This window comes from Henckelia pumila, chromosome 3 (genome assembly GCF_033568475.1).
Source record: "Henckelia pumila isolate YLH828 chromosome 3, ASM3356847v2, whole genome shotgun sequence".
Classification (NCBI taxonomy): Eukaryota; Viridiplantae; Streptophyta; class Magnoliopsida; order Lamiales; family Gesneriaceae; genus Henckelia; species Henckelia pumila.
Window position 1 is genome coordinate 54679035 of NC_133122.1, and position 72089 is coordinate 54751123.

At 37.5% G+C, this 72089-nt stretch overlaps 1 protein-coding gene across 2 annotated transcripts; it reads right to left on the reverse strand.

Annotated features, from left to right (window-relative positions):
- Nucleotides 1-17083: 17083 nt before the first annotated feature.
- LOC140890415 (probable mediator of RNA polymerase II transcription subunit 26c) lies at nucleotides 17084-19486 on the reverse strand. 2 transcript variants are annotated; one of them, XM_073298181.1, is made up of 9 exons: nucleotides 18913-19485; nucleotides 18771-18839; nucleotides 18549-18631; nucleotides 18355-18422; nucleotides 18171-18229; nucleotides 18022-18055; nucleotides 17810-17937; nucleotides 17477-17564; nucleotides 17084-17374 (listed from the first exon to the last, which is right to left on the reverse strand). In XM_073298181.1, exons 1-9 carry the CDS (start codon nucleotides 19351-19353, stop codon nucleotides 17265-17267), a joined length of 1080 nt encoding a protein of 359 aa, XP_073154282.1. In that variant the 5' UTR covers nucleotides 19354-19485; the 3' UTR covers nucleotides 17084-17264. The 2 variants fall into 2 exon arrangements, with proteins under 2 accessions (XP_073154282.1, XP_073154281.1); XM_073298180.1 differs by having other exon boundaries at nucleotides 18355-18631; nucleotides 18913-19486.
- Nucleotides 19487-72089: the final 52603 nt, after the last annotated feature.

Here is a 72089-nt window from a genome sequence, read left to right on the forward strand (position 1 = left end):
TTGAGCACAGCGTATCACCCTCAGACCGATGGTCAATCCGAGCGTACGATCCAGACTTTGGAGGATATGCTTCACACTATAGTGCTTGATTTTGGATCAGGTTGGCAGGAGTCCTTGCCTCTAGTGGAGTTTTCGTACAATAATAGCTTCCAGGCGAGCATTGGAATGACCCCTTTTGAAGCTTTGTACGGGAAAAAGTGCAGATCTCCGTTATTTTGGGATGAGATTTCAGAATCACCTGAGTTGGGTCCAGATATGATTCGCGATATGGCAGAGCAGGTGAAGTTGATCCGAGTCAGAATGAAGACAGCCCAAGATCGACAGGCCAAATATGCGAATGTCAGATGCAGACTACTGTGTTTTGATCAGGGAGACCGTGTGTTTCTGAAGATTTCTCCGTTCCGAGGTACTGTCAGATTTGGAAAGAGAGGGAAGTTGTCGCCGAGGTTCATTGGCCCGTATGAGATTCTGGAGAAGATAGGCGATCTTGCCTATAGGATTGCCCTTCCTCCGTCTCTTTCAGGTATCCACGATGTGTTTCACGTCTCGATGTTGCGGAAATATCATCCGGATCCGTCCCATGTTCTTCAGCCAGACGAGGCCGAACTTGATGAGACTCTGAGTTACTTCGAACGACCGATTCAGATTCTTGACAGAAAAGAGAAGCAGCTCAAAAACAAGTCGATTCCGTTAGTGAAGATATAGTGGAGTCATCATGGAGTTGAAAAAGCGACTTGGGAGACTGAATCCGATATGAGGCAGCGATTTCCAGTGTTATTCGATTGAGGTGAGTTCGTCTTCAGTTCGTTTCATTCTTGTTCAGTCTGTGATCTGTCAGATTTTGAGGACGAAATCTATTCTTAGAGGGGGAGAATTGTAATGCCCCGATTTTATTATAATTAAGTTTAATCGAGTTAATCAAAATTTTTAGTGATTGAGGATCGTTTTGATATTTAACAGGGGGTTACTTTGCAACTTTGGATAAATAAAGGACTGAAATGCAAAAGTTGGATTTTATTATTATTGACAAGCAAGTTGCCATCCTCTCCATCACATCACTCCATCCCTCTCCCTTCTCCTCCCTCTCTCTCGTTCGTACGTACTGATCGAAGCCATGGATGGTTTTCAAGCTTTTCCTTTCCCCTGATTCGCTCGATCCGACCGTTAGATTTCAATTCCGAGTTGACATTCATGATCACCGCAACGAGGGCTTCATTTAGACGTAAGTTTTGCTAAGATCTCTTGAACTTTGATTTTGTTGAGTTGTCAGAATTTGATAATCCTAGAGTATGTCGTTCTTGAGCTAGTATAGATCGTGTATTCGAAGTCGGTTTGAAAAAAGAACGAAGTTTGGATTTTTTATGATTTTAGAGGTGAAATTCAAAAATGAGGATTTTTATTGAGGTTGGATTTGAGTTGTTTTGATGGGTTGGGATGATGATTGAGTTATTGTGATTGTTGTTTGATGGTTTGCATTTCCGGGTAGTCAATTTATAGCTGTTATGCCGTCGAAATCGAGTTTGAATTGTCGGTTTTTGGTTCGGTTTAGTTGAATATCGAATTTGATTGAGTTTGAATTCCGAGTTGATATTGAGTCCGTATTCGATGTTTTGATAGTTGATTGATGATTCGGGAGTTGATCGAACTTGGAGACTTGTTTATCGATTGAAGAATTGAAGACGGTATATTATTGATTGTTGTATCGACTTTGAGTTTGTTATCCGAATAGACTATGATATCGAGTTATCTCTTGTTGACAGGAATAACTTGAAGTTTCGAAAAAAGTTAAAAGTCGACAATGAAACGAATGGGAACGAATACTCGAGATCGACTTATTCTCGAGTTCCTGAAAATCACATACTACATGTTTAATTGCTTAAGTGAATTTGATTGTTATTCTATTTTCACTTGCATTCCATATTGAGCCGAATTCTCGATTCGTTTTGAAATTAGACGATTTAGGGTGCTATATTGAAGTGGCTTTGGATTTCGAGTTTTTCCAATTGTCAAAATACTTCTTATAGTTGCTCTGAAGTCTAGGGGTTGAGTTGAACGACATCCACCCCGAATGGGTGTGTCGGTGAGTTGTTGTGAGGACTTGGGCTCGGGATCCCAACCGAATAACGATTGATATTTCGATTATCTGATTTGATAGTCCCGAGTTTTGAAGTCATGCATTCATTCATTCTCATTTTGATTTGTTACTGATTATTACTTTTCAATCTGAGATGTTTACTTGATATTGCATGCTTGTCTCTTTTACTTAGAAATTATATTTCTAACCGGTTCATCTGGCTGTTGTCTTTGTTTGTATGTGTACTTGGCAACAGGAGCATCAGGAGCTGAACCTAGTCGTTTGGGTTAGCTCGGGGTGAGATGATAGAACTGAGACTTCGTGTGCCGTAGGGTTGCTTTTGGACTTGTATTCTATTTTGTTTAGTCGAACGATTACTACCATCAAACTTGTATTGTTAAACATCGTTCTGTTGGTGTTTCGAACGCCTTATTTCATGTTTAAGCTATGATTGGAACCTTGGTTGTTTAGATTATCATTTTGAACTTGTAGAGTCAATATTTTCTTGCCTAGGATTCAGCAACCCGAGGACTACGCGCGGGCGCGCGTGGCTGGCCGAGGACTATGCGCGGGCGCGCGACGTGACGAGCGGGCACGCCTCATTGTGCAGAAATTTTGGTTTTCTGCCCGAGGGCTATGCGCGGGCGCGCGAGTTTTACCGCATGGGCGCGCATGGTGGCCGAGGGGCATGCGCGGGCACGCGTGAGTTCTTTTTTAAAAAAAATGGATTCGTTTTTACGCGGCTCATCGTGTTTGATTTTGTTTAATTATTCGAGAATAGAAGATTAGAAACGGGGTCTCACAATATGCTTATGGCTTTACAGACCAATAGTTAAGGGAGGACTTTGTGACATGATTGTCATGTGATGAGATTTTCATCATGACACGATGTTGAGTTTTACTGAGAGACATGAGTACAATTTGTATTAGACATGATGGAGTACAATTTGTATTAGACATGATGGTTTGAGTTCCCAGTAATTGTGCGAGAAGCTTGTTTTTGTATTAGACATGATGGTTTGAGTTCCCAGTAATTGTGCGAGAAGTTGTTTTGCTTCAGGGGAGCATGGGAAGGATAACCAGTCTGGAAATCGTGTTAAGCATTTACGTGAAAATATAGCTGTATGACAACCGGATTCTCTTGAAGAGAGATTCATGAATTGCTATATCAGGACGGTGTTGGGATGAGTATTCTTCACCGAGAGATTTTGGAACCATTAGATGGTTAGATTTGGTCAGTGTTCGACGAATGTCGCGAATCAGTTAGGTTACGAAGAATTTTCGTTTGTTTAAGATTTTTCTTGGGACGGTGATCTTGATCAAGCGGGTGTTTGTAATCCTTCATGATTAGTGAGATCATGGTTAGAACAAGAAATCGTGTGAGACCCCGTTTCTAATCTTCTAAACTCGAATAATTAATCATAATCGAACACAATAAGCCGCGAAAAACGAATCAAAAAGTTTTTTTTTTTTTTTTTAAAAGAAGCCTCGCGCTCGCGCGAGGTCATCACCTCGCGCGCGCAGGCTACACCAACAGAGACTCACGGAGATACTCGCGCCCGCGCGAGAAGGGAGCTTGCGTGCGCGGGCAAAATCTCCCGAGCCTCTCAAACTCCTTGCGCGCGCGCGAGGTGTTGCCTCGCCCGCGCGCAAGCAAAATGGGCAGAGGGGTCGAGGAGCCTGCAAACAACCAACAAGGCAATTCTAAACATTCCAAGTTCAAACATAATACAAATCAATATTTAGAACATACCAAATCTAGGTTCTGCCCAAAATACAATAACTAGTCGAGTTTCATAAATGAGTTCCACCGACTCAACAAAACTAATACAATTCCAAATAGACTCGACCCTACGACCCGGAGTCTCACTTCTATCAATCTCACCCCCAAGACTAACCAGGATGACTCGGTCCAGCTCCTGATCCTCCTGTTGCCAAGTTACACATACAAAACAAAGACAACAGCCGGAATAATCCGATTAGAAATATAATTTCTAAGTAAAAGAGACATGCACTCAATATCAAATAAACACCTCAATCGAAATGTGTCAACATAAATCATAACATCGAAATGATATTGAATGAATGCATGGATTTAAAAGTCAAGATTATCAAGTCAGATAATCATAAAATCGATCGGTACTCGGTTGGGATCCCAGGGTCAAGTCTTCACGAAAACTCACCAACGCACCCTTTCGGGGCGGAAGTCGATCAACTCGATCCCCAAGACTTCAGAGCAACTATAAGAAGTATTCTGGCAATTGGAAAAACTCGAAATCCAAAGCCACTTCAATATAGCTCTCTAAAACGTCTCATTTCAAAACGAATCGAAAGTCGGCTCAATATGAATGCAAGTGCATCAATAACTAAATCAAGTTCACGCAAGCAAATAAACAAGCGGTATGTTATTTTCGGGAACTCGAGAATAAGTCGATTTCGAGTATTCTTTCCCATTCATTTCAATGTCGACTTTTACCTTTTTCTCGAAGCTTCAATCAATCCTGTCAAACAAGAGACAACTCGATTCAAACTCTAAACAATTCGAAACTCAAAGTCGATAAATCAAACAATCTATACCGTCTTCCAACTCTTCGATTGGTAACCGATCTTCAAGTCCTCCAATTCCAATCTCTAATCAACTGTCAAAACATCGAGACACGGATTCGATATCAACTCGGAGTTCAAACTCAATCAAATTCGATATACAAATCAAACCGAACCAAACCGATAACTCAAACTCGATTTCAACGGCATAACGACTATAAATCGACTATCCGAAAAAACTCAAATCATCAACAACAATCATAACAACTCAATCATCACTACAATCCATCAAAAAAACTCAAATCCAACCTCAATCAAAATCACCATTTTCGAAAATATGCCTCTAAAATCATATAAAATCCAAACTTCATTTTTTTTCCAAACCGACTTCGAATACACGATCTATACTAGCTCAAGAACGACATACTACAATATTATCAAATTCTGACAACTCAACAAAATTGAAGTTCAAGAGATCGTAGCAAAACTTACGTCTAAACGGAGCCCTCATTGCGGTGATCGTGAATCTCAACTCGGAATGAAAATCTAACGGTCGGATCGAGCGAATCGAGCGAAAAGAAAGCTCAAAAAGGCGATGGCCATGGCTTCCTTTTCGGTCTGCACGATTGGAGAGGAGAGAAGGAGGAAAAAGTGAAGGTGAAGTGATGGGAGGTATGGGCTACTTGCATGAGATAATATATAAAATCCCATCTATTGCATTTCAGTCCTTTATTTCTCCAATCTTGCAAAGTAACCCCCTGCTAAATAACAAAACAATCCTCAATCACTGAAAACCCTGATTATCTCGATTAAACTCAATTATAATAAAATCGGGGCATTACAATTCTCCTCCTCTAAGATTCGATTTCGTCCTCGAAATCTGACAGATCACATACTGAACAAAACGAAACAAACTGAAGACTAACTCACCTCAATCGAACAACTCTGGAAATCGCTGCCTCATATCGGATTCGGTCTCCCAAGTCGCTTCTTCAACTCCGTGATGACTCCACTGAATCTTCACCAACGGAATCGACTTGTTTCTGAGCTGCTTCTCTTTTCTGTCAAGAATCTGAATTGGTCGCTCGAAGTAACTCAGAGTCTCATCAAGTTCGGCCTCGTCCGGCTGAAGAACGTGAGACGGATCCGGATGGTACTTACGAAGCATCGAAACGTGAAACACATCGTGGATGCCTGAAAGAGACGGAGGAAGAGCAATCCTATAGGCAAGATCGTCTATCTTCTCCAGAATTTCATACGAACCAATGAACCTCGGAGATAATTTTCCTCTCTTTCCAAATCTGACAGTGCCTCGGAAAGGAGAAATCTTCAGAAACACACGGTCTCCCTGCTCGGAACACAGTGGTCTGCGTCTGACATTCGCATACTTGGCCTGTCGATCTTGGGCTGTCTTCATTCTGACTCGGATCAACTTCACCTGCTCTGCCATATCACGAATCATATCTGGACCCAAATCAGGTGATTCTGAAATCTCATCCCAAAATAACGGAGATCTGCACTTCTTCCCGTACAAAGCTTCAAAAGGTGTCATTCCAATGCTGGCCTGGAAGCTGTTATTGTACGAAAACTCCACTAGAGGCAAGGACTCCTGCCAACCTGATCCAAAATCAAGCACTACAGCTCGAAGCATATCCTCCAAAGTCTGGATCGTACGCTCGGACTGACCGTCGGTCTGAGGGTGATACGCTGTGCTCAAGTGCAAACGAGTACCCAAAGCCTCCTGAAGACTGTGCCAAAAGTGAGAAGTGAATCTCGGATCTCTGTTTGATACTATTGACTTCGGCACGCCGGGCAATCTCACAACCTCTCTGACATACAACTCGACCATTTGATCGTGATGGTATGTCATACGGTAAGGAATGAAGCAAGCAGATTTCGTCAACCGGTCAATCACAACCCAAATCGCATCACAACCTGTGACTGAACGCGGTAGCTTTGTGACAAAATCCATTGAGATATGATCCCATTTCCATTCCGGGATAGGCAAACTGTGCAATAATCCTTCGGGCTTCTTCCTCTCAGCTTTCACCTGTTGACAATTCAGGCAACGGGATACAAACCTCGTGACATCTCCTTTCAACTGTTTCCACCAGAAATGAGTCTTCAAGTCATTATACATCTTTCGGCCTCCTGGATGAACACTGAACCGACTGCAATGCGCCTCCCGAAGAATGCGCTGTCTCAACTCAGAAACATCGGGCACAACAATACGGATATTCACAAACAAAATGTCATCCCTGACCTGAAACTCTGACTGGTGACTTGATCGGACTCTCTCTATCGAACTCTGAATACTCGAATCTGATCTCTGAGCCTCTCTAATCGACTGAAACAACTCTAGCTCGGTTTGAATCGCAAAAACTCTGATGGATCTCCTATCGGTCTCAAACTCCAAACCAGAAGTACAACAATCTTCAATCAATCGAGAGACACCAATCGTAGAAAGAGACAAAGAACAAAGCTTCCGACTAAGAGTGTCTGCAGCTGCATTCGACTTTCCAGGATAATACTTGATTTCGCAGTCGAAGTCCTTAAGCAAATCCATCCATCTCCTCTATCTCATATTTAGCTCGGACTGGGAAAACAAGTATTTCAGGCTCTTGTGGTCAGAAAATATCTCAAACGACTCGCCATACAGGTAATGGCGCCAAGTCTTCAAAGCAAACACGATTACAGCTAGCTCGAGATCATGGATCGGATAACGAGTCTCGTGAGGCTTCAGCTGCCTCGAAGCATAAGCTATGACGTGCTTCCTCTGCATGAGAATGCATCCAAGACCACGGTGAGAAGCATCGCAGTACACAGAGAAACCTCCAGTACCTGATGGAATAGACAAGATCGGAGCGCTGGTCAATCTCTTCTTCAGCTCAATGAAACTAGGCTCACACTGTTCGGACCAAACAAACGGTGCATTCTTCTGGGTCAACTGAGTAATCGGCTTTGCAATGGAAGAGAATCCCTCGATAAATCGGCGATAATACCCCGCTAAACCCATGAAGCTTTGGATTTCTGGCACTGATGTCGGTCTCTGCAAATTCATAACTGCTTCGATCTTACTGGGGTCCACAGATATTCCATCTCCTGATACAATGTGACCTAGGAAAACCACTCGGTCCAACCAAAACTCGCACTTTGATAGCTTATCATACAACTGTTCGGCTCGCAAAGTCTGCAACACAATCCTCAAATATTCGGCATGATCAGAACGGTTCTTAGAATAGATCAGAATGTCGTCGATGAAGATGATGACGAACTCATCTAGATACCGCTGAAAGATGCGATTCATCAGGTCCATAAAAACTGCTGGAGCATTGGTCAAACCAAAAGGCATGACTATGAACTCGAAATGCCCATATCTAGTTCTGAAAGCTGTCTTAGGCACATCCTCGTCACGAACTCTCAGCTGATGATACCCTGATCGCAGATCTATCTTCGAATACACTGAAGAACCTTGCAGTTGATCAAAAAGATCGTCGATTCTTGGTAGAGGATACTTGTTCTTGACTGTCACTTGATTCAACTGGCGGTAGTCGATGCAAAGTCGCATAGAACCGTCTTTCTTCCTCACAAAAAGCACTGGTGCACCCCAAGGCGATACGCTAGGTCGGATGTATCCCTTGGCAATCAAATCTTCTAACTGTTCCTTCAGTTCTAATGGAGCCATATGGTAAGGTGCTTTCGAAATAGGCTGAGTACCTGGCGTAAGTTCAATGCTAAATTCGATGTCTCGAATAGGCGGTAAACCAGGAATCTCGTCTGGAAAAACATCTGGAAACTCGCTAACAACCGGTATCTCAGACAACTCAGGACTAGACCTCTGAACATCCATTGCATAAATCAAGAATCCCTCTGCTCCTTTCCGAAGTAAACGAGACATGGTTAACACCAAAATCAAAGGAATTTTGGATCGAGAACCCTTACCGAAAAACTTCCAATCATCTGCCATCTCAGGCCTGAAATGAACAATTTTCTGAAAGGAATCTACTGTCGCCCTATACTTGGTCAAAGCATCAATCCCGACGATACAGTCAAAATCAGATAATCCAAGAACGATTCAGTCAATCTCAATCGAATTCCCTTCGGATTCTAACACACAGTTACGGACCAATCTCACCGAAACAGTCTCTCCACCCAAAGGTGAAGTAATAGAAACAACATCAGATAAAGGCTCAACAATTAAATCATGCATCACAACAAATCTTTCAGAGATGAAACAGTGGGAAGCACCCATATCAATCAAAACAAACGCAGGATGACCAAAGATCGAACAATTACCTGCTATCACGTCATTCGGAGCTGCATTGGCTTGATCCTCTGTCAAGGCAAACACCCTCGCCTGCTGTCGTGGAGGTTGGTTCTGGTTCTGATTACCTCCCTGACGATTCTGTTGCTGAGGCGGAAAGGAATGGACTGCAGAAGCTAATCTCTCGGGCTGAGCAGGCGATCGAGAAGAACTGCCGCTCTGAGCTCTATCGGATCCTCGCTGAGGACAGACTCTAACAAAATGACCCGACTGCTGGCAGATGTTGCAACTACCAAACACGCCTCGACACTGATCACTCGGGTGACTTCCTCCACACTTGCTGCATGAAGCTCCAGAAAACCCAGAATTCTTTCTAGAACTGAACTGTCTAGAGCCACTGGAACTCGATGAACTGTTACCAAACTTCTTAAAATTATTCCCCTTCGGCCAATACTGATCTCGCCTGTTTCTGCCACTGTTGCCTCCCTCAAACCTCTGAGGCTGATTCAACTGTTGAGACGGTTGGTACTGATACTGAGCCTGTTGAGGCTGAAACTGAACAGGCTGGTCCTGAAAAGATCTCTGCTGCTGCTGAGGAGCTACCTGATTACCTCGTTGCATCAAGAATCCGGCTTCGGCTCCCTTTGCTTGATCCATAGCATCAACGAAGTTGTTGGGTCTTCCGGTATTGACCAAGGTAAATATCTCAGGGTTCAATCCATTGATGAAATGGTCGGCCTTGGCTTCCTCATTATCTGCAACGTGAGGTGCAAACCTCAAGAGACTGTCAAATTTGCTCACATAGTCCTCAATGCTCAAGTTCCCTTGTTTCAGATTCGCAAATTCGGCACCCTTTTCCTTTCGATAAGAGACAGGAAAGAAACGCTTAAAGAACTCAGTATTGAACAAGCTCCAAGTGATGGCGGTGCCTCGGTTCTCATTCGCTCTCTTGGTTGAGGTCCACCAATTCTTAGCAACACCCTGCAACTGATGACTGACTAACCTGATTCTGCGGTCATCGGTATAGTCGAGGGAATCGAAGAGCTCATCCATTTCATCTAGCCAACTTTCACAAGCAACGGAGTTCTCAGTACCCGTTAAAGTAGGCAGTCGAAAAGATCGGAATCTCTTCAGTAGAGTCTCCATCGGGGTCGCGGTTGCATCAAACTGATCCACTCCTGTACTATCCTGATCATTCGGAGGAGTAATAACTGGCGGCGGATTCTCAGTAGAAGGAGGAGTCAAAGGTGGTTGATTCCTTCTCAAAGATCGTCGAGGTGCCATCTGATATCAAGGGTTAGGACACAATATCTCAGACTTATTCTCAATCTCATAACCTCGGTGTCCAAAACTCTGCTCTGAGTACTCATTAATCTCAACGATATACAATGACAGATATATATCACATAATTCATACTTTATAAATTAAATCACAACTCATGTAATTCAATTAACTCAAGAATCAATAAAGCATGCTCGCACGTATTTAAAAATAATCATTTAAATAAATCAATCACATGCGAGAGTTCAATTCATGCGGACTCGATCTACCCCGCTCACTCTAGTTCAAATTCAAGAATCTTATCGCTCTGATACCACTTAATGTGAGACCCCGTTTCTAATCTTCTAAACTCGAATAATTAATCATAATCAAACACAATAAGCCGCGGAAAACGAATCAAAAAGTTTTTTTTTTTTTTAAAAGAAGCCTCGCGCTCGCGCGAGGTCATCACCTCGCGCGCGCGCAGGCTACGCAAACAGAGACTCGCGGAGATACTCGCGCCCGCGCAAGAAGGGAGCTCGCGCGCGCGCGGGCAAAATCTCCCGAGCCTCTCAAACTCCTTGCGCGCGCGCGAGGTGTTGCCTCGCCCGCGCGCAGGCAAAATGGGCAGAGGGGTCGAGGAGCCTGCAAACAACCAACAAGGCAATTCTAAACATTCCAAGTTCAAACATAATACAAATCAATATTTAGAACATACCAAATCTAGGTTCTGCCCAAAATACAATAATCAGTCGAGTTTCATAAATGAGTTCCACCGACTCAACAAAACTAATATAATTCCAAATAGACTCGACCCTACGACCCGGAGTCTCACTTTTATCAATCTCACCCCCAAGACTAACCAGGACGACTCGGTCTAGCTCCTGATCCTCCTGTTGCCAAGTTACACATACAAAACAAAGACAACAGCCGGAATAATCCGGTTAGAAATATAATTTCTAAGTAAAAGAGACATGCAGTCAATATCAAATAAACTCCTCAATCGAAATGTGTCAACATAAATCATAACATCGAAATGATATTGAATGAATGCATGGATTTAAAAGTCAAGATTATCAAGTCAGATAATCATAAAATCGATCGGTACTCGGTTAGGATCCCAGGGTCAAGTCTTCACGACAACTCACCGACGCACCCTTTCGGGGTGGAAGTCGATCAACTCGATCCCTTAGACTTCAGAGCAACTATAAAAAGTATTCTGGCAATTGGAAAAACTCGAAATCCAAAGCCACTTCAATATAGCTCTCTAAAACGTCTCATTTCAAAACGAATCGAAAGTCGGCTCAATATGAATGTAAGTGCATCAATAACTAAATCAAGTTCACGCAAGCAAATAAACATGCGGTATGTGATTTTCGGGAACTCGAGAATAAGTCGATCTCGAGTATTCTTTCCCATTCATTTCAATGTCGACTTTTACCTTTTTCTCGAAACTTCAATCAATCCTGTCAAACAAGAGACAACTCGATTCAAACTCTAAACAATTCGAAACTCAAAGTCGATAAATCATACAATCTATACCGTCTTCCAACTCTTCGATTGGTAACCGATCTCCAAGTCCTCCAATTCCAATCTCTAATCAACTGTCAAAACATCGAGACACGGATTCGATATCAACTCGGAGTTCAAACTCAATCAAATTCGATATACAAATCAAACCGAACCAAACCGATAACTCAAACTCGATTTCAACGGCATAACGACTATAAATCGACTATCCGAAAAAACTCAAATCATCAAAAACAATCATAACAACTCAATCATCACTACAATCCATAAAAAAAAACTCAAATCCAACCTCAATCAAAATCACCATTTTCGAAAATATGCCTCTAAAATCATATAAAATCCAAACTTTGTTTTTTTTCCAAACCAACTTCGAATACACAATCTATACTAGCTCAAGAACGACATACTACAATATTATCAAATTCTGACAACTCAACAAAATTGAAGTTCAAGAGATCGTAGCAAAACTTACGTCTAAACGGAGCCCTCATTGCGGTGATCGTGAATCTCAACTCGGAATGAAAATCTAACGGTCGGATCGAGCGAATCGAGCGAAAAGAAAGCTCAAAAAGGCGATGGCCATGGCTTCCTGTTCGGTCTGCACGATTGGAGAGGAGAGAAGGAGGAGAAAGTGAAGGTGAAGTGATGGGAGGTATGGGCTACTTGCATGAGATAATATATAAAATCCCATATATTGCATTTCAGTCATTTATTTTTCCAATCTTGCAAAGTAACCCCCTGCTAAATAACAAAACAATCCTCAATCACTGAAAACCCTGATTATCTCGATTAAACTCAATTATAATAAAATCGGGGCATTACAAATCGTATCAGTGTTGCGATACATTTGCGTTAAGGAAGTTTGACTTTCGTCAAAGTAGCGCAGTAGTTTTTAGTTTCTGCGAGAGCAAACTAAGGAGTTTAGGGATTTCTAATGTGGTTCAGCATTAATGAAGCTTGCATGGATTATGAAGAGAGTCTGAGTGTGTTGAAAGATATTCGACCAAGACATGAAATTAATGGTCTATAGTACGTTCTCGAGAATTACCCTAGATTTCGAGGACAAAATATTTTTAAAGGGGTGGGGGGTGGGTGGGTGGGGGGAGAATGTAGTAACCCGTATCCTGAATTAATGATTAATGGTTAATTAATCAAGTGATAATGTTAGATTAAGTAAAACATGATTAAAGGAATTCCAAAGGGGTCTAAGGAATTCAAAAATGGATCCAAAACACTTACAAATGGTCGGGAAGGTTCTGAGGGTTCAAAGAGATCGGATGCACCGAACCAGGTTCGGAGGGTTCGAACCTAGAACGAAGCCAATACCTAAAGAACGGAAGCTCTGATGAGTTCGGACGCTCCGAACTCAGATCGGAGGCTCCGATCTTGCATGGCCAGTTGTCCAAAATTAATTCTTCATTGATGACGTCACTGAGAGGACTTCGGACGCTCCGAAGGTGGATCGGAGGCTCCGAACTAGTGTCAGCAGGCGTCCTCTGGAATATAAACATGTGGTTGGCTGAGGGAGTTCGGACGGAGGGGCTCGGACGCTCCGATCAGGATCGGAGGCTCCGAACGTATGATCGGATGGTTCGATTGTTGTATATAAATAGGGGAGCCGAGCTCATTTTTCAGTGCACCTTTCCTTTTTTTCTTATCTTCTTCTTGTAGTCTTTTAACTTTTTAGGGACTTTATAGGCGTCCTATTGACGAGGCGAAAGTGGCTAGGCGCTATGGGGCTAGTAGCGGAGCTGTGCCTAAGTTTTGGGACTATCGCCATCAGCGAGCTGACGACAGACGAAGGTATAGCTTTTGCTTCCTAAAAATATTTAGGATTATGCAATAGCTTAGTTAAGGCTTTTAGAGCTTAAATAATGATGCATGGGTATTTGCATTGTATAGCTGATGATAGTCTTGGAACCTAGAGTGGGACTGCTAGGACTGCCTTTAGTAAGGTTCAAAAGTACTGACCGAGATATCTGACATGATATATGATATATGTGTTGCATGAGTATGTGCTATGTGTTTCTCATGTTTTACAGCTTTAGCACATGCATGCTTTTATACATACTGTACTGCATCTCGTGAGATGTGAGTCATAACAGTTTCCATCGGTGATGAGTTACTTCTTATGGATTCGTGTCTGGGGAGGCTCAGCCCCTGGTTTTGCTATCACTAAGAGCGACCACGACGGTGGAATAGACGCTATAGTTGATGGGTAAATATACGAGTGCCCCGCGGACTGGCTATCCAGCACGGTGCTGTATATTCATGGCGCCCCTGAGTATACTGTTTTACCTATGTTTTAAAGTCACTTATGTGATGCATATATTTTATATATCATTGCTTCCGTATTGAGCGTAGTCACTCACGTCCAGTGTATTCTGTATGCCTGGATACCTGATTTGACGGGGCAGACATAGGTGCAGGTAGTGCGCCCAGTAGCTTGGAGAGGCCAGCAACCAGTGAAGACAACATGTTTAGCTATAGGTTTTTTTTTACATTAGGATTAATTATTCGATTGGGTTGTATAATCGAATTTATTTAAACCGGTTGTATTCTGTTGGTCAGCATTTATTTAAGTCTTCCGCAGTGTATTCTAATTAATATTAAAATTGCATGCTTAATTAAGCTCTAAACTTTGATTAGTAGTGGATCCGGGTTGGGTTGCTACACCCTGACTGAGTATGCATGTATTATGTGTTGCATTGTTATATGACATGATTTATCTGCATATTATCTGTCACGATATTATGCTTCATGAATTGGCATATTGAGCTTGTATCCTTGAGATAGTCGGTAGTAGGGTGCTCACCCTACGTGTAGTGGATGGTTGGACACGTGTTCTAGTGATCAGGTCACCTATATCCACATTGGATGTGTGAGCCACTTCCTGATGCGACGGCACAAAGTGCCACATACATGGGCGCCGAGTCAGTGAGCAGGATTTCTTGACCTTATGTCTTGGTACCTCGTACACTTGCATTCATGCTCATATAGTATTTGTATACTCATACTTTTGTGCTGAGCATTTTATGCTCACATCCTCATACTGTTTTGGACATCCTATTACACGAGAAAGAACTTAGACTGGATGTGTGGGGACCTCGGGTGCTAATCTCAATTCTTAAACACATTCAATATCAATCTGATAAATAAGCAACATGATTACAAAAATCAATCTGATCAATTAAACATATAACCTGTTTAATAAAAACAAAAACTAACCAGGACATTTGGCGACGCAAAATCACGTCGCAAAAAGAACCAATTTTTTTTTTATATAAAAGAGGGGGTTGCGCTCGAGCTGCCATATTTGGCCGCTCGAGCGGCGCCCTTTCACCCAACCTACGGGTTGGGCAACATTGGGTTGCGCCCGAGCTGCCATTTTATGCAGCTCGGGCGCTGCCATAGGCAGTATTCTGCCCTGTTTTTGCAGCTAGCCTTTGTCCTGTGTATCTCTTCCAAAGCTTGCTCTTTTCAATCTAAAACATGCACATACATTGTTATCAAGTTCTAAATATGTTGTCAAACATAGTTTCATGTATTTCTTACATAAAACTAGAGTATACAACCTACTCAACATGTATTCTTCAACACATAGTTTACTTAACATTTGAATATGCTTGATCAACATTTAAAAAGCAAAACATCTGCTAAAACTTAACCCGAGTCTCCACTTCTAACTTCTTCAATCCTGAGCTAACCAAGTCTCATCTGACTCGTTCCTGCCCAACCTATTGCAATGCACACATACAAAGACAAAACAATAGCCGGATAACTCCGGTGAGAATAAATCTCAGTATGAAAGACATGCATATACATTAATTTACGCATAATAACTCTATATGCTATCTATTTCCCAACATGTAAGGACATGTAAAATCATAAAAGCATACTCAATTCTTATAGCATATCTATTCATCTTTAGCAATCTTATATCAAGCATATAAACACATTCACATCTTGAATGACATATAATTACAAACTAGCATTTATAAACGCATATTCTAAACCATAAAAATATCTAGGCTAATGCACAAATGCAACGCATGTTTGAAGGAATAGACTATCAAATCTGATAAGAATAAATCTTGATTCTTGGGATCCCGGGAAAATAAAATCTTTAACTAACCACCGACTCTCCCAATCGAGGTGGCGTCAAATATCTCAAGTCAAATAAATAGAGAAAAAGTACTTTGCCCTTGTTCTTTAGGACCTTCTATTGTCGCTTTGGTTATGTCGTCAGGTTGTTTTCTTTGTACAGTTTTGCACTTGTTTTGCTGGTTGTGTGTAATTTCTGTTTTTGTCTTTGTATCCCTGATGTGGTGGTTTTTGGCTTAGTCCCCACTCATTAGGTTTTAACGTTTTTATTAATAAACAGGTAAGAGTCTGCCTAACCCCATCACTCTGGCGGTTTCATAAAAAAATAAAATAAAATTACAAATCTTACATTATAAAAAATAAACAGAGCAAAGTACCTTGCCCTTGTTCTCTAGGACCTACTACTGTCGCTTTTGTTTTGTCGTCAGGGTGTTTTGTACCATTTTGCACTTGTTTTGCTGGTGGTTGTGTGTAATTTCTGTTTTTGTCTTTGTATCCCTGATGTGGTGGTTTTTGGCTTAGTCCCCACTCATTAGGTTTTAACGTTTTTATTAATAAACAGGTAGGGGTCTTCCTAACCCCGTTACTCTGGCGGTTTCATAAAAAAAAAATAAAATAAAATTACAAATCTTACATTAAAAAAATAAACAGAGCAAAGTACCTTGCCCTTGTTCTCTAGGACCTGCTACTGTCGCTTTGGTATGTCGTCAGTGTGTTTTTTTTGTACCGTTTTGCATTTGTTTTGCTGGTTGTTGTGTATAATTTCTGTTTTTGTCTTTGTATCCCTGATGTGGTGGTTTTTGGCTTAGTCCCTACTCATTAGGTTTTAACGTTTTTATTAATAAACAGGTAGAGATCTATCTAACCCCGTCACTCTGGCGGTTTCATAAAAAAAATAAAATAAAATTACAAATCTTACATTAGAAAAATAAACAGAGCAAAGTATCGACTGGCAACACGCACACACCTTTAAATATTTGATTTGATAATTAATTAATTAATAAAAAAAATAAACATTTAACCTAACTTAGCCATTTCCCATACTGACATTAATTAGAGTACACTTCGTGTCCTTCTCAACTTCCTGTAAACTAAAGCAAATGATATCATAGACTTCAACTACGATATTCAATTAATTAAATTTGCCCTAAATTGATAAATCTACACCTTTCTGGATTTAAACTTCACAAATCCCTCTTCGAATTTCAAATTTAAATATGAATGGGTTGAAAGTGAAAATTGCATTCAAAGATTGTTATGGTCATCTTAAAAACATCAATAGTCATAAGCAGAGTACAAAACAAAATTAAACATTCAAAAGCTTTTCCTTTAATTTATCATGATAATGATGACCATGGTGATTGGGACAAAATGTAACAGGGGACCAACAGCTTTTTGGAAAACCCCTTTGTCCCAAAGGGTGTAATGTAGCACGCAATTCGGTACAATGGTATAATATAATACAAGTCAAAAGAAAGAAGAGCAAATCAGCGATGTTGCCTTCCCTGAAAGCCACCTTTGTTCTTTGCAAAGAAGGCATTCTTTGGTTTCGGGATCTCATGAATATCCATCATCTGAATTGTCCTCTGCTTTTTGGCTTCACAAACCAACACAAACAGATGCCAATCAGTATTAAAAGAAACCTCTGTAAAAGATGCTGCTACATCTTCTATTACTAAGCCAAGGGGTAAAATCACACCATTCTCAGCTTCTTGGTAATTCTCTTGAAGCCGCCTCCTCGCTGAATTAAGCCTTTCGTCATCTATCACAGACTCCCTTTGCGCTCTCTGCAAAATTCCATTTTGTTCATTAACACCTAGTCCAAATACCTTGGATCAAAATATTTATTCAATTCGATCAAGCTCCTAAATAGGAACTTGACAACATAAATAAATGGCCTCAACATTTATGCATCAGACCTAAACTGACAGCTTAGCTGCCTCAAATGCAAACAAGTCCGTGATTCACAGTTAACGTGCACACAATTATAATGCTAATGTTGTAAATAAAGTTTGGGCTCAGCTTCAAATACATTAGGAGGAGCAGAGGAAGATTTAGGAATTGAGTGTGGTGGTCTTGCTTCTTTCCGAGGTACAGTTTGAGGCGGCTTAGGCTTTGGTTCATATTCTGCATAATTTCTTTCCACACTAGAACTCCCATCTGTCAATTAAGAGAGGATATCGACAACATAATACAAACAAAATCCAAACAAAAAATGAAATCACCATCTGATTTGGTGCTTACTTAGTGGATTTGGAGAGTAGCCAAAATCTGGAACCTGAAAAACCCAAAATTTCATCCCAAATAATGACATATAGAAACCCATTTCAGATTCTCTTCGTTTTCTTTTCAGACAATATAACCAATTAAAATAAGTTAAATAACTAGTTCACCTGGTGATGGCCATTTTGCTGATTTTTGAGTAAGTTGTGCTGAGGTGAATCCCCATCAGCTGTCACCACCATGAATTAGAAATAAATTCTCTTTTAACATTGAAATGAAGTGATTTTAGCTAGCCTGTTTAGTAATATTACAATAGAGATCACTTTCTAAATTTGGGACGTATAAAAAAGTTACCTAAGAGGTTTGCAGGCGCTTGTGGTTGGTTCACCTTGACCCATTCATCCACAGTTTCCTTCCATTTTCTGTGCACCAAACGAACCCCCCACAAAAAAACATCACCAATGACTAAAAGCACGAACACCAGGGTGATAAAGTAAACAACAAGAAAAATAAAAAAATGTATATCGGATAAAGAACAAATCAGAAACCTGACAACCATCTTCACCAATCTGCGAACTTCGCTTGATGGATGCTTCCTCAATCGATTCACATGCCTCCCGATATCAGTTTCCTACAACATAAAACACACCCCAGACCGATTCTTTCATCTTTTGTCCAAAGTAAACCAACAAATAAAGTAAAAAAAAAAAGTCGATGAATTAAAAAGAACTAGATGGAACAGTTATTAGATGGCTAAAATTAATTCTCACCTTGAGAGCTTGGAACGTGATATCCATATCAGCCAGGATTTGAAGCAAATCCACCACAGCATCTTCACTCTAAACTCACAAGAGAAATAAACTGCGGCAGCTAATTTAGAAGCGAAAATTACGTAAAAGAAAAGTGGAAAACCTGGAGTGGGTCTTCAAGCTGCTCTTTGATGCTGAGAATTTTGGTTTGTTCATCGTCAAACAAGCCTCCATAGGGATCCAAATCTTCCTCGTCTCCTCGACTGAAATTCGGGTTGTTTGACTCCGGAGTCAGCGGACTCTTACTACAATCCTCGTTTGAATTCCTATTACTATTATAATCATTAGATTTCTTACTAGTGTTGGTATCAGTATTATTATCAGGATAATACTGATGCTCCTCAACAACGTCGTCGTGGACCCTGCTGTTGCAGCTTCGACAAAGCTGAGATGGCGGGGTATACAGAGCCTCGACGATTCTATCGCGGCGACGGCGCAATTCCTCGGCGTAATCGGAATTAGCTACTCGGATGGCCGTCTCAATAAGAGACCATATCCCGACCCTGGATCTGGATAAAATCGCCCGAAACTCTTCGGAATCCATGGGTAAAGGATAAAATCGCCCGAAAATCTTATGGAATCGTGAGGTTACATCAGCAGATCTGAGGGGAGAGAGCGTGGTGGAGTTGGGTTGGCCATTTTGTGCAATCAGATCTGATAATCGCGGAAAGGAAGAAGATGACAAATTATTACATTTTTAATTATTATTATTATTATTATTATATATTCTTTTATCTTTTAACAAACAAATACATAATGGCGGTAAAAGCTTATCCAACTCGAACCGAATTCGAACATATTCGAATTTGTCGAGCCGAGCTCGAGTCTAAATTACTCTGTTCGATAGTTCGCTAATAGTTCGCGAATCTTAATATTTAATTAATATAATATAATTATATAATAAATATATATACATTTCGAACTTTTTCGAACATTTCGAGTTCTTCAAACCATAATATCCAAATAGTTTACGAATAGGTTCGAATATTTCGAACTGAACTCGAACTTGAACTTTATTTTGAGCCGAGCTCGAGCCAAAAAATTTGAAATTATCGAACTTCGAATCGAGCTCGAACTCGAATATACTCTTATCGAGCGGAATTCGAGTCTTAAAATTTTACCATTATTCGGCTTGATTCGGTTTGTTTGCACCCCTGGCTGTGAGGCAGCCACACCACAATAGCTGACTTGCGACTCATTCAACTTTTAGATGGTGGCCATTTTGGAAAGGTCGATGCTGGCTTCAGGACAGGTTCAGATATATTTTGCAGGTCAAATCAATTGACTTGCAAAGAGATCTGGATCGTTGATACCCCATCCGGGTACTAACCGGATGGGGTAGCATCGACCGATTCGGCCATTTTGTGTAATCAGATCTGATGATCTTTTATGAGGCGGAAAGAAAAGAAGATGACATGCATGAAATAATAAATAAAAAAAACGAAAAACACTCGTGAGACACAACAAAAGCATGTAAACTAAACATGAAAATGACACAAAATAATGCACAAAAACATACTTATCAATAAACCAGTAATATGTTCTTGAACCTATAGTATTTTTTAATATTTTATAATATTTTAAATTTTAGTGTGAAGTATCTTGGAAGATGGCCACTAAGCGTAGACATGTTGTACTGTTTGTGATGCTGCACCAAATCATGTGTGAGTCTTTCTTGATTTTGTTCCTTTTGAGACGACATCGACAAAAAAACATGCAAAACGAATTCATGATATTCATAGAAATACATATGTTTATCAGTTTTTAAGTTTCTCAATTATCATGTGTCGAGCATTCGAGGTATGTGCTGCTGCTCCTGACCCTAAATTGGAGAATTCAGATTGATTTAATTTTTCATATATGCTGCAATCCACCTAATTACAAGTTCAATCTGTTAGTTGACTTTATTTCGCACGTAACTAATTGGTCAATTCACATCGACACACGAGAAAGACAAAATTCAGTTGACTAACCTCAACTAAATCAATCTAAGTTGGAGATCAACTGCTACAATAGTTTAAAAGATCAGTTTATCAAGCAGTTTAGCTCCCCCAAACCGATCTCAACAAAATAACGCAAAAGGAAAAAAAATCACTATTATAGTAGTGAAATATAGGAACTTATAATACAAATATCACCCAATTAATTAATTAATTTATATTATATTAATTTTTTGGCGTTTTAATTATTACATTAATTAGATCATGTAATTAAAGTTCATGAAAAACTAGTAAAGAAAATGATAGATATAAAAAATTATAATTCAAGATAATAATATAATTTGAAGATATAAAGGTAAAGAATAAAAGTTATAGAAATATTTTGGTTTTATAAATATATAATTCGATATCCAAAGAATTTCCATTCGTTTCGGTTTTATTTTCTACCAAAACGTTTTGATTATTTTCATTTTTATATAATTATTTTAATTAATAATATAAACATGTTATAAAATAAAATATAATATGTTATAATTTTACATATTATTATTTGGTAAAACCTTTCGAATTTAAAGTCTAAATATTTTTCACAAACAACAATCAACTAAATATCATAAAAAATGGTCTTTCATTAACTAAGAATCATATCATAAAATATATAATATAAATAAAATGATTAATTTAATGAAATTTTGGTTTTTTTATTGACTCGATTTTGACATATATATATATGAAATTGACCCACACCGTGAAATATAGTATTAACTTTTAAAGTGTTTTTATATATTTATATATATAATATATATATATATAGCATTTACCTTAAATAACTTAAAACTATATTTTGTATGTCGATAAAAATATACTATTTAAAATGTTATCGTAATTTTTAAAGATACATAAAAATAAATAAAATCATATATAGATTAATCTTGAATACTATAACTGTAGTGACCCGCACCATGATCACCTACTAATAAAAAACTTAAGCATCCAATTAAACTGTAAAATAAACATAATCAGAGTAACTCTAGAATAAATTCAAATACTGAACCAGCATAATACAATCGGTAAATAAACGTCCCAAATAAATACAACCCAATCGAATTAACTTAATACAAGTGAAGTAAAAACCTAGCGACTAACCCTGCAATCTTGCTTGGTCACCACCTACTCTCCAAATCCTGGGAGAACTAACTGCAACTGCCCCATCGAATGGGGTGTCCAAGAAACACAGATACACAGACGTGAGCGAACTACGCTCAGTACGAGAGTATGAGTATACAAATACTATATGAGTATGAATGCAAGTGTACAGGTACCAAGACACTAGGTCAAGAAATCCTGCTCACTGACTCGGGCCTCAAGTATATAGCACTCTGCGTCGTCGCACTAGGAGGTGGCTCATATACCCAATGTGGATATAGGTGATCTGATCACGAGTCCACGTGTCCAACCATCCATTAAACATAGGGTGAGTGCCCTAGTATCGACTATCTCAAAGATACAAGCTCAATATGCTAATGCATGAAGCATAATATCATGAAAAGTAATATGCAGATTAAATCATGCCATATACAATGCAATACATAATACATGCATACTCAGTATGGATATCTCTAACAGTACTTTCGTACGTTAATAACTACCCTAGATGTCTAAGCATCTACAGTCCATCAATAAAAATCATGATAACCATGCATTACTCATTTGGCGGCTATATAAAGTTGAAATGTCTGGGTATTGAACTTGTTCCATTGTTAGCATTTTAACGCCTTTCTTGATCATGCATTGAGTTAATTTCTGAGGCACAAATGTGTATATCATGGTTAATTTCATTAAGAAATATGAGCTCGAAACTTATTTTTGGTTTTGTGTTGCTCGAGGATGAGCAAGGTTTAAGTATGGGAGAATTTGATGTGGTGATATTTTCTTATATTTATTTGAGTTAATTTGTATGATTAGGTGAATTTGCAGTTATTAAATTGATTTTATAGTTCCTAATCATTTTTTTTGGTTTGATATAGGAGAAAGGGAATAAATTGAGCAAAAGAGGAGAAATTGAGTAGAAAAGAGAAGAATTATTGAAGTTGGACAGAAGTAGTGCGCGCTCGAGCGCGCCTGGGCGCAAAAATATTCTCAAGACAGAACTATAGCGCGCCTGTGCACAAAAAATTCCTCGGGACAGAGAAGAGGCGCGTTATAAGGAAATCTAATTTTTAAAAGGAAGAAAATATTGGAAGGACTCTAGTTTATTTTTATGGGATAAAAACACACGAAAATCATCAAATATCGGAGTTTTTGGATAGCAGAAGACGGTAGATACATTTTGGCGGCTAGGTTTTTCCTTCCTTGTTCTTAGATTATTTTTGTTCTTCAATTTTCTTGTTAGTTTTTCATGGCCCTGCGTGGCTAAGTTCTAATTCTTGGTTGAGAAAGTTGAATCCTTGAAGTTTTATTTTTCTCGTGAGATTTTGGTACTTTTATTGTTTGATTTTGGTTTGAATATCAAGAGTTGTTTGAATTAGATTGTCATGCCTGTGTTTTTTATTATTGGTTTGATCACCTAGTAATTTTCTCATACAATCTAAATCTAAATTAGATATCGAATCTGTAATTGTTTTATCCCTATAATTTGTGAAGCAACTGCGATTAATAATTTCTGCTTTTGAATTTATTAATTCGTAGGAACATCTCTTAACTAGATTAAAGACAAACACTTATTTTTGTTGTTTAGCTTCATCAATCTCACTAGTTTGAATGCTACCTTGATTTTAAACCATAATCACTTGTATTTTGGTTGATTTATTGGTAAGAGCTAATAATAGAACGCTTGCTTCTATTCAACCTAAAATTAAGGTGAGATAGAAATTAATATTTCAATGATGAATATTCAAATATGAATTGATTATTTTTAGAAAATCGATGATCGAGTGAATAAACTTCAAGGGCGTAGTCGATCGATACCAAGACTTGTTTAGTTGATTGTTAGTAAACTTGATTTTAAACTTGCATGCTAGTTAGTTTGAATTTTAGAATTAGTATTTATTTATTTCCTGAGTTTTTAGAAGTTAATTTGAAAAACAAAACCCCTTTTTATTTATTTTTCATATTTTTAATTCGTAGCACAATAAATTGCAATCCTCCTCGTGGGAACGATCCCTATTCCCTACTCTCGTTACTACATATTTTCTATTTGATTAAACAGACCAAGAAATCGGATCCAAAATGTCCAAAAATAGTCTGGAAGGGGTCCAAGTTCTCGGGTGGATCGGATGATCCGAACTCTAGATCGGACCATCCAAATCAGTGGAGTTCGAAAGGTGGGTATGAATTCGTAAGCTGGGAGAGATCGGACGATCTGATCCAGAGATTGGACGCTCCAAACTCACTAAGGACAAGTGTCCAAATCTTGTGAAGGGGATGACGTAATGGCTGATGTCACATGGCCAGATCGGACTATCTGAAGAGTAGGATCGGATCACCCGAAGTATAACACGGACAAGTGTCAAAATATTTGTACATGTGTTTTGGACGCTAGAGATCGGAAGATCCAAAGAGGAGTTTAGAGCATCCAAACTTGGCATGCATGCAACGTGGCTTCTATGCAAGATCAGACGATCCAAATTTGGCCTATAAATAGGGCATCCGAGATCACATTTTGAATTGCCAAATCACAACTTATCTCTCTTGTTTTCTTAGTATAATTAAGGGTTTCCAGCCTTCCTCGACGTGGACTGAAGCTTTAGCGAGGTGCTCCGGAGTCGCAGCGGAGTGGTGCCCAAGTTCTGGGGCTATCGACATCATCGGGCTGACGACGGACAGAGGTATTCTGAGATCTTATAAAATATTAGGAAGTATACAATAACTTAGTCAAGACTTTTAAAGCAAGAATATAATGCATGAATATTTTGCATTGTAGTGCTGATGGTAGGCTTGGAACCTAGATGGATGCTTCTGGGAACCGTCTTAGAAAGGTACGTAAGTACTGACTGAGATTGTCAGCGGGTTTGCATGCTTATGTGTTGACTATTATTTGACATGATGCATGTTATTGCTTTGAGAAATTATGCTTTATGTGCATTTCATATTGAGCTTGGATCTCCTTCAAGATAAGCCAATGTTATGGGATGCTCATCCCTTATTAGGACGTTTTGACACTGAAAGTCACTGTGACTGATGGGTCTGTCGGACTCTAGTGATCTTGGGATATTTTGTCCACATCCAGTTAGGAGTTAGTGGTTGTATCCAGTGGTTTGATTCCCCGATATTACAGCTCACATCTTAGGTGTCAGTTTGAGCAGATTTTGATTTGTCTACCCAGATATGATACTCGTTCATTACATTTCATGCATCATATACGTATGGTTAATTTCTGTTGTCTGGACACCCCATTCGACGGGGCAGCAGGTAGTTCTCTTGAAGATTAGGAGATTAGGTGATGACCAAGGCAGGATTGTAGGATTGGCCACTAGGCTTTACCTTACAGGTATTAAGTTATTTATTTAGTTTAAGTTTCCGTAGTATATCTCTGATTATGATTAATTATTGTTTAATTGCATGCCTAAGTTTATGATTAGTAGGTGATCACGGTGCGGGTCACTATAGTGATCACTCACTTCTTGTTCAAATTTATGTTGATAATATTAACTTTGAGTCAACTAACCCCAAACCGTGCACAAAATTTTCTAAGTTAATGCAAAATAAGTTTGAAATGAGCATGATGGTGAACTGACCTTCTTTCTTTGTTTTCAAGTTAAGCAAATGGAGAATGGAACATTTATAAGTCAAACCAACTACACCAAGGAACTTATCAAAAAGTTTGGCATGGAAAATTGCACATGTGCTTCTACTCCCAAGAGCTCATCAATTAATCTTGATAAAGATGAAGGGGGGAACTTTGTAGTGACCCTGCATGGAATCACCTACTAACTGGAAACTAATAGCATGCATTAAAATTAATACAGCAAAATACTTAACAGAGTAAAACATGCGAAAACATAATCCATAAATTAAATATCAGCTTAGTAAAATATATCCAGGCTTAATACTGTAGTGATACAACCATATCGAAAAACTTAAAAGTAAACATTATACAGCTATATCAAATCCTGCTGTATAATAAACTCCTCAAGGCTCCTGATCCCTAGTCCTGCCTTGAACTACCAGCTACGTCCATCCTGCGACCTGCCCCATGGAATAGGGTGTCCAAGATAATAACTAGGACGTGAGCGCTAATGCCCAGTACATAAACATGAGTAAACATATGTATATAGTGCATGCAACATGATAACTGGTAAAGGGTCATCTAAAAAGTCATGCTCAGTACCGGCGCCACATGAGTGCTGCCACCGCACGGATCAACCTCTAGGTGCAACCACACTCGTCAAGTACACCAGAGTATTCAGACATAAATGTCCCCGCCATCGCGGTACTCTCAGTGACAGACTATCGAGTATAGAGCTAAGTGGCTCTATAATCAGGTATATCAAGGTATAGGCTCAACGTGTATATGCACATGACATATGAATATAGAAAGCAGTAAATCATACATCATGTCATATAATAATGCCAAATAAATGCAACATATAAACATGTATACTCGCTGGCAATCTCACTCAATGTGTACGTACCTCTAAGCTAGTTCAAGTATAGTAGGATCCTAGGTTCCAAGCCTATATTCAGAAGTTCATCGTATCACTACACAAGTTCTATAAGCCTTAACTAAGCTAATAAGTACTCCCAAAACTTAAATAGATTCTCGGACCATACCTTCGTCCGTCGATAGCCCTTTGAAGTCGCTAGTCCCGGATGACTATAACCACTCCTTGGTTATTCCAGAACCTCTATTATAACCGATAGAGCCCTCAAGTGTATAACTCACACTATATAACTAGAGAAGGAAACTCGAAAATTCGTAATCAGAAATGAATCTGAAGGCCCCTATTTATAGGAAAATTTTCGGACGAGTTCGTGTCCTCCGAACTGGGGTTCGGATCGTCCGATCCAACTCAATGCATGCATGCAAGCCACGTCGGGTTTGGAGCCTCCGAACTCAGGTTTGGATCGTCCGAACTTCTCTTCGTCCGACACTTGTCAAAATCCATGGCTGAGTAATCCTGCTTGCATGGCATAAGGGAGTTCGGGCCATCCGATCCTTAGTTCGGATCGTCCGAACTTGCCTTAACTCCAAAGTCAACATGCCATTTTCGGAGCCCCCGAGTTGCTGAGTTCGGGCCGTCCGAAGTTCTCTTCGGACCATCCAAACTGGCTCAGAAAAATGAAAATCAAATTCTTGATTCTGAAGTTTGATTAAATCTCGAAATTGGTTAATCACCAACCCTTAATCATGTTTAACATATTATTATCTTAAAATGGAATCTGGGTTACTACATTCTCCCCACCTTTAGATATTTCGTCCGCGAAATAAAATCTAAAGACAAATCAAGATAACAATATGAAACATAAACCATGTTTTATTACAACAACTGTAATTACATCTTTACATTGTAATAAAAAATACACAGCAAACAACTCAGGATATTTAGCTCGCATATGGCTCTCGGTTTCCCAATTTGCTTTTTAAACGCCTCGGCGTTGCCACTGTACCATCACAAGTGGTATAGTCTTGTTCCGAAGAACTTTCTCCTTCCTGTCTAGGATACGGAGTGGTCGTTTAACATACGACAGATCTGGCTTTAGCTGCACATCAGTAGATTGAATTACATGTGATTCATCAGCTATGTACTGTCGAAGTAACGACACATGAAAAACATTATGTATACTGGAAAGAGATGGCGATAACGCCAAACGATAAGCAACATTTCCAACTTGCCTTTCACACCGAATCACATCACCTTCCTGAAAGGTGATACTCGTAGGAACATATATTCACCAGGCTCAAACTGCAATGGCCTGCGATGAAACGAGGTGACAACTTGCCCAATGAAACGCCCAATGAAACGAGGTGACAACTTTCCTTTCACACCGAATCATATCACCTTCCTGAAAGGTGATACTCGTAGGAATATATATTCACCAGGCTCAAACTGCAATGGCCTGCGATGAATATTAGCATAACTGGCTTGTCTATCTTGAGCAGCTTTGATCCTCCACTTGATCAAATCTACCTTATCTACAATCTGCTGCACCAACTCAGGACCCTCGACTTGTCGTTCTCCGACTTCATCCCAGAATAACGGAGTACGACACCGTCGACCATACAATGCCTCGAAAGGTGCCATATCAATACTACGATGATAACTGTTATTGTAGGCAAATTCGATCAAAGGTAACTAATCCTGCCAAGAAAAACCAAAATCCATGACAGAAGAACGTAGCATATCCTCCGGCGTACGAATTGTTCGCTCTGACTGCCCATCAGTCTCCGGATGATATGCAGTGCTCAAACTCAAAGTGGTACCCAAAGCCTGCTGAAAACTACCCCAAAAACGTGAGGTAAATCACGGGTCTCTATCACTAACTATACTCACTGGAATCCCATGTAATCGCACTATCTCCTGGACATATAAGCGTGTTATGCGATCATAAGAATACTCCCGGTTGTAAGGAATAAAGTGCGCTGATTTCGTCAAACGGTCAACAACGACCCAGATAGCATCACACTGACGTGAAGTCATAGGCAAGTGAGTGACAAAATCCATAGTCACGTGCTCCCACTTCCATTCGGGAATCTCAAGATTCTGCAGTAATCCACCTGGTCGTCGGTGTTCAGCCTTGACTTGTTGACAAACCAAACATCTCGAAACAAATTGATACACACTCCGCTTCATCCCTTTCTACCAGAATCTAGTTCGCAAGTCCTTATACATTTTCATGCTTCCAGGATGAACTGATAATCGACTCCTGTGAGCTTGAGAAAGAATATCGTTCCTGAGTTCCGCAACATCAGGTACAACCACTCGATTAGATAAGCACAATAATCCATCTGCCTGAAAATGGAATCCAGATGTATTAATCCCATTGGTTAGACGTGCCAAACGCACTAACATCAGATATCTGAGCATCTCTGATCCGATAATACAATGCTGGCTCAGATAGAATAGTATACAATCGAATCCCATTTCTCCCTTTCCTGTGCTTGAGCGTAAAACTCAATAAATAACACTCTTGTATCATATGAGATATTTCATTAGTCTGAAGTGCAGACAGTCTCACCTGCCGACTCAAGGCATCAGCAGTAAGATTAGCAGAACCTGGATGATATTTGATTTCACAATCATAATCCTTCAGACTTCAAACTCTTGTGATCCGTAAATATCTCAAATTTCTCGCCATAAAGATAATGTGTAAGGCCCGAAAATATTAAGTTTTTAATGATGGGATTTAAGATTTAAATTTTGAATAAGAGAAAATATGAATTTAAGAATTTATGGAAATTAGAGATTTCAATTTCGGGTCAAAAATATGTAATTTGAGGATTTTTCGGATTTTAAGATTTTAATATCCAGAATTCTTAAATTAAAAGATTAAAAATATTTTTATTGATATTTATGGAATTTAATATGTGAATTCCAAGATTAGAAATATCAAGGATTTAATTTGAGGATGAAATCCGAGCTAGGACCCATTTGCAAATATTGAGAAGTTCAAGGACTAAAATGTGATAAGGTCCGAAATGATTTAATTTTAATCCGATAAGATTTAATTTGAGAATATTTTGAATTTAGACTTAAATTCTAATATTCTTAAATTATTTAAGATTGAAATTTAATTAAATTGCTTGTCCGGGGACTGATTTGCAAATATGTAAAAGTTCAGGGACCAAAGTGCAATTCTCCTTGCAACTTGACATTTATACGTGTGTCATGGATGAAATGAATCAGATTTTTGGCCCAAAACCCAGCAAGAAACCGAGAGCAAAGAAAATAGAAGGGTTAAGCCATTTTTGAACCTTTCAAGCTCCGATAAAAATTGATCCGCCCGATAGAATTTTTGATTGATCATATATTTGCGATCACAGCTCCGAGTGCTTCGTTTTGACGTAAGTTTTATAAAGTTCTACCATGTTTGAATTTTAAGTTGTTGTTAGAATTAAGATTTGATTGTATAAATGTGTTCTAGCATATACGGCGATAGCATATCTAAGATGGATTGAGAAAAGATCGTCTTTTGGACATGTTTTCGAATTTTGAAAGAATTGTGAGAAATCTGAATTTTCTTGATTGATATGTACGTGTATGTGCTGCATATTTGAGGAGGTTATAGTGTTAAGGTAGTGATGATATTGATGTTAATGTGTTTGGAATTTCGGTTTCGAACCATTACGCCGCCGATTTTGATTTTGATTGAACAATTAAGTCTTGTAGTTGTTTCAGATGTGATGAGATTGAAATGGGAATGGAAGCTGATGCTAAGATATGTTATAAATTCATTTCAGAATTGAAGTGAAAGATTATCGAAGTCGAATCGACGAGTTCGAGCTGTTTGAACAAGCAAAGTTGAATCAAGAATTTGATCAACTATCAACGTCGATGAGCAAGCGTGAAATGAATAGAAGTTAGATACATTATCATATTTGATACTAGCAAGTGTGAATATGTCAAAGATATGGGCGAAAGGTATGATTCGACATTATCCTTGCCAGGTAGAACAACTCGAGAACGTGGTGGTTTTCGAGTTTTCCTAAAATCACATACTTATCTGATTAAGTGCTCTTATGTGATTTATTTGCTATTGTTGCTATGAATGATTATTGAATTGTGTGTTCAAGATGTTTATCAGTATTTGTATGATTTAATGCATCAAGATTATGTTGCATTCATCTTGAACCTTACCTTTAAAAGCACAGAGGGCTGATTGGCCTAGAGTGCATATGACGTTTGGAGGGCTGTAGTTGAGTGGCACGGAATGTAGATTTACTTCCAGAGCTAGAAGACTCACTATAGTTGCACCAAAGTCAGGGAAATTGAGATATTTAACGCCACCTCGATTGGGTAAGTTGGTGGTCGGTTAAAGATTTTATTTTCCCGGGATCCCAAGAACTAAGATTTATTGGTATCAGATTTGATAGCCTATTCCTTGAAACATGCATTGCATTTATGCATTAACCTAGAGATTTCTATGGTTTAGAATATGCAGTTATAAATGCTAGAATGTTGTAATATGCCATTCTAGATATGAATGTATTGATATGCTTGAAATGATATTGCTTTAGATGAATAGCTATGCTTTAAGGATTTAAGAATGGAGTATATTTCTATGATTACATGTTGTTACATGTTTTGATGATTTAGAATTATTATAGCATATAGATTCAATATGCTTATATGATGTATATGCATGTCTTTCATACTGAGATTTATTCTCATCGGAGTTATCCGGTTGTTGCTTTGTTTGTATTTGTGCATTGCATCAGGTTTGGGGCATGAGCGAGTCAGATGTGGCTTGGATAGATCGAGATTGAGAAAGATTAGCATGTGGTGACTTCGGGCTAAGAATAGATTGCTGTCAAATGCATGTTAGAAGGTGTTGGTTTAGTTTGAGCTTTGAAAACTTAGAATTGAGTTTATTGTATTGCACCTTAGAAACATGTACGCGATTATTGTTATGTCTAGATATGCATGTGTTTATGTTTGGGACATGTTGAGATTATGTATGCAATTTTTCAGATTTGAAATAGCCCTAGCAACTTTGATCTTTGTTGTAGCCTTTGGTAATTTTTGTAAATTTCTGCACCGACCCTTCTTGGTAGAATAAACATAACTTTTTATTGAAAACTCCGATTAGGGTGCGGTCAGCGGCATTGGAAATCTAAGACAAAGATCTACAACTGTTATGTTTAGCATTTTTACAGATTCTGCTCGAAACCCATGCGCGGGCGCGCATGGTGTTCTGAAAAAAAAAATTTTGGTTCTTTTTGCGACGTGATTTTGCGTCGCCAACTCTATAGTTTTGCGTCGCCAAATATTATGGTTAATTTTATTCAGTCTTGAATTATTATTGTTTAATTAATGATGCTTATTCATTAATTGCCCCTTAAGATGAGATTAGCACCCGAGGTCCCCACAACAGGTGGTATCAGAGCGTAAAGTCTTGGACTTAGAAAGAAGTTGAGCGGGATAGATTGAGTCGCATGCATTTATAGTATTGCATGATTATGCTTTACTTGCTTTAAAGAATTGTGTGCGACTATAATTGCTTGATTGAACACTGCTTGATTGAACACTGCTTGCTTTACTGAGATGAGAATTACATGCTTATATGCTGATATGTATGCTTGATTTCTTGAATTCATTAGAATAAGTGAATTCGTTGCAAGCATGTATTATTTGAAAAACATGAGAATTTGCAAGTATATGTTCTATTCAAAAGCATGAGATTATATGTATGTTATACTGAAATCGTATTTTATAATATCTGCAATACATATTGCTTCTGTTATCGAATAAGACAGATTGTGCAGATAGCATGAGAACCTCAAACAGAACAGAATCGCAGACAGAACAGAACAGTGTTGAGGTACGTTTTTGAGCCGATCGATATGATGATTGCACTAAGGATTATGTTAGTTGAACAACTCCAAAGTTATTAATCATCAACTCAAAAAGATACAGAATATGCTATGTCTAGAAAGGGGTTGATTTGAAGAGCTGGATCAGTTGTTCAAGAGAAGAATATTCAGATGAACATAGAACCAGCCTGATTTTATATCAACTCCAGGACTTAGCAAGAAGTTGGTGAAGTTGCCAGAAGAACTTATGGAAGAGCAAAAGTATTGAAATGTTTGGCAGGTAAGTAAACAGAATTGTTTATTTCCGTATATGATAAAAAATATAGGAAAGCAGACTTTGCAGAATAGAAGCATAACAACTTTAATGAGTTTATTTCAAGCCAGTAATAGAATAACAAAATCACGAACCGGTAGTACGAGGCAGAGTTGAATTTTTATTCACGCCTCTGTAATTGTGAAAAACTATGATCATCACCTCCACTATAACTTTCATAGAAGTATAGCTATGAAGCAAGAGATAGTGACAACTACAACAAAGATTAATTTAGTCTAAACTCCAGCAGATAGAAGAAATATAAGCATAGCTCCCCTAGCTAACTGGCAGATAATTTCATAGGCCATAAGCAAGTACAGAAAATGAGGCTCAAATTGCACCTGATAATAAAACTGCAGGTAATTGAAGTAATTTTAGTTAACCTGCTTATATATGGTGATATGGCATACAGTCATAGATCCGTGATTTGTTATGCTATAATAAGTATTTGTTGATCCTTTATTAATTGTATTTGCTGAGTCTTTGTCTTTGAGAAGATGAAATGCAGATTTGAGGAAATAAGCTTGAATGTGATACTATACGACTTGGGTATTAAGATAGCATGCATTATAGATATTAATGCAATAACTGAGTACCAGTTAACATCTAATTGAATCCGTGCACTGATTAAGCAATAGAAATGATTAGAAAGTATGATAAGAGTTTCAAAAATTAGATTTTGTTATTTCGGTACTGGTTATATCACTATGACCGTAGAAGAATGTCGGAAGAATTCTAGTCGATATACTGAACTAGTATAGAATTAACCTAGAAATGACATATATGTCATTGGTTAGATTGTACAGAAATAGTTTAATGACATATTTCGACCTTTCTACGATATGAATGCAGTTCTATATAGAGTGGTGACTAGTACGAGAATCTTATGACAACTCATATAGAAGAGCACTACTTGAACTGAAGAATTCCAAAAATAGCAGAATATGAATTAGCAACGAATTTTTCTAGTACCGAAGTGATTATTAATTCTATGACAATAAGTTAAGTCGAAAAGATAATATTCGATTATTGTCAAAAGGGAATTAATAGCTAAACTCATGTCAATAGAGAATAAGAAAAATCAGTTACAGGTGAGCTTTCTCTTCAATTTTGCTGAAGCTATTACATCATAGAAATCATGATTCTTGAATTTCTTGCTATCGATTCTGAGGTTTTTGTATTCGACCTCGATCGATTATGATTGAATCTTATTCTTTTGCTAGAGTCTACTTTGATTCACTCGCTGTCATTCAGAATATTTTATTTTGACTGACATTTCCTTGAGCGAGTTCCTTTGATTCGAATTTGAGAGTCATTGATTATTTGATGTGTATATTCAGTATATGTTGAATTTTTGGGCTCGTAACTGATAGATATTTTGATTTCGAATAGCAGCAAGATTTATGGGTTGATTGCATAAGTTGCCAATAATTGGGAAATAGAAAGAAAAAATTAGCTACTTGCTTGATCGATTGAGTACAAATCTGTAATGTTTGTACTTTTTGTACTTGAGTTTCTAGACATATACTCACACAATCAGAATTGTTGCAATCCACGCTAAGCTAGATTAGTTTGGAAAGATTAAACCAACATTGATATTAGATCAAGCAATGAAAAATTTTGATTGAGAACGCTAGATTAAGATATAAGACAAGACAGCAGATTAGAACAGATGAATTTTGCGGTGAATAATCGCGTGAGTATGCCAGATATTCTAGATATGAAATATCAGATTTTGAAAGAGGCATATGACAACAGATTGAATATCCATTCAATTGTTTACACATGTATGATTTACATGTAGTCATTACTTGGAAATCAGTATTGGTGAAAGAAATGAAAGCAGATACGACAGAATTGATATTACCAATACTAAAATTCCAGTAAAAGAAGCAGAAAAAGAAGAACCCACGTGGTTTCTGTAACAGATTAGTTACATAAAAGTTGAAAGAAGATCAACTTTGCAGAAGATTTGAGTTTGAATCTACTCAAATCGTCATGATTTTGCGATGTAGATTGTAATAAATTTCGATAGATTCAAGAATATGTTGTATTAGATATGATACAAACATAAAGAGATACTGGTTATGCATTTAGCAAGATGATCAGATTACAGGAATTATTGAAATCTATTGTCGAGATAGAGACTTTAGATTTGTTTTCTAGATTGTGGCATTGATTGTCAGATGTTCTGAGTGTTTGGTTGTATAAGATTTCATTATACCATCCTCCGATTAGTGGAATATCAGATGTGATTATCCAGATTTCCGAGGATATGCTCAGAACTATAGTACTAGATTCGGTACTAATTGATTGATTATGTGCCACTTGATTACCATAATTCCTGTGACAGCTACCTGATAGATATAGAGACAGTACTTTGATCTTAGATGATAAGAAAAGCAGAATTGTCTTTATTAGCAAGAAAGTTTGATTCAGAGCATCATTAGGTTCAGAAAGAGATTTCAAAAGTGACATAATCATTGATTCCTGTGAGTATTTGATTTAGCTTATTGATTCATACTCAAACGCATCGGCTGAAGAATATCAGCTAGAATATGTATGTGCATTCAAGTCAGATAAAGAAGAAGCCGATAAGATTGTAATCAAGGCAGACTAACTGATGCAGAGGTAAATCACGAGAAAGAGCAACTGAGAGATAAGTTGACTCAGTGATTATATGTTAATGAAACTAGATATGATTGCAGAAGCGATCAGAAAGAAGAATAAGATACTATAGAAGAGAAGATATCAAAATAAATATCTAAAGCTCAGAGAATTGAAGTACGTATTACTTCAGTCAGCTATACAGCTTACGAGAATTAGCAGTAAGATCGAATGCGATTTCGAGGACGAAATCATTCCTTAGACCTCAATTGTAAGGCTCGAAAATATTAAGTTCTTAATGACGGGATTTAAGATTTAAATTTTGAATAAGAGAAAATATGAATTTAAGAATTTATGGAAATTAGAGATTTCAATTTCGGGTCAAAAATATGTAATTTGAGGATTTTTCGGATTTTAAGATTTTAATATCCGGAATTCTTAAATTAAAAGATTAAAAATATTTGTATTGATATTTATGGAATTTAATATGTGAATTCCAAGATTAGAAATATCAAGGATTTAATTTGAGGATGAAATCCGAGCAAGGACCCATTTGCAAATATTGAGAAGTTCAAAGACTAAAATGCGATAAGGTCCGAAATGATTTAATTTTAATCCGATAAGATTTAATTTGAGAATATTTAGAGTTTTGACTTAAATTCTAATATTTTTAAATTATTTAAGATTGAAATTGAATTAAATTGCTTGTCCGGGGACTGATTTGCAAATATGTAAAAGTTCAGGGACCAAAGTGTAATTCTCCTTGCAACTTGACATTTATACGTGTACCATGGATGAAATGAATCATATTTTTGGCCCAAAACCCAGCAAGAAACCGAGAGCAAAGAAAATAGAAGGGTTAAGCCATTTTTGAACCTTTCATGCTCCGATAAAAATTGATCCGCCCGGTAGAATTTTTGATTGATCATATATTTGCGATCACAATTTCAAGTGCTTCGTTTTGACGTAAGTTTTATGAAGTTCTACCATGTTTGAATTTTAAGTTGTTGTTAGAATTAAGATTTGATTGTATAAATGTGTTCTAGCATATACGACGATAGCATATCTAAGACGGATTGAGAAAAGATCGTCGTTTGGACATGTTTTTGAATTTTTAAAGAATTGTGAGAAATCTGAATTTTATTGATTGATATGTACGTGTATGTGCTGCATATTTGAGGAGGTTATAGTGTTAAGGTAGTGATGATATTGATATCAATGGTACCAAGATTGAGGGAACATTGCATTTATGACCTGGAGTGCAAGGTTTGAATCCTGGGGAGGGCAAAAACTCCACACCAGGGGGGAGAAGATCATGAGTTAAGAATGAACTGGGCCAGCCCAGTTCATTACATAAAAGGGCGATCGCGTAGACGGGACCGTGGACGGACGAGATGCCAAAATATTTAGCCAAAAATATTTTATGAGTTTTATGAGCCTTAAAATAATATTTTTAGGTATTTTGTCAAGAAAATTTTAGTATTTAATTATATATTTATTTAAGGGTTGATTTTTAGCCAAAATAAGTCATTTTAATGACCTTTATTAACTTTTAAAAATCCCTTATTATTATATTTCGAGATTTAAAGTTTTTATTAAGTTAAGTTGTGTATTTAAAGTTAGATATATTATCTAATTGTTAGTTTATTATCTACCTATTTTATTTAAAAGATTTTATACCTAAATTCTACCCAATCCCTCCCACAACTCACGCTCAATCCCCCTTTCATCGACAACAACCCCTCTCCCTCATCCCTTCCATCGTTGAACACAGAAAGCTAGAACCCCATAGCCGATCAAGCTTAACTCTTGAGGATTTTTGTCCGTTCATCGTCCCGGAGACCCGTATACGCATTAACCTTCGTCAATAAATTAAAAAGGCATGTCTAAATCTTTCGTTTGGCCACCATATAAGCTATTATGCATGCATTATATTTTTATTTTAAGAATTTTCCTTGAACATCTCGAATTTCATGTAAGTTTTGATGTATGTTGCATATTTGATGATTTTCCAGCCATGGTTCACGTTTTTAATTGCATGGCTCGGTCCAGGGGCTAGGGCTCGGTCAAGGGGTGTCCTAGGGTGCCTTAGGGTCGAGCAGGAGCAGCTAGTCCGGACTGGTGTGGGCTGGGTTTGGTCTGATGCAAGGGTTGGTCAAGGAGGTGACAGTCTAGGGTTAATAGGAAGAAGCCTTCGGCTTCTAGGTGTTTGACCATGGCTCGGGCTGAGCCATGGTGGTTTAGGACCACCCAGACGTGGGCTACGTCTGGGCGGCGGCGCTCCGGCCAGGGGCGGCCGAAGCTGGCCGACAGCAGGCCAAGAAGGCCTGCTGCTCGTGGCCGAGAGAGGAAGAAGGGGGGGGGGGGAATCGGGTTTGGGGTTTGGGGGTTGCTGGGTCGGGTCTGTAGGGTAGTGGGTCGGGTCAGGTCGGTCCGGGTCCGGGTTATGTGGGCCGGGCTCGAGTATTTTAATTTTTAAATATATTATGTTTTAATTGGTTTTTGGGCCAATTAATTAGAAATAAAATTATTTGGGCTTCCAAATAATTTTATTTGGGCTTTCAAAATTATTTTTAAGTTAGCCCAATGATTTTTATGGGCTCGTGGGCCCATAGGAATTTTTGGGTCAGTCAGTGATTTTATGGGTCAGCCCAATGAATTTTTAGGAATTAATTAGTTAATGGGCCTAAATATTTTTATCTAAGCCCAATAATAATTAAGTATTTTATTTTAGTAAAAAAATTATAATTTTTAAAATTATTTATTAATTATGGGCTTGAAGTTAGTTAATGGACTTTAAGTTAGTTAAGGGGTTTAGTAGAGAGATCAGCAGTCTGGACCAACCCATGAAAAATAAATAAGTTCGGAATATATATTTAATTATTTTATGCATAAAGTTTATATTTTAAGATAAGTATATTTATTATGAAAATAAATTAAATATATATTACGGACATATTTTTAGTGCATGCATTCATGAAATTTCTTATGTATATAATTATGTAAATGATGAGCAATAAAATATTTTGGTGAAAATTGAAGTATGTGTGACATAGGGGTGGTTTTCCACCATATGATTCGGTAGTTTTACTACCATAGGGGTGGTTATCCACTATATGATTCGGTAGTTTACTACCATATGAGGTGATTTATCACCGCCATCGTACGTTGGTTCATGAGACTGATCAGTCGACACATGAGCATCACACTTATGGATAGGACCATCTGCAGGTTTCAAAAGCATTGCTCAATTATGTTATATATGATGAAGAAATAATATGTTTATGATTATGGTTATGATTCAGTTTATGATTCAGCAGTTTTATTATGTGATGAAAATATTTCCATGCATGCTCATGTACATGTATATATATTAGTAATTATGTGATGCATTATTTTTAACCTTGTTATAAAGGATTAGACATGTTGAGCTCTAGGCTCACTAGATTTAAATGGTGCAGGTGAGCAAAATGTCAATAAGGATAATGTGTTTCCGACTAGCGGCGAGGGCGTATGAGTTTTCAGGCGGCTAGAACCCGTGACCATTGCTCTAAGATGAATTTTATGTTGAGACTAGAACACTTATTTCCGCATATATTTTATTATTATAGATTTTTAGTATATGCATGGATTTTACGTTTAAGTATTTATTTTCTAAGTTTTCATGAATTTTTGTGAAAGAAATATTATTTAGAAATTTTATTATGGCATTCTTATAAATTATTATTTAGTAATTAATTTGAAGTATTTAATTGCATGTGTGTTCTATTATTTGTCTTATTGTGTTTATGTATATTAACTTAAGGAAAATTATTTTTAAGTATGATATATATATGTATGGGCATATATATATTTATATTCATTATTTTATTATTAGAGAGTTAAAAAAAAAAATTCAGTAGGAGTTCTAGGATGTTTCATTTGGTATCAAAGCGCGGTCCTTGGAGGGTGTCCTACTGCCACGTGAAGCTCAGAAATCCTACTACTGGCCTGTAAGTTTTAAATGTTTTCTTATGAATTATAAGGAGCACATGTAATGATTTAAGATTTTCATGTTAGAAAAGTTTTAGAACCCTTAAGTTATGCATTGCGATTTACGTAAAGAAAATATGTGGTGGTGCAGAATGCCTCCGAGACAGATGAATAGGCGAGGGGGACCTCCACCTCCACCTCCACCTCCGCAGAATCCGCTTGCAGCATTGGAGCAGGCCAATGCAAATATGATGGCTGGGATTACTGCTCTGTTGGAGCAGCAGGCGGCACGTCCTAGGCTCACACATGATGAGGATGTTGCCGAGCGGTTCATGAAGAAGGGACCTAAGGAGTTTGTCGGCACCACTGATCCACTCATTGCTGAGGGGTGGATTCAATCACTGGAGTCCATATTTGACTACATGGGGATCACTGATGCTGACAGGGTGAAGTGTGCAGTGTATATGATGAGAGGTGATGCAGCCTCTTGGTGGGAAGGTGCGGTTCAAGGTGTGAATCTACCTACATTGACTTGGATAGAATTCAGACACATGTTCTATGCCAAGTATTTCACTGAGGATGTGCGCAGTCGCATGATCCGGGAGTTTATGAGTCTCCGCCAGGGAGACAAGTCTGTGGTGGATTACATCACCCAATTCGAAAGAGGGTGTCGTTTCGTGCCTCTTATTGCTGACAGTGCGCCGGATAAGTTGAGGCAATTTGTGGATGGTTTGCGGGCTGACATCAAACATGACGTTCGCATGTTGGATGTCACTACTTATGAGGCGGCAGTTAGCAGAGCATTACGTTCTGAGGAAGGGAGGCGAGAGATGCAGCGAGAGCAACAGAGTAAGAGGCAGTTTCAGCCAGGGTATCAGAGGGCGACTTCGCAGCCTCCTGCGAAGAAGCCATATACTGGGCCGTCTAAGGGCCCGAATCAGCAGGGACAGCAGCAGAAGCCTTAGGGGTGTCAGCTACAGCAGCAGCAGAGGGGCGGGGCCCCTAATACTGGAGGAGTTCCGATCTGCCCACAGTGTCAGAAGCCGCACACCGGGAAGTGTCTAGTGGGGTCCAATGTATGCTATGTTTGCAAGGAGCCAGGGCATGTTTCATATAACTGCCCGAAGAGGAAGAACACCACTGGGCGGGTGTTCGTCATGCAGGCTGAGGAGGCAGACCCAGATACCTCCTTAATCACCGGTATTTCCTAAACTTCTTCTTTTAAGAAATTTTTGGGAATTTACTTCATGATTTTAAATTGCATGAATTATCTGTTTGTTTGGTTAGAGTTGGATGTTCATGTTATTCGTGTTTAATTAAGATAAATATTTTGTAACTTGTATTGGGAGAAAAGTAAGTTTAGTATGCGATTGTTGGGATTTTCTGCGTGCAGGAAGAATTCTAGTGGGAGGAAATTCCACGTTTGCGTTGCTAGATTTAGGAGCCACGCATTCGTTCATCTCCCTAGAGTTTATCAGGCGGGTAGGCATCAAGCCTGAGGTTGCTGTTACAGGTTACGATGTCACTATGCCGTCTAGTCAGATTCTTACTACCACTAGCGTCTGCAGAGATTTGGAGATGGAGTTACAGGGACATACTATCAGAGCAGATTTTGTGGTTTTACCGTTGACTGAATTCGATCTGATTTTGGGTATGGATTGGTTGTCAGTCAACGAAGTAGTGATTGATTTTCGACAGAGGACAGTGGCAGTGAAACCAGTGGTAGGCGACCAGTTTGTTTTCTATGCATCTCCGAGCAGTGAGATCTCGCCTGTTATCTCTTATACACGTGCGAGGAAGTTATTGAGACGTGGTTGCCAGGGGTTTTTCGCCAGTGTAGTCACTTCATCAGAACCACCTAGCAGATCATTGTCAGATATAGAGGTGGTTTGTGACTTTTCAGATGTCTTTCCGGAGGACGTTTCGGGAGTCCCACCAGCTAGAGAGGTGGAGTTCAGTATTGATTTGATACCAGGTACTGTGTCTATCTCTAAGGCACCGTATCGACTTGCTCCTACCGAGATAAAAGAGTTGAAGGAGCAGATTCAAGAGTTGTTGGAGAAGGGCTTTATTCGTCCTAGCTTTTCTCCTTGGGGAGCTCCAGTGTTGTTTGTGAAGAAAAAGGATGGTAGCATGAGACTTTGTATCGATTACCGAGAACTTAACAGGGTCACTGTGAAGAACAAGTATCCACTGCCGAGGATTGAGGATTTGTTCGATCAGTTGCAGGGAGCTTCGGTTTTCTCTAAGATCGATCTGCGATCTGGCTATCATCAGTTGAGGGTCAGAGATGCAGATGTGTCCAAGACTGCTTTCCGGACACGCTATGGGCATTACGAGTTCTTAGTAATGCCGTTTGGATTGACCAATGCTCCAGCGGTCTTCATGGATATCATGAACCGCATATTTCAGCCGTATCTTGATCAGTTCATCATAGTCTTCATTGATGATATCTTGATCTACTCTAGGAGCATTGAGGAGCATAGGCAGCATCTACAGACAGCCTTACAGACTTTGAGGGAGCATCGTTTGCATGCCAAGTTCAGCAAGTGCGAGTTTTGGCTTGAGCAGGTGGCATTTCTTGGCCACATTATTTCGAGAGATGGGATTGCAGTGGATCAGTCGAAGGTTGAGGCAGTGCAGAAATGGGGTATTCCGAGGAATGCTTTGGAGATTCGCAGTTTCTTGGGTTTGGCAGGATATTATAGGAAGTTCATCAAGGGTTTTTCCTCTATTGCAGTACCCTTGACTTCCTTAACCAAGAAGAATGCAAAGTTTATTTGGAGTTCAAACTGTCAGAGGAGCTTCGATTAGCTGAAGGAAGCACTCACTACCGCACCGGTTTTAGCGATGACAGTACCACACAAGGAGTTAGTGGTATACACCGACGCATCTAAGCTAGGTTTAGGCGCAGTACTTATGCAGTGTGGTAAGGTTATTGCTTATGCATCAAGGCAACTGAAGATTCATGAGCAGAACTACCCGACACATGAATTGGAGTTAGCAGCAGTGGGCTTCGCTTTGAAAATCTGGAGGCACTATCTGTATGGCGAGAAGTGAAAGATTTTCACTGATCATAAGAGCCTCAAGTACTTTTTCACTCAGAAGGAGTTGAACATGAGACAGCGCCGATGGTTGGAATTAGTTAAGGATTATGATTGTGACATTAGCTACCATCCGGGTAAGGCTAATGTAGTGGCTGATGCGTTGAGTTGGAAGACTTCAGTGGTATATTGTGTGACAGTTCAGTTGCCACTTCAGGAGGAGATTCAGAGATTCGAGCTGGAGTTGTACTCGAGCGGTCAGGCACCGAGTTTGGCAGTGTTAGTGGTACAGCCAAATCTTCGGAATCATATCCGAGTTGGACAGCCTGCAGATGAGGAGTTGCAGCGATTGAGGCAGAGAGATGAAGCCAAGGGCGGGCTTCTCTATACAGTTGTTGATGGTATCGTTCAGTACCGTGGTCGTATGTGGGTACCGAACGTTGATCAGTTGAGGATTAAGATCTTGACAGAGGCTCATACATCTCCGTATTCCATTCACCCCAGAAGTACGAAGATGTATAGAGATTTGCAGTCATTGTATTGGTGGCCCGTCATGAAGAGAGATATTGGCCGATTTGTATCAAAGTACTTGACTTGTCAGCAGGTCAAGACAGAGCATCAGCGTCCTGTAGGGTTACTTAAGCCTCTACCCATTCCGGAGTGGAAGTGGGAGAACATCACGATGGACTTTGTAGTTGGCCTTCCGAGGAGTACTAGAGGATGTACAACTATTTGGGTGATCATGGATAGACTCACCAAGTCAGCTCATTTCTTGCCGGTGAGGACTACTTACTCATTGACGCAGTATGCAGAGCTTTACATCAAGGAGATTGTTAGACTGCATGGCATACCAGTGTCGATAGTATCGGACAGAGATCCGAGATTTACGTCTGCATTCTGGAAGAGTTTGCACACAGCTTTGGGGACTCGGCTATTATTCAGTACAACGTTCCATCCCCAGACAGATGGTCAGTCGGAGAGAGTGATCCAGATTCTTGAGGATCTACTGAGAGCTTATGTCATTGATTTTCAGGGCTCTTGGGAGACTAGACTACCATTAGTGGAGTTTACCTATAACAACAGTTTTCAGTCGTCTATAGGTATGGCTTCTTATGCAGCTCTCTATGGGAGGAGATGTAGATCGCCAGTGCATTGGGATGAGGTTGGTGAGAGGATTTTACTTGGTCCCGAGATTGTACAGCAGACTGCCGATATTGTGGCATAGATACGGGATCGTATGAGGACAGCTCAGAGTTGTCAGAAGAGTTATGCTGATACTCGACGACGAGATCTTGGGTTTGTAGTAGTTGATCATGTGTTTTTGAAAGTATCACCTATAAAAGGGGTGATGAGATTTGGTCGCAGAGGCAAGTTGAATCCGAGATATATTGGGCCATTTGAGATCTTGGAGAGAGTTGGCACTTTGGCATACCGTTTAGCACTACCGCCAGGGCTTGCAGCAGTGCACAACGTATTCCATATATCCATGCTTCGGAGATACATCTCTAATCCGACGCATGTGTTGGATTAAGAGCCTTTGCAGTTAGCACCAGATCTAGCATTTGAGGAGAGGCCTGTTCGGATCTTAGCCAGAGAGGAGCGGAGATTGAGGACGCGGGTCATACCGATGGTCAAAGTCCAGTGGCAGAATCATTCCGAGGAGGAAGCCACTTGGGAGACCGAGGCAGACATGAGGACTCGCTACTCGGAGTTATTCGAGTAAGCACTTTAATTTCGAGGACGAAATTCAATTTAAAGGGGGGAGAATTGTAACACCCGAAAATTTTAATACGTAAATTTGCATACATAATTAAGGAAAATAATTATTTAAAATTTATATTTGGGTTAAATGACATTTATGTGTTATTATGTGAATTATATGCATGATTTAAATTTATGAGATCATTTAACCCGCAGTTATTGTATTTTTAGATTCTTGAGAATATTTTTGAGTCGATCGCGTAGACGGGACCGTGGACGGATGAGATGCCAAAATATTTAGCCAAAAATATTTTATGAGTTTTATGAGCCTTAAAATAATATTTTTAGGTATTTTATCAAGAAAATTTTAGTATTTAATTATATATTTATTTAAGGGTTGATTTTTAGCCAAAATAAGTCATTTTAATGACTTTTATTAACTTTTAAAATCCCTTATTATTATATTTCGAGATTTAAAGTTTTTATTAAGTTAAGTTGTGTATTTAAAGTTTAGATATATTATCTAATTGTTAGTTTATTATCTACCTATTTTATTTAAAAGATTTTATACCTAAATTCTACCCAATCCCTCCCACAACTCACGCTCAATCCCCCTTTCATCGACAACAACCCCTCTCCCTCATCCCTTCCATCGTTGAACACAGAAAGCTAGAACCCCATAGCCGATCAAGCTTAACTCTTGAGGATTTTTGTCCGTTCATCGTCCCGGAGACCCGTATACGCATCAACCTTCGTCAATCAATTAAAAAAGCATGTCTAAATCTTTCGTTTGGTCACCATATAAGCTATTATGCATGCATTATGTTTTTATTTTAAGAATTTTCCTTGAACATCTCGAATTTCATGTAAGTTTTGATGTATGTTGCATATTTGATGATTTTCCAGCCATGGTTCACGTTTTTAATTGCATGGCTCGGTCCAGGGGCTAGGGCTCAGTCAAGGGGTGTCCTAGGGTGCCTTAGGGTCGAGCAGAAGCAGCTGGTTCGGACTGGTGTGGGCTGGGTTTGGTCTGATGCAAGGGTTGGTCAAGGAGGTGACAGTTTAGGGTTAATAGGAAGAAGCCTTCGGCTTCTAGGTGTTTGACCATGGCTCGGGCTGAGCCATGGTGGGTTAGGACCGCCCAGACGTGGGCTACGTCTGGGCGGTGGTGCTCCGGCCAGGGGCGGCCGGAGCTGGCCGAAAGCAGGCCAAGAAGGCCTGCTGCTCGCGGCCGAGAGAGGAAGAGGGGGGGGGGAATCGGGTTTGGGGTTTGGGGGTTGCTGGGTCGGGTCTGGGTGGTCCGGGTCGGGAGGGTAGTAGGTCGGGTCAGGTCGGTCCGGGTCTGGGTTAAGTGGGCCGGGCTCGAGTATTTTAATTTTTAAATATATTATGTTTTAATTGGTTTTTGGGCCAATTAATTAGAAATAAAATTATTTGGGCTTCCAAATAATTTTATTTGGGCTTTCAAAATTATTTTTAAGTTAGCTCAATGATTTTTATGGGCTCGTGGGTCCATAGGAATTTTTGGGCCAGTCAGTGATTTTATGGGTCAGCCCAATGAATTTTTAGGAATTAATTAGTTAATGGGCCTAAATATTTTTATCTAAGCCCAATAATAATTAAGTATTTTATTTTAGTAAAAAAATTATAATTTTTAAAATTATTTATTAATTATGGGCTTTAAGTTATTTAATGGACTTTAAGTTAGTTAAGGGGTTTAGTAGAGAGACCAGCAGTCTGGACCAACCCATGAAAAATAAATAAGTACAAAATATATATTTAATTATTTTATGCATAAAGTTTATATTTTAAGTATAAGTATATTTATTATGAAAATAAATTTAATATATATTACGGACATATTTTCAGTGCATGCATTCATGAAATTTCTTATATATATAATTATGTAAATGATGAGCAATAAAATATTTTGGTGGAAATTGAAGTATGTGTGACATAGGGATGGTTTTTCACCATATGATTCGGTAGTTTTACTACCATAGGGGTGGTTATCCACCATATGATTCGGTAGTTTACTACCATATGAGGTGATTTATCACCGCCATCGTACGTTGGTTCATGAGACTGATCAGTCGACACATGAGCATCACACTTATGGATAGGACCATCTGCAGGTTTCAAAAGCATTGCTCAATTATGTTATATATGATGAAGAAATAATATGTTTATGATTATGGTTATGATTCAGTTTATGATTCAGCAGTTTTATTATGTGATGAAAATATTTCCATGCATGCTCATGTACATGTATATATATTAGTAATTATGTGATGCATTATTTTTAACCTTGTTATAAAGGATTAGACATGTTGAGCTCTAGGCTCACTAGATTTAAATGGTGCAGGTGAGCAAAATGTCAATAAGGATAATGTGTTTCCGACTGGCGGCGAGGGCGTATGAGTTTTCAGGCGGCTAGAACCCGTGACCATTGCTCTAAGATGAATTTTATGTTGAGACTAGAACACTTATTTCCGCATATATTTTATTATTATAGATTTTTAGTATATGCATGGATTTTACGTTTAAGTATTTATTTTCTAAGTTTTCATGAATTTTTGTGAAAGAAATATTATTTAGAAATTTTATTATGGCATTCTTATAAATTATTATTTAGTAATTAATTTGAAGTATTTAATTGCATGTGTGTTCTATTATTTGTCTTATTGTGTTTATGTATATTAACTTAAGGAAAAATATATATGTATGGGCATATATATATTTATATTCATTATTTTATTATTAGAGAGTTAAAAAAAAAAAAATTAGTAGGAGTTCTAGGATGTTTCATAAAGAATAATAGATCAAGAGCAGAATTTTTTTTTTTTTTTAAACCCAAGCCTCGCTCGATCGGTTAAGGTCATCTGATCGAGCGAGCAAAAATATCAAAATCTCGGGTCTGCAGCACAAATGGCCTCGCTCGATCGGGCAAAAGCTACCGATCGATCGAGCAATAAAAATCGAATTCTCTGCCCATGAAAAATAGGCCTCGCTCGATCGGTAACTTTTACCCGATCGAGCGAGCCATCTTTTGCTCGAATTCTGCTGCTGTTCTATTGCTGTCAAAACTTTAGTACAAGGTATATATCATCATCCAAATCAATTCTAAGCATGTTATAAAATCTGAAAACATGCATACAATCATATAACAAGTTCCTATTATCAACTCATACAATTTAATACATCCAATGAATAGCATAAAAGACATAAATCAACAAGCTACACTAACTCTCAATAGTGAGCTTCTAAACAAGATTTCAATGTCAAGTTCAATGCTATTTACTACCATTCTTTGTAACGCCCAGAATTATTTAATTTTGATCCGAGAATCTTTAATTTGGGAATATTTAGAGTTTTGATTTAAATTCTAATATTCTTAAATTATTTAGGATTGAAATTGAATAAATTGAGAATTTGAGGACTGAATTGCAATTATTGCATAGTTGAGGGGCCAAAGTGCAAAATTCTGAAAAGGACCAGGACACGTGTGATTTTGTAAACTCATTCACGTGTATATGATCTTTCCATCAGATTTCCAATTCAAGAACCGAGAGTAAGCAACCGAGAATTCTTCCAAGTTTCAATCTTCATCTTCAAATTCATATATCTTGAGCTACGGATATCCGATTTCGATTCCGAAAGATGTTCTGGAATCCTCACAAAATGACCTTCGATTTGATTGCATAAATAGAGTATATAAACTCAAGAATTCGACTCCGAAATCGATAGAATAAGGAACAAGGTTTGAGACTATTCTACATTCAAGTTGTATGGTTTTGAGCAGAATTGAGTCAAGGCTTATATTGGTCATCTTGTACAGCTTTGAACAGTTAGAAGACATCCTACACTTCACATTTGAAAGGTAAAAGTGGACTATTATTTGATTGGGAATACAACTCGAGATGGTTTGTATCGAGTTTCCCTAAATCACATACTTATTTGATTATTTGCTCTTATGTGTTTTACTTTGAGTTATTGAATAAGGGTTGATATAATGAATGCCTTGATGATGATATATAAGTTGCATTCATCTTGAAGACTTATTCCTTGATTTTGAAATGAACGGAAACGTTCGAATAGACGATTTGAGGAATTGTATATGTATGGCCTGGGTGGTTGTTTTAGCCTAGCGTCTGATTTGCATATATGATTGCTTTGAAGTCTAGAGAAGAAAGATAAGTAACCCCACCTCGAGCGGGAGAGTCGGTGGATTAGTTATGATATCTACTTCTCGGGATCCCAACCAACGAATGACGAAATGAACCTTGTTTTGAAAACATGCATTGTATTTACCTTTATATCATGATCTTGATATATGTTTGTTATGCATGTTTAGTCGCTTTTACTGGGAAATCTATTTCTCACCGGAGTTATCCGGCTATTTGTTGTGTTGTATGTGTCATGACGATAGGCGGAAGTGGATCCGGGCAAAAGGGGAATTGAAGAACAAGAAAGGAGAGATTAGCGTGATGATCCGGTATAGAAATGAAGTTGCTGTCTTATATGTTGAGAATAGGAGTTGAGGCTTGGAATTAGTAGACTTGAACTTTAGTTAAAGTGTTGATAGTTGATCTTGTAAACAAACACTTGAAATGGATGTTCTACTCTTGAATTGAGTTGTTAATGTATATATATATGTTGTTGACTTGATATGATTTCTATACCATGATGATGCTTTTGGGAGTTGATACAACATGTTTAGAACTTGATTCTTACTTTGTGCATGTTTTAGTAGATCAAAGGTTCAAGTTTGACAGCAAATTTTAGAGCTGGTTTTGAGCTGCGTTTTGTGGGCAGAAAACAGCCCAGGGCCGCGCCCGAGCTGCAGGAAACAGCAGCCCGAGCGCAGCCAGGGCAGTTGGCTACTGTTTTGACACCAACAGGGTGCGCCCGAGCGGCGCATTTCAGCCGCTCGAGCGCAGCCCATTAAAAAAAAAAAATTCCAGCTTTGAATGTTTGGTGTTTGCTTATCTTTAATTCATGATCTTGGATTAATTTTGTGAATTTGAGAGTTTAAGAACCGGGTCGTCACAACAGGTGGTACTAACTCTTCGTTCATCACCGTAGTCTAGTGAATCGAATAACATCTCCATATCATCAAGCCATCCTTCACATTCAACGGGATTTTCGATACCTTTCAGAGTTGGCGGCTTGTAGGATTGAAAATGTTTCAGTAGTGTTTCCATGGGAGTTGCAGTCATATCTGTCATATTCGTGATGTACTGCCCTGTTCATTACTTGGGACTTCAGTTGCATGAAGTTGCTAAAAGCTGGTGGTTCACAACAAAGAAATCTCTGGAGCGTCGAGGAACTGTTCTGACCTGGAATGTCTTCAAGACTGAATTCTATCAACGTTTCTTTCCGGTATCTTATCGAAAAGACAAGGGTGCCGAATTTGCTAATCTGAAGCAGGGAAACTTGAATATTGAAGATTATGTTGCAAAATTCACTACATTGCTAAGATTTTCTCCACATGTTGCAGACAGTGACGAGGCTATGGCTGATCAGTTCATTAATGGACTGAATCCTGACGTTTTTACACTGGTGAATACAAGGCGACCGAATAATTTTGCTGATGCCTTGAACAGTGCCAAAGGAGCAAAAGCTGGCTTGATACAGCAGCGAGGAGCTTCGTATATTGCACAGCCTCCGAGACAGTCACAACCTTTAGCTTCAACTCAGCAACAGTCGTCTCGATTTGACAGTGGTGGCAGTAGCAGTGGCAAGAAGGGATATTTGCAAGCTAGAGGGAAACAATTTAAGAAATCTGGAAGCAGTTCTTCAAGTTCCAGTGGTACGAAACAGAAGTCTGGAGTATTCTGTAACACTTGTGGTGGAGGACATCCAACTGATCAGTGTCGAGGTGTATCTGGGAGATGCCATATATGCCATCAGACTGGCCATTTTGCGAGAGTATGTCCTCAGAGAGGTGCTGGACAGGCACGAGGTGCAGAGTCATCACGATCAGTGGCTCAACCCGCGAGACAAGCCTCCTCTGTCCATTCCTTTCAAACATCACCACCTCAGCAACAGTCGAGGCCAGGAGGAAGTCAGGTAGGCAGTCAGCCACAGATACAGCAGGCTCATGTCTATGCACTGACGAAGGAACAGGCACAGGGAGCACCAGATGACGTGATTGCAGGTAATTGTTCTCTTTATGGTTATCCCGCATATGTCTTGATTGATACAGGTGCATCCCATACATTTATATCTGCTCAATTTGTTTCATTGCATTCATTGCCTGTTGAAACATTACCTGTTGTAGTATCTGTTTCTTCTCCTTTGGGGGGGGGGGGGGGGTCTTATATCGATTCAGATAGTTAAGAACTGTTTACTACAGTATGAGGGTAATGAAATTGAGATAGATTGCTTCGTACTTGGTATGTCTGATTTCGACTGTATTATTGGGATTGATATGTTGAACAAGTACAGAGCTAACGTAGACTGTTTCCAGAAGATAGTGAGATTCAGACCTGAAATTGCTGGAGAATGGAAATTCTATGGTAAGGGTTCACGTGCCAAGATTCCTCTTATTTCTGTATTATCTATGACCCAACTTTTGCAGAAAGGAGCAGAGGGATTTCTTGTTTATGCAGTTGATGTGTTGAAAACTAGCCCGAACCTGGCTGATTTGCCAGTGGTTAGTGAATTTGCGGACGTTTTCCCTGATGAGATTCCAGGATTACCTCCGTATCGAGAGATTGATTTCAGCATAGAACTGATGCCAGGAACTGCACCGATTTCGAAAGCACCTTATCGAATGGCACTAGTTGAACTAAAAGAATTGAAGGAACAGTTAGAATATTTACTGGCCAAGGGATACATTCGACCCAGTGTTTCTCCTTGGGGAGCTCCAGTACTGTTTGTCAGAAAGAAAGACGGTTCAATGAGATTATGTATCGACTACCGGCAACTGAACAAGGCTACGGTAAAGAACAAATACCCTTTGCCTCGTATTGATGATTTATTTGATCAGTTGCAGGGTTCTTCTGTGTATTCCAAGATCGATCTGAGATCTGGATACCATCAGCTGAGAGTTAGGGATTCTGATATTCCTAAGACTGCGTTCAGAACCAGGTATGGCCATTATGAGTTCATAGTTATGCCGTTTGGTTTGACGAATGCTCCAGCTGTGTTTATGGCTTTGATGAACCGTGTATTTCAGAAGTATCTCGATGACTTTGTGATTATTTTTATTGATGATATTCTGATATATTCAAAGAATTTAATTGATCATGCTGAACATCTGAGAACAGTATTGAAAACTTTAAGAGCCGAAAAACTGTATGCTAAACTGTTGAAATGTGAGTTTTGGCTGAAACAGGTTGTCTTTCTTGGACATATTATATCTGGAAATGGTATTTCTGTGGATCCAAGTAAAGTCGAAGCAGTGATCAGTTGGTCGAGACCGACATCTGTTCCTGAGATCCGGAGTTTTATGGGATTGGCTGGGTATTATCGTCGATTTATTAAAGATTTTTCCAGTATTGCAAAGCCGATTACTCAGTTAACTCAGAAGAATACTCCATTTGTCTGGTCTGATGCTTGTGAATCCAGTTTTCTAGAATTGAAGAAACGATTGACCAATGCACCAGTCTTGACGATCCCTTCAGGTACTGGTGGTTTCACTATTTATTGTAATGCATCTCACCGAGGTTTAGGTTGTGTTTTAATGCAGCGAGGTCATGTGATTGCTTACGCCTCGAGACAATTGAAGCCTCACGAAACCAGATATCCGATTCATGATCTTGAATTGGCCGCCATTGTATTTGCTTTGAAGATTTGGCGATATTATCTGTACGAGGAATAGTTTGAAATCTATTCGGATCACAAGAGTCTGAAATATCTGTTTTCTCAGTCAGAATTGAATATGAGACAGCGGAGATGGCTTGATTTGCTGAAAGATTTTGACTGCGAGATTAAATATTTTCCAGGAAAATCGAATGCAGCAGCTGATGCATTGAGTCGAAAGGTATGTTCTTTATCCTTATCGACGATTGGTGTATCGAATTTGATTGAAAATTGCTGTTTATCTGGATTAGTATTTGATACAAATTATCAGCCATTACGACTCTATCAAATGCAAGTTGAACCAGCTTTATTGATAAGAATTCGAGATGCTCAGAAACTTGATCAGAATGTGCAAAACTCGATTGGGAAATTTCGATCAGGGCATGTATCTGAATATCAGGTTCAAGATGATCTTCTATACGTTCACAATCGCCTTGTAGTGCCTGATATTTTTGATGTACGTCAACAACTACTGAAAGAGGCGCATTGTAGTCGTTACAGTATTCATCCTGGTGGTAGGAAGATGTATAACGATCTGAAAGCTCATTATTGGTGGAAGCAAATGAAGATTGATATCACTGATTTTGTAGCTCGATGTTAGAATTGCCAACAGGTGAAGGCTGAGAGAAAGAGACCGCCTGGTTTGTTACAGAGTTTGTCTGTACCTGAATGGAAATGGGATCATATTTCCATGGATTTTGTGACTAGATTACCTCGATCTTCTAGAGGTTATGATGCTATCTGGGTGATTATTGACAGATTGATGAAATCAGCGTGTTTTATTCCATATCGTATGACGTATAGACACGACCAGATGGCAGAGATTTATATCCGTGAAGTTGTCAGATTGCACGGAGTGCCGAAATCTATTGTATCAGATCGTGATCCTCGATTCACATCACATTTCTGGCATAGTTTGTAGAACGCTTTGGGTACTCAGTTACATTTGAGCACAACTTATCATCCACAGACTGACGGACAGTCTGAGCGTACAATTCAGACATTGGAGGACATGTTGAGAGCTGTAGTGCTTGATTTTGGCACTAGTTGGCAAGAATCACTATCTCTTTGTGAATTCTCGTACAACAATAGCTATCAATCGAGTATAGGAATGGCTCCTTTTGAAGCTTTATACGGAAGAAAATGTCGATCTCCTTTGTACTGGGATGATATTTCTGAAGTACCTGATACTGGTCCTGATATGATACGTAATATGAATGACCAGGTGAAGCTTATTCAGAAACGAATGAAGACAGCTCAAGATAGACAGACGAAATATGCTAACATTCGACGTCGACCATTGTCTTTTGAACAGGGGGATCGTGTATTTTTGAAGATTTCTCCGTTCAGAGGCACTGTCAGATTTGGCAAACGAGGAAAGTTGTCTCCACGCTACATCGGTCCTTATGAAATTCTGGAGAAAATAGGCAATCTTGCCTATCGATTAGCTCTTCCTCCATCCTTGTAGCTTGCCTTTAGATCATTCTATTATGAATTTGAGATGCTTAGAATGATTCAAGCTCTTTAAATTTTGCATAAGACAACAACAGCAGTTTCTGACTTTTCTGCATAGAACATTCTCGCTCGATCAGTGAACTTCAACCGATCGAGCGAGGCCATGTTTTCTTCGGGCAGAAAGTTTCTGAATTTGTGCTCGCTCGATCGGTGAACTTTTACCGATCGAGCGAGGCCTTGTTATTTTTAAAAAAAAAAAATTTAGGCCTTTGATTGCTTGATCTTAATTCATGTATTGGATTAAATGTTTAGTATTTCATCTTGTATAAATCGTTATGATTTGAGAGATTAGTGCCCGAGTCCTCACACCAAGCTTCTTCCAAGCTTCCATATTTTCTTTCCGAGCTCGATCCGTCCGTTAGAATTTAATTCTGAAGGTAGATTAGCGATCACAGCTGCGAGAGCTTTGTTCTATTGTAAGTTTTTCTACGATCAGATACATTCTAGTTTTGGGATGTTGTTAGAATCGATTGAGTTTCTAGTGTATTGATCTAGGCAGAGTTTTGATTGTTTATTCTCTGTCGGTTTTGAAATAGAGCGTCGTTCGGATTTGTTATGATTTTTGGAAGCTATTTTCGAAAATGAGGATTTTTAGATTTGTTGGGTTTGAGCTTTTGTTGTTTGTTTGGGATATTTGTATTGAGTTTATATCATAACGGCTATATTTTGATCTTGGATCTTGTATGCTTAATTATCGTTTATCCAGAGATTGCAATAAGTGAATACTTTCATTGAGGTAGTTATGGTTATATCTGTCTTTTAAAAGTTTTTATTTCATTAAAGTGTTAATTGATGTAGTTATGGTTTCATGTATTTTGGATACAGGAGTATATGTCAAGCCATGCCATAAAAGTAGATCTCGAAGTTGAAGCAGATGTAGCTTCTCGGTGACGATTGATTTTGTAGTTAAATTAGAATTAGAATTTGAATTTTAGTATGCACTGAATTTTGTAGATAAACGTTCCAAGTTTGAGCGATTTGTAATACTGAAAAATTGTATATTAAATTTTATTTTAAAAATTTTAACTCTTGATTTATTTATAATATTGAAATTTGTATTTTTTTTTGTTTTTTATATGGAAAACGACAACGGATAAAATCCGTTGTCATAGGGGGTCTAAAACTGTTGTAACTGATGGTGTTAAAAATACGCTCCTACAACAACGGATAAAATCTGTTGTCATTTCCCTCAAAGACAAAGGATTCGTGCCTACGACAACGGATAAAATCTGTTGTCTTTTCCCTCAAAGACAACGGAGTTTATCCGTTGTCGTAGAGGGAAACGACAAAGGATTTTATCCGTTGTCGTAGGGGCGTACTTTTAACAACGCCATCAGTTACAACAGTTTTTAACCCCCTACGACAACGGATAAAATCCGTTGTCGTTTTGCGTTTTTCTTGTAGTGGTTTTTTAACGTAATATTATCAAGTAGGGACTCCAATGGACTCTAATGGATTAGATTAAGACAATTTGGTGTCTTCATCACTCTTTTACAATGTATAGATAATTGCAAATTCCAATATATGTTGTAATAAGATTGTAAATGATGCACAAGTCTAATAGAGTCCGTATAGGTGTTTTAGCTTAAGAATATTAAGTTGAGAATCCAATGCACTCTAATTGGTTTGAATAAGCTAGTTATTGGTCCACAAGTCAATCAAAATCCATATAGGTGTTTTAACGTAATATTATCAAGTAGGGACTCCAATGGACTCTAATTGATTAGATTAAGACAATACCAGTCTTCATCACTCTTTTACAATGTATAGATCATTTCAAATGCCAATATATGTTGTAATAAGCTTGTAAATGATGCACAAAGCTAGTAGAATCCGTATATGTGTTTTAGCTTAAGAATATTTAGTTGAAAATCCAATGCACTCAAATTGGTTTGAATAAGCTAGATATTGGTCCACAAGTCAATCAAAATCCTTATAGGTGTTTTAGCGTAATATTATCAAGTAGGGACTTCAATGGACTCTAATTAATTAGATTAAGATAATATGGTGTCTTCATCACTCTTTTACAATGTATAGATCATTGAAAATTCCAATATATGTTGTAACAAGCTTGTAAATGATGCACGAGTCTAACAGAATCCGTATAGGTGTTTTAGCTTAAGAATATTAAGTTGGAAATCCAATGCACTCAATTGGTTTGAATAATATAGTTTTTGGTCCACAAGTCAATCAAAATCCATGTAGGTTTTTTAACGTAATATTATAAAGTAGGGACTCCTATGTACTATAATTGATTAGATTAAGACAATCTGGTGTCTTCATCACTCTTTTACAATGTATAGATCATTGCAAATGCCATTATATGTTGTAATAAGATTGTAAATGATGCACGAGTCTAAAGAATCCGTATAGGTGTTTAAGCTTAAGAATATTAAGTTGGGAATCCAATGCACTTTAATTGGTTTGAATAAGCTAGTTATTGGCCCACAAATCAATCAAAATCCGTATAGGTGTTTTATCGTAATATTATCAAGTAGGGACTCCAATGGACTCTAATTGATTAGATTAAGACAATATGGTGTCTTCATCACTCTTTTACAATGTATAGATCATTGCAAATGCCAATATATGTTGTAATAAGCTTGTAAATGATGCACGAGTCTAATCGAATCCGTATAGGTGTTTTAGCTTAAGAATATTAAGTTGGGAATACAATGCACTCTAATTGGTTTGAATAAGCTAGTTATTGGTCCATAAGTCAATCAAAATCCGTGTAGGTGTTTTAGCATAATATTATCAAGTAGGGACTCTAATGGACTCAAATTGATTAGATTAAAACAATATGGTGTCTTCATCACTCTTTTACAATGTATAGATCATTGCAAATGCCAATATATGTTGTAATAAGCTTGTAAATGATGTACGAGTCTAACAGAATCCGTATAGGCGTTTTAGCTTAAGAATATTAAGTTGGGAATCCAATGCACTCTAATTGGTTTGAATAAGCTAGTTATTGGTCCACAAGTAAATCAAAATCCGTATAGGTGTTTTAGCGTAATATTATCAAGTAGGGACTCCAATGGAATCTAATTGATTAGATTAAGACAATATGGTGTCTTCATCACTCTTTTACAATGTATAGATCATTGCAAATGCCAATATATGTTGTAATAAGCTTGTAAATGATGCACGAGTCTAACAGAATCTGTATAGGTGTTTTAGCTTAAGAATATTAAGTTGGGAATCCAATGCACTCTAATTGGTTTGAATAAGCTAGTTATTGGTCCACAAGTCAATCAAAATCGGTATAGGTGTTTTAACTTAATATTATCAAGTAGGGACTCCAATGGACTCTAATTGATTAGATTAAAACAATTTGGTGTCTTAATCTCTCTTTTACAATGTATAGATCATTGCAAATGTCAATATATGTTGTAATAAGAACGTAAATGATGCACGAGTCAAACATAATCCGTATAGGTGTTTTAGCTTAAGAATATTAAGTTGGGAATCCAATGCACTCTAATTGATTTGAATAAGCTAGTTATTGGTCCACAAGTCAATCAAAGTCCATATAGGTGTTTTAGCGTAATATTATCAAGTAGGGACTCCAATGGACTCTAATTGATTAAATTAAGACAATATGGTATCTTCATCACTCTTTTATAATAAATAGATAATTGCAAATGTCAATATATGTTGTAATAAGCTTGTAAATGATGCACGAGTCTAACAGAATCTGTATAGGTGTTTTAGTTTAAGAATATTAAGTTGGAAATCCAATGCACTCTAATTGGTTTGAATAAGCTAGTTATTGGTCCACAAGTCAATCAAAATCAGTATAGGTGTTTTAACGTAATATTATCAAGTAAGGACTCCAATGGACTCTAATTGATTAGATTAAGAAAATATGGTGTCTTCATCACTCTTTTACAATGTATAGATCATCGCAAATGCCAATATATATTGTAATAAGCTTGTAAATGATGCACGAGTCTAACAGAATCCGTATAGGTGTTTTAGTTTAAGAATATTAAGTTGGGAATCCAATGCACTCTAATTGGTTTGAATAAGCTAGTTATTGGTCCATAAGTCAATCAAAATCCATATAGGTGTTTTAGCGTAATATTATCATGTAGGGACTCAGATGGACTCTAATTGATTAGATTAAGACAATATGGTGTCTTCATCACTCTTTTACAATGTATAGATCATTGCAAATGCCAATATATGTTGTAATAAGCTTGTAAATGATGCACGAGTCTAACAAAATCCGTATAGGTGTTTTATCTTAAGAATATTAAGTTGGGAATCCAATGCACTCTAATTGGTTTGAATAAGATAGTTATTGGTGCTGGAACACGCGTTCTCTGATCACACGGATGTGATACCCGGAGCAGCGGAAGTTTAAAATTTTATTTTTCGATATGGAACGATTCCATATCGTGGGTATCAAATCCAAACGATTAAAATCTTGCAAGTAAAAATATAAATTCACAATTAAATATTTTTACCTCTTCAAGCTAAGGCTTGATTATGGACTCCAACAGAATTTAATATGCTTTTCTTGTAAATCCCGGGAATCGATGACTTGCTCGATCAATCTCCGGAATTAGGTCCACGAATAGAAAAACCAAAACCTTCTGATTGATTGCATTAGAAATCAATCAGATGTTTTTCAAAGAGAATAAACAGATTTGATCTGTCAATTCAGAATGTAATTTTTCACAAAAATCACAGCCTGAATTAATCTGAATTGAAGTGTTTACAAGTAACATATTAGCATTCAAATTTCATCTAATCTCGCAAGTGCTTAAACACTTCAAAACTTGCCAATAAAACCGACATTCAAACCGGTATCGTATCGGTTACAAACCGGCACCGAGAAGTTCTGTCTATTCATTCTAACAACTTAAACATCCTACAAACATTGATATCCACTTCATATCAATATCATTTCACCACTACACATTCAAATTCAGTACTTGCATTTTTCAGAAATTCAACAAACAAAAATCGACGGCGTAACGGATCGAATTCGGTAATTCCAAAAGCATAAACACTATCAATACTATACTTCAAACTCATTTCCATACTCATTCCAATCTAAGGTACACGAAATCAGCGGCGTAGAATTTCCAGAAATTCAGAAAATATTTGATAAATGAAAAACATGTCCAACCGACGATCTTTTTGCGAACCGTCTTAAATATACTATCGTCGTATATACTAGAACACGTTTATACAATCAAATCTTAATTCTAACAACATCTCAAAATTAAAACATGGTAGAATTTAGCCAAACTTACGTCAAAGTGTAGCACTCGAAGCCGTGATCTCAAATATACGATCAATTTAAAATTCTACCGGCCGGATCGAATTCTATGAATTTTTTGAAAACAAGAATCGACCATGGTTCTTATTTTCTCCTCTCTCTCGGTCTTGACTGGAAATTCTGATGAATTCCATGCCTTATACACGTTTTCATGTATACAAGTACCATGTGTCATCCACTTGCATAAGGAATTGCACTTTGGCCCTTAAGCTTTTGGACAATTGCAAATCAATCCTTGGAACCTTCATCAATCTCTCTATCGTTCTTGATGCTGCTGAAGGGAACATATACACGTGGAAAGTGTAATATAAATCTTGTGTTGACAAGTCAAATCCCATTTTTGCAGTTTAGCCCCTGAAACTTTGATATTTTCAATTCAGTCCCTGCTCGAGTTTCTTCTTCAAATTAAATCCTTTTTATATACAAACTCATAATAAAAATATTCAATCTCATAAATATTCAACCCAAATATTTTATTCTTTTAATTTAAGAATCCCGAAATTTAGTTCCCACATATCCGTAAATTCTCAAATTAAATATTTTCGGCTCGGAAATTACATCTCTAATTTCCATAAATTCCAAATTGAATATTTTCCAAATACAAAATTTAAATCTCTAATTCCGTAATTAATATTCATATTTTCAGGGCCTTACAATTCCTCCCTTCTAAGGAATGATTTCGTTCTCGAAATCGCATTCAATCGTACTACTGAATCTCGTAGACTGTAAAGCTGACTGAAGTAATTCTTACTTCAATTCTAAGAGCTTTAGATATCTGTTCTGATATCTTATCTTCTTCTTCTTTCTGACCAAAATCTGTATTGATTATTCATTAGATCATAATGAAATTTCTTTCTGAATCAGATATTACTCCGGAAAGAACATTTTTCACTGAACATTCTGTTCAATTTTCAAACTCTGACTCTGTCTAATCTGCTTTGTTCAAGTTCGGTACGAATCAATCTTCATATTCTCTGTCTTTTATTAAGCCATATCTGATCTGATCACCAATACTGTTGCAATACCGAATCATCACAAAGAAACTTCTGCTTTTCTTCTTATTTCTTAATCAAAAACACGATTTCTATATCAATCGAGTAACTGTTACAGGAATTGCAATAAGCAAGTGGCAAAATCTATCAGTTAGTATCGAATCAGATACTATAGTTCTGAGCATCTTCTCAAATCTGGATAGTCACCTCAGACAATCCATCAATCAAAGGGTGGCATAAAGCAATCAAACACTCAGAACTTCTGAAAATCGATGCCACAATCGACCAACTAAATATCAAATCTCTATCTCGACAAAATTTTTTAACAATTTCCTGTAATTTCATCATATCACTAACTTCTTAATAGCTAGCAACTCATATCAATATTACAACTAATACAGCGTATTCTTGAATCTGACAAATCTATTTCAATACAAATCGCAACCTCATGACGATTTGAGTAATTTCGAACTAAAATTTGTCGCAAAATTATTCTTGTTTCGACTTTAGAGTTGCTAAACTGATTCATAGATCACTCAATTCTGTCATATTGTCTTCCATTTTCTGTTGTCAATACTGATTTCCAAGTATACAACATTTCCAAACAACTGAATGGATATATAATCTGTTGTAGTGTGCCTCTTCCAGAATGTGATATCTCATGTCCAGATTATCTGGCACAATCAAACGAAGATTCATCTCAAAGTCCAGTATCTCTGATCTGCTATCTTGTCTCATATCTCAAGTTCAAAACAAAATCTTGAATCAGTTGATCAAGAATTCTTCTAATTTTCTTCTTTCTATTTTTCAAGTTCTGGAAAAATCAATCAATCAGTCTAAAATTCTTACTGATACTCTGAATCAAACTTTCTATCAGTTACGAGCCAACAACATCAAAATATACTGAATACATATATCAATTGATCAACAACTCTTGAAATTCATAATTAAAGAAACTCACTCAAGTCAAGGCCATCCAAAGAGCAAATATTCTGAATGACAAAATCTGCTAAGTGAAAACAACTCACTTCCATCTTGACTTTAAGCGAGTGAATAAAATAAGACTCTATCAAGAAATAAGAGCCAATCAAAATCAATCGAGGTCGAATAAAAAACCTCATAATCGATATCAAAAAAATTCAAGAGTCATGATCCTATGATATAATAGATTCAGCAACATCAAAGAAAAGGCTCAACTGTAACTGATTTTCATAATTATCTTATCAGATCTCTAAATTTTTCCCAAATAATCATGATTGATCCAAAACTTATTCAATACCCAAAATAAGCGGAACCTGAATTTATAATTCTCGTAATATATTTCAAGTAACACAATCAACTTCAATTCAATCTGATTTCTGATTTCCATCAAACTATAATTCAGCTTTTCTGATATAAGTACCGATATCGTCTTTCATAGCAGTTCATCACGATTAGTTCATAGCAACTACTTCAGATAAAGGTTCCACATACAGTTAATGTAACATAATAAATTATGCAACTATATTTGTATGCAATGCACCCAGATTCATAAATATGCAGGCAGATTAATCAAATCTTATAATTACCTGCAGTCTCGTCATCTGGTGCAATTTGAGCTCAATCATCTGTAGATGCTTGTTGCCTAAGGGTTGGGTCTTCATTTAAGTTTCTCCTTGTTCCCCCTGGATTAGGACACACTCTCGAAAAATGTCCCACTTGATAGCAACGATGACATTTTCCTAAAGTTCCTCGGCATTCATTGCTAGCATGCTTTCCTCCACAATGAGTACAGTATTCGCCAGCATATTCTGCTTTCTGACTCATACAAAGTTGCTTCAGTCTGCTAGAGCTAGAAGAGCTACTTCCAGACTTCTTGAACTGTTGCCTTAAATGCTGTAACCGCTTTTCACTTCCACTAACACTACCTCCTACCTCATAACTGCTCTGTGATGACAATTGTGACTGAAAGTGTGGTTGTTCGAAATGCTGAGGAACGATTGAACTTTCTTTCTGTCTCATAAAACCGTTTTCAGCTCTTTTAGCCCTGTCAATAGCATCAACCAATCTATTCGGTCGCCCAACATCTATCCAAGCATAAATTTCCGGATTCAGTCCATTGATAAACAAATTCGTTTGGACTTCTTCATCCCGAATTACGTGAGGAACAAATCGGAGCAAGTTGGAGAATTTAGAAACATACTCATCAATCGTCATATTTCCTTGTTGCAAGTTAACAAATTCTCCTGCTCTATCTTCTCTATAAGATCTCGAAAGAAATTGTTGACAAAATTCAGTCTTAAATACCTGCCAAGAAATTACTATACCTCTGTTTTCCAGACATTGCTTCATCGCAAACCACCAGCTTCTTGCTAAATCTTGCAGTTGGTATACAACAAGCTTGATTCTTCGTTCATCAAAGTATTCTAAAGATTCAAACAATTGATCAAGCTCTTCTAACCAACCTTCACAAACATTAGTATCTTCGGTACCTTTCAAAATTGGCGGATTATAAGTCTGAAATCGTTCAAATAGCACTTCCATCGGTGTGAGTGTAGCATCCATCGATCTTGATAGTTTACTACAATACTGATCTGTTCAGTCGAAGGTACTGACTTCACTTGCGGAGTACTGTTCGATTCAATCTGGGGTGCTTACATCACCCAAAGAACCTGATTTACTTTAAAATAAGATTCATAAGCAACATAGAGATTATACTATTCAAATCATTAAAATACATATAATCTCATGCTTTTCCAAATAACACATGCTTACATTTCTTCATGCTATTCAAAGAAACATATTTACAAGGAATTCAAAAATTCATGTGAATTCACATAATCAGGTAAACACGTAAGCATATAAGCATATAATTCCTTCAATCAGTAAATCATGTTCGCATACATTATCTCAAAGTAAGTAAGGCATAAATCAAGCAATACTAAAAAAAATGCATGCGACTTGATCTACCCCGCTCAACTTCTATCTTATTCAAAAAACTTACGCTCTGATACCACCTGTTGTGAGGATTCGGGCACTAATCTCTCAAATCATAACGATTTATACAAGATGAAATACTAAACATTTAATCCAATACATGAATTAAGATCAAGCAATCAAAGGCCTAAAATTTTTTTTTTTTTTTTTTAAAAACAAGGCCTCGCTCGATCGATAAAAGTTCACCGATCAAGCGAGCACAAATTCAGCAACTTTCTGCCCGAAGAAAACATGGCCTCGCTCGATCGGTTGAAGTTCACCGATCGAGCGAGAATGTTCTATGCAGAAAAGTCAGAAACTGCTGTTGCTGTCTTATGCAAAATTTAAAGAGCTTGAAACATTCTAAGTATCTCAAATTCATAATAGAATGATCTAAAGGCAAGCTACAAGGTATAACCAAGCTAACATGAATCTCATACATGCTACTAGTTCCATGTATAAATCACATAATAGCATGCTAATAATTCTTAACACCTATCCAAGGGAATAAAAACATGTACATGCCAACTCCCCAAAAATAACATCAAGACTAGAAGCATAATTATACAAGAAACTTCAAAGCCCCATCATAAGATGCTACAACAAGTAGAGTTCCAACTCTTCACATAAACAATCTCAATTTTACATGTAGAACCTACAAAAAGTAACTCAATTAGATTTCAAGGTAGCAACATTATATACTTCTAGATTAAAAGCTAGTCTCAAGCTTTAATACAAATATCAAAACATGAAAAACTATTAAAGTCTCAACTAATGTTTTAACATCTAAACATTGGAATCCAAATCTAACATGTTTGACAAAACATAAACTTCTTCTAACACCCGAGTCTCCACTCTAATCTCTCAATCTCTCGATTCCTTGCCAAGTTCGACTCGCTTACTCTTCAACCTGATGCAATGCACACATACAAGCAAAACAACAGCCGGATAACTCCGGTGAGAATAAATCTCAGTATGAAAGAAATCTATATAAATCAAGTAGATATAACTCAACAAGTAAATCTACTATCGCAACCATCATTTCCTTATACCTTACCTGCCGGATGTCTTTCAAATAAACTCATTCAATATCATAAAGACTCAAATACGGTTGAAGGTTAAAGGATTCAAGTCTTACAGAATCGATAATTTAAAAATTCATATCGTTGGGATCCCGGGAATATAATCAGGCCATAAAAAAAATTAGCCTCCCACCTACGCTCCCGATCGGGGTGGTAAAATGTAACGCCCAGAATTATTTAATTTTGATCCGAGAATATTTAATTTGGTAATATTTAGAGTTTTGATTTAAATTCTAATATTCTTAAATTATTTAGGATTGAAATTGAATAAATTGAGAAGCTGAGGACTAAATTGCAATTATTGAATAGTTGAGGGGCTAAAGTGCAAAATCTTAAATTTGAACGGGACACTTGCTAGCCTTGAACTTGTTCACGTGTAATACAACATTTTTCGTCAGAATTTTCAGAAAGTTTCAGAGGAAGAAACCGAGAGCAAGAAACAGAGAATTTTCCAAGCTTCTTCTTCTTTTTTAACTTGAGATATCTTGAGCTACGGCTATCCGTTTTCGATTCCGAAAGATATTTTGGAATCCTCGCAACGAAATCTTCGATTTGATGTAAGTTTTATATTTGTTCATCAAGGTTTGGTCATTCGAAAATGACAGATATCAGACTTGTATATGATTTGATGTTGTTGAGCTTCTATCTTGTGTACTCTTGAAGTTGGGTTGAGGATTGATTGTTATATCATGTTCTTATGATTTCCCAGCTATGATTTGATCCTTATACCTGATGATATGTTGGGTTTGAGTTGTTAAACATCTGATATGAATGTTAGAAATGGTATAGATATGTTCGGAATCGCCGAGTTTTACCGATATGCCGTCGAACTTATGATTTGAAGTGATTTTCTATTGTTCTTGGACTTAGAAGTTGCTGAAGTTTTGGCTGATGATTCCTTGCTTGTTATGCTCTCGTTTCAGTGCTTAAACAGGGCATATAAACTCGAGAAGTTGACTCCAAAACCGATAGAAGATAGAACAAGGTTGGTAGAGTTTGCCTTGTAGTTTTGTTGAAGTTTGGATTGAATTGGAGCAGATTTTGAGATGAGTTTGGTGATTGATCTTGTACAGACTTTGACAAGATAGAAGACATCCTACACATCACGTTTGAAAGGTAAAAGTGGACTACTATTTGATTGGGATTACAACTCGAGATGGTTTGTATCGAGTTCCCCTAAATCACATACTTGTTTGCTTAATTGCTCTTATGTGCTTTACTTTGAGTTGTTGAATAAGTTCTTGATATAATGAATGCTTTGATGATGATATATGTTGCATTCATCTTGAAGACTTATTCCTTGATTTTGAAATGAACGGAAATGTTCGAATAGACGATTTGAGGAATTGTATATGTATGGCCTGGGTGGTTGTTTTAGCCTAGCATCTGATTTGCATATATGATTGCTTCAAAGTCTAGAGAAGAAAGATAAGTAACCCCACCTCGATCGGGAGAGTCGGTGGATTAGTTATGATATCTACTTCTCGGGATCCCAACCGATGAATGAAGAGATGAACCTTGTTTTAAAACATGCATTGAAGTTATGTTCTTTATATCATGATCTTGATATATGTTTGTATGCATGTTTAGTTGCTTTTATTGGGAAATCTATTTTTCACCGGAGTTATCCGGCTATTGTTTTGTTGTATGTATCATTGCAATAGGAGGGAGTGGATCCGAACAAAAGCGGAAGTGAAGAACAAGGGATGAGAGAATATAGCGTGATGATCCGAGTTAGATGAGTTGTGTGAGCTGTCGATGTTTGTATTGAGTTCCAAACATGATTATATTCTAGCTACTTGTTTCAAAACTTGTAGAAGATCTAGTTGTTTTCTTATTGATGTTTATAGGATTTGAAATGTTATGTAAATCCTTGAGACAACATGATGTATCTTGTTCTTGTTGATATAACATTGCTTCTTGCATGTTTATGAGCCCTTATGATTATGTTTTAAAGCTTTGTGATGATTCCATCTTATCAACTTTATCATGTTTAGCATGCTTGTTGGTTTATGATTATGTATGGAATCATTAGGAGTTGATGCTAGGTGAAATGGCATGATAGATCTCGATTTTGACAGCAATTTTATTTGATTTTTGCTTCTGTTCCTGTGCTCGCTTGATCGGTAGAACATGACCGATCGAGCGAGGCATTCTTTTTGCTGGACAGAAGGGTGATCACAGAGGGCTCGCTCGATCTGCAAAGTTTGGCAGATCGAGCGAGACCATATACTTAGCAACCGAGAGTTGAGCTGAGAAGCTCGCTCGATCGGTGGTTTTTCACCGATCGAGCGAGGTGCTCACCCTTTTAAAAAAAAAATTTTATTCTTTTGTTTAGACATTGATTATTGTCTATTATTGTTGATTAATTGATTATGAGAGATTAGAACTCAGGTCGTCACAACAGGTGGTATCAGAGCAAGAAAATTCTGGACTTAGATAGACAGTGAGTGGGGTAGATCGAGTCTTCTGCCTTACTTATTTATGTGATTATGCTACGATTAATTACATGATTGAATTACATGTTTTAAATGCTAGCATGATTTACTTTCAAATATTTATTACATGACGTTGTATTTATTTTATTTGAAAGTATAATTACGATGATTAAAGATGCATGCTTATTGGAATATCTGAACTGATAGAGGCATGTATCCTGATGAATTATGACATGCTACCTGATTATCTGAGTTGATTGGAAGCATGTTTTATTTGAAGATTGTGATTATTTATTTAAGATTGAATCAGAACCGAGTCTTGATCAGAGGTAAGATGATCAGAGGAGGACTGAGATTAATTTGATGATTTGGTATTCAAACCATTTTGATAATCAGATATGTCTTGAAGACCAGGACGACCTCCTCTGAGACCTCATGTTCCTATTTCTATACCAGAACAGACAGTTCATACTCCACCGACAGTAGTAACACCAATTGTGCCTGCAGCTGCAGTCCCGAGTAATGAACAAGGATAAATATATAATTAAATACTAAAATTTTCTTGACAAAATATCATAAAATATTATTTTAAGGCTCATAAAACTCATAAAATATTTTTGGCTAAAAAGATTGGTATCTCGTCCGTCCACGGTCCCGTCTACGCGATCAAAATAACTTATTTACTCAAAAATCTAAGAATACAATAATTGCGGGTTAAATGCTAAAATAAATTTAAATCATGTATATAATTCACATAATAACACATAAATGTCATTTAACCCAAATATAAATTTTAAATAATTATTTTCCTTAATTATGCATGCGAATTTACGTATTAAAATTTCCGGGTGTTACAATTCTCCCCCCTTAAATTGAATTTTGTCCTCGAAATTCGATTGATCAAACTCTAATGACGGAGTCCCTCAAAAATCCAATTTACTAAATCCACGGTTACCTATCTAGTTTCCAAGTTTCGGTATCACAAAATTCTTGCTTCTGCTGCGCACTCTGATAAACAAAATATTTTATCCTTCCCATTTGTTCTCTTCATCTCCATCAAACCTACATTTATAAACTTCCGCTGCTGAAACACCTCGTAAAGAGAATCATTACAATTTACTTACATTCCACTGCAAACAAAATCTGACATTTTATACAAATCTTAGTACCATAATGAAAGTACACCCACATACTTACCTCAACTTATACGTACAACTCAAGTATTAACTCTACTATTCGTCTTCCTAAACACAACAATCGCACTATGCCAAAACTTGACTGATTTCATATTCTTATACACCCTACTTATCAATCCTCCAACATTCGTGAGCCGAACTTTTGTTCTCAAATTTACTTATTAAAGCATAGGATTACATATAAACTCCAATGAATTCAACTTGTAAAGCTTATCCACACACTAGCCTTCTATAATAAGTTAAACATCTTTGAGTCGAACATCTGTCATTCATCGCAATTTTCTTCAACTTATCCATTTACGACTACACTTCCAACTATCGAACACTTGAAAGTCTTAAATATTGAGTTTTATAAATCCATGAAACCCAAAAAGTGAATTTAGTGTCAAACGTCATGTACAACTTAAATTCTCCTAACGTCAGGAATATGCTTAAAATATAAGAATTCTACTTCCGCGGTTAGTTTAAGCTTAAGGCACTTAGATTCTCCTATTGGAGGAGTGAAATTCCCCGAACAGTATTTACATATCGTCGTCTCTAAATAGTGTAATCATATAACATTCAGTAGTTAATTCCATATCATTTCCTAGTTGCCTCTACTTACAGTCCATGGAATCTAAACTCCTCAAAATCAAAATACTAAGTCAATTACCTAATAAACTGAATAATCCACTCACGAGTAATACATGTTGGTCCCATGTACAGTCAAAACACAAATAGTACTTTTTTTTTTCTCATGCATCACAAAAATTTTGGTGGAGACACTATTATATCATGACCCCGAAATTCAAATTTATACAACCCAAGGATATTGAAAGAACATCAATACAAATACTTATACACAATTAACCCCAACGTAAAACGAAAGTATCGAGATAACAGTTATAATATCAAGTCATTATGCTGAATTGTGATTAATCCAAGTGCTTCAAATACCCATACGTGCGTAGAACTAACAACCCAAATTCTCAAATGACTCAACTCTTAACAAAAGAACTCACTCCAAAAATATATATATACATATATATCGTCAACTCTTAGGCCATATCTAAAGCTTATATTATACTTGACATCGAAACCAAAATTTATAACAAGTGTTATGCCACACCTGACCAATTACACAAGCCTATAAAAATTTACACCTTCATCATTCAGTCATCACAATATCTATAAGTGAGGCTGACAAGTTCCCAAATCTATTTATTTAAATGTAGTGTGACTTGAACGTCAAATCCAATATAGCGTACTTGGTAACACCAACCACGCGAACCCTTAAGTATTATAAAAGATTATCCAATTATTTATCAAACTAACTCCACAATTATTCTTATTCTCAAAGATTCAAGAACTTAATACAAAACATATTTATCATCAATTTATACCTCATATAATTAAAAGTACAAACTTAAAACCACAAACCATCAAACTATAACCTTATGGTACAATTGCCATCTCCAAGAAAATCATGACTTCTTCATCAAAGGAAAAATCTTAATAGTTAAATGAATGACAATATGATATCTGTGAACACAACTAGCATAATTTGACACATGCGGACTTAATTCCCAAAAATTTATACTAGCCTCTAAAAAGTAACATTTTAAATTCACCAAAGAAGAAAATGATACAACCTTCGATTAATCAATCTTGCGAGGAATCCTACTCTTGCCTCAAGCAATAATTCTATTGCTATCACAAAAACTTAATACCTCTTATCGGAATTTACCTTTATTTTTCTATTTATCGCTATACCTTCATAAAAATTTCCTAGATAGGCCCGCTATCTCTTACCATCACCAACCCAATAATTTACCAATAAAATCATTTTAACTTAAAATCAATAAGTTACTACAAAAATTCAAGTGACAACCCATATATCATAGATATCAAACTTAGTTTTAACAACATAAAACTGAATTCCAAAATTCGAAATTTCTTGTGGTCCACCTGTCATATAACATGTCTTGGGCATACTGCGTCACCACACATTCTTCACGTAAATCGCAATGCATAACTAAGTATTTTAAAACTTTGCTAACGTAAAGTCTTAAGTCATAACACATGCTCCTGATAAATCATAATAAAACATTTAAAACTTACAGACTGGTAGTAGGATTTCTAAGCTTCACGTGGCAGATGGACACCCTCCAAGAACCGCGCTCTGATACCAATTGAAATGCCTACTACTAATAAATGCGGAAAACTTTTTTTTTATTTTATAAATATACATATACGCCCATAAATATATGTATAAACATTAAATACTGCTAATAAATAAAATTCTTAAAATAAAAGCTTAAGTAAATAATAGCATTAAGCCACTGAAAATCTCACGTCGTGCTGAATAAAATGATAATAATAATATCTAAGTAAAAATACACAAATCTCGAATGCGGAAACTGAAAATAAGAAACATGTTTTAAAATTTTTTGAAAGTATTCAAACATGTAAAAACTCAATGCGACGGTCACGGGGCCACTGCCATGCTCACTCATACGTCCTCGCCACCAGTAGGAGCAACATAAGAATCATCGTACTCACCTGCACCATATAAGTGTAGTGAGCCTAGGGGCTCAACATGTCTAATCCTTTATAACGAGGGTTAAAATAATGCATCACATAATCATACTAATACATATATCTTACGTGGACATGCATGCATGATCTTAAAATAATGCATCATAAAATTATTCATCATCTGACATACATAAATCATAACTAATCATATATAACATAATTGAGCATGTCATCATCATAAAAACTGAGTATGGTCATATCCATGAATGTGACTAATAACCGTGCCGACTGATCAGTCTAAAGAACCAACGTACGTGGCGGTGAATAAATCCACCTCTATGCTGGTAGTAAACTACCTCTGTGCCAGTGGTAAAACCACTTCTATGCCGGTAGTAGAACTACCTTTGTGCCGGTGGTAAACCACCTCTATGCCGCCACATCACTTCAATTTCCATAAAAATATTTTTCATGCTCAATTTTTAATCATAAACACATCATAAAATATTTCATGTATGCATGCACTTAAAATATGTTCGTAATATATATTTAATTAATTTTCATAATAAATATACTTATACTTAAAATAAACTTCATGCATAAAAATAATTAATATATATTTTGGACTTAGTTATTTTTTATGGGTTGGTCCAGACTGCTGGTCACTCACTCTAAGCCCATTAAACTTAAATAAAAGCCCAATAGAAATAAATTCTTAATTAAATGTCATTATTCATAAATGGGCCTAAATAAAAACATTTAAGCCCTTTAACTTAAGCTAAGCCCAAAAATCATATTTTAGCCCAAATAACTTAATTAAACTTAACCGGGCCTAAATAAAATATTTAAGCCCATTAACCTAATTAAACACAATAAAACTCTAGACTGGCCCAAAGATCCACTGACTGGCCCAAAAATTCTCATGGGCTCCCAAATCCATAAAAATCATTGGGCTAACTTAAATAAATTATTTAACTCCAAATAAAATTATTTGGAGGCCCAAATAATTTTTTTATTAATTTAAAAGCCCAAAAGCCAATTAAATAAATAAACACTTAAAAATTAAAATACCCAAGCCCGGCCCACCTAACCCGGACCCGGACCAACCAAACTCGACCCATGACTTGACTGACTCAACCCAGACCCAAAACACCAAGCCCGGCCCGCCTAAAGCCTAGACACAACCTTAGCCTTTCTTTCCTTAATCCTAACTCACGGCAGCCCTGAGCGACTTTAGAAAAACTGTCTGTGCCGCCTGCTCCGGCCACCTTTGGCCATGAAACCACTGCCCATACTTAGCCAACATCCATATTTCTAACCCAACAAAGTTTCCCTCAAACGGAGCTCTGTAGAAGGAGAACGAACCAAAACAATCTACCCCTAGTTTCTGCTCATGCGCAGAACGCGACCAGAAAATTCAGGCCATTCGGCCGCTTATCTCCGGCAACCAATGGCCAGAGGCCCACCTGTACTACCTTTTGCTCTATCTTGCGGTTCTAACCCAACTGGAACCAAGCCTAAAGTCGACCTGTGGACCGAGAACGAGTCATTTTACGCAGACCGCTCAAACTGCGACCTGTTGTGCATCAGAAGCAAAGGGCTTTGGTTCCAGCCCATTACAGCCCCAAAACCTGACCAAGATCGACCCTAGGGACCCTAAGGAAACTCCTCTGGACCTGGACCAGCAGCCATGCTTGTTCCATGACAAGAAAACGTGAGAGATGCCACCAAACATGAAAGAAAACGAGTTGCTCCAATATACAATTTAATATCTTGCATGCATCAGAAAAATCGAAGTAAAAACCTTATAAATCTGTCATGAAACGTATATATAGCTTATATGGTGTAGAAACGAAGGAATTAAACATGCCTTTTGATTTATTAACGAAGGTAACCGCGTGTACAACTCCGGGACGACGAAACGACGAACAACTTGATAAACTCCAAGGATCGGCTATGGTGCTCTGGAAATCTGCTGTTGGTCGATGGAATGGAGGGGGAAAGGAGAGTGGAGGCGGCTGATAGGGTTTACGTAGTGTAGGGAATGATTTTTGGGATAAAATTTTGGGTAGAAAATAGGTTAATAGATAATATAAATTAATTAGGTAGATAATATAACATAAACATAAAATTTTAAAAATACATACTAATCTGATATAAAACATAAATCCCGAAATATTAATTTAAGGGAGTTTGAAAAATTAATAAAATTCATTAAAATAACTTATTTTGGCTAAAAATCAACCCTTAAATAAATATATAATTAAATACTAAAATTTTCTTGACAAAATATCATAAAATATTATTTTAAAGCTCATAAAACTCATAAAATATTTTTGGCTAAAAAGATTGGTATCTCGTCCGTCCACGGTCCCGTCTACGCGATCAAAATAACGTATTTACTCAAAAATCTAAGAATACAATAATTTCGGG

Excerpts from the sequence above, each read along its gene's own strand:
- LOC140890415 (XM_073298180.1), bottom strand. The coding sequence starts at position 19,353 with ATGGATTCCGAAGAGTTTCGGGCGATTTTATCCAGATCCAGGGTCGGG. Across the intron at positions 18,632-18,770 it reads TCACGTTCCAAGCTCTCAAG|GAAACTGATATCGGGAGGCA; the intron begins GTGAGAATTAAT and ends TTTATGTTGTAG. Across the intron at positions 17,565-17,809 it reads CTTCCTCTGCTCCTCCTAAT|AGAGCGCAAAGGGAGTCTGT; the intron begins GTATTTGAAGCT and ends GGAATTTTGCAG.